This window comes from Balaenoptera musculus, chromosome 18 (genome assembly GCF_009873245.2).
Source record: "Balaenoptera musculus isolate JJ_BM4_2016_0621 chromosome 18, mBalMus1.pri.v3, whole genome shotgun sequence".
In the NCBI taxonomy this organism is placed as follows: domain Eukaryota; kingdom Metazoa; phylum Chordata; class Mammalia; order Artiodactyla; family Balaenopteridae; genus Balaenoptera; species Balaenoptera musculus.
The window spans coordinates 54,247,396-54,319,484 of NC_045802.1; the positions used below are offsets into that span (position 1 = coordinate 54,247,396).

The window sequence follows — 72,089 nt, forward strand, 5'->3', positions numbered from 1 at the left end:
TGGCAAACTCCAGTGTTCTCTAAGGACTATTGTTTTATTTCTCTCTGATTACATATACCTCTATATCTATCTGCCTATCTATCTATCTATCTATTTATCTATCTATTCTGGGATTTTTATATACTTGATGTTTTCAATATATTTTAGTAATCATTCTTTTCAAATCACAAATGATTCTAACCTAAAGCAGTGAGAGTTCTTTTAAGATGGCTTCTGTGTCTTTTGTACAGACTACATAATCCTTTTGTAGCTTCCATTCTTTATATTTAACATTATGCCCCAAACTTTTTGTACATTTCCTGCCCAGCACCTAAAAACTTTTTTCTGAGCATCCTCATTACTTCTATTGTTGAGAGTCATTTAATGAACAAAATCTGGCTGCTAGAGGTGGTTTATTGCCACTGGGTTTCTCTTGCCCTTAAATATTTTCAGTGGACAGTATTAGAACATGCATTCAAAAATAAAAATATAAAAACAATGTGCATTGTTTTATTCAATTCAAATATAAACTTTATACGATTTTATCTTTTATGCTGAAAGGTTATTTTTCTACACAATATTACAATAATTAATTTATTTATCTCATAATATCAAAAATTATACATGAAGTATGTACAAGATAACAATAGCACAATAGAATAAAGTTCGAGATTTCTTTGCACTTATTTCTGTCCTTAGATTCCTTTGAGAACCTATAAACACTTGGACTGATTTTTATCCCCCTCTTTAAGGTTATAACACCAAAATTATATATAATTAGCTTTGTTTCAATTAATTTTAATTAAGAGATTTTTCTTTACGATTTCATTTTGCTTTTTGATCATATAAAACATATACATGATTCACATATCAAAATTATATTATAGGTACATTCACAAGAATTCTTTTCATCCCTGTTCCTTCCATTTTGTTCCTCCCTCTCCTTATAAGCAATAACAATTTTTAGTAGTTTCTGTTTGGTGTTCATTAGTTTTTTTGCAAATATAAACATAGTATGTGTGTTCATTTTTTCCACTTTCTTATTCACAAGTCTGCATTACATATATTCTGTGTCTTGCTTTTTTCATTTAACAATATATTGTGGAGATCACTCCATACCAGTGTGTAGAGGTTGCTCATATGGTTTCACAAGAGCCTAGTATTCTATTTTGTGACTGTATAATTATTTTTTCATTTTTTCACACAGTCCTTTATGGATGACCATTTTGATTGTTTCTAACATTGCTATTACAAATAATACTAGAGCAAACAACTTTGTTCATAAGCCATTTTGCAAGTGTATCTTTAGGATAGATTTTTAGAAGTGGGATTGCTGTAGTAAAATACAAATGCATATGTAATTTCCCCATATATCATCAAGTTCCTCTCCATAAGAATTGTGGCATGTTGCATTTTCAATAGTGATGTATTAGACACATTGTCAAATGAGATATTTTGCCACTGTGATAGATGAGAGATCATACTTTTATTTTTTTGTTATATTTTTCTTCACCACAAAAATGTTAATTTTCTGATTCTCAATTTGCTCATATGTAATATGAGAATAATTATAACTCTCTCACATGGTTGTATCAAGATATTAGTACTAATAATGATTAACATTTTTAAACTTTTTATTCTATATTGGAGTATAGTTGGTTAACAATGTTGTGTTAGTTTCAGGTGTACAGCAAAGTGATTCAGTTATACATATACATGTATCTCAGTTATACATATACATGTATCTATTCTTTTTCAAATTCTTTTCCCATTTAGGTTGTTATGTAATATTAAGCAGAGTTCCCTGTGCTATACAGTAGGTCCTTGTTGGTTATCCATTTTATTTTATTTTTTTTTGAGGGGGGTACAGTGCAATTTATTGATGGTACATGACAAGGTAGGGCTCTGTAAGCCCCTCCCCTTCTTCAGTCCCTCCCCTTCTTCTATTGTCTGGGATGGAAACCGTGTGGAGGTCGGGAGATTCTCAGTGTGTTGGAGGATGGAGTTGGGGCAAGGACTCCCCAGCAGCTGAGGACCTCTCTCTTCCTCTCCTGCTCTTGCTGGGGCTGATGGTACAGGGACTCTTACTCCTTGGAGGCTATGTGGACCATTAGGTCCACTACACTGTTGCTGTAGACAAATTCATTGTTGTACCAGGAAATGAGCTTGACAGCAGTGTGTACATGTCAATCCCCAACTCCCTAAATATCCCTCCCCACCTTTCTCTCTGGTAACCATAAGTTCGTTCTCTAAGTCTGTGAGTCTGTTTCTGTTTTGTAAATAAGTTCATTTGTTTCTTTTTTTTTTAAGATTCCTCATATAAACAATATCATACACTATTTGTCTTTCTCTGTCTGACTTACTTCACTCACTATGACAATCTCTAGGTCTATCCATGTTGCTGCAAATGGCATTATTTCATTCTTTTTAATGGCTGAGTAATATTCCATTGTATATATGTACCACATCTTCTTTATCCTTTCCTCTGTCAATGGACATTTAGGTTGCTTCTATGCCTTGGCTATTGTAGACATTGTTGCAATGTACATTGGGGTGCATGTATCCTTTCCGACCATGTTTTTCTCTGGATATATGCCCAGGAGTGGGATTGCAGGATCATATGGTAGCTCTATTTTTAGATTTTTAAGGAACCTCCTTACTGTTCTCCACAGTGGCTGTACCAATTTACATTCCCACCAACAGTCTAGGAAGGTTCACTTTTCGCCACACCCTCTCCAACATTTATTTTTTGTGGATTTTTTGATGACAGCCATTCTGACTAGTGAGAGGTGATACCTCATTGTAGTTTTGATTTGCTTTTCTCTAATAATAAACGATGTTGAACATCTTTTCATGTGCCTCTTGGCCATCTGCATGTCTTTGGAGAAACATCTATTTAAGTCTTCTGCCCATTTTTGATTAGGTCATTTGCTTTTTTGATATTGAGCTGCATGAGCTGTTTGTAAATTTTGGAGACTAATCCCTTGTTGGTCACATCATTTGCAAATATTTTCTTCCATTCTGTGGGTTGTCTTTTCATTTTGCTTATGGTATCCTTTGCTGTGCAAAAGCTTTTGAGTTTAAATAGGTCCCATTTGTTTATTTCTGTTTTTATTTCCATTACTCTAGGAGATGGACGGAAAAAGATATTGCTGTGATTTATGTCAGAGAGTGTTCTGCCCATAGTGTACGGTCTCACATTTAGGTCTTTAATTCATTTTGAGTTTATTTTTGTGTATGGTGTTAAAGAATGTTCTAATTTCATTTTTTTACATGTAGCTGTCCTGTTTTCCCAGCACCATTTATTGAAGGGACTGTCTTTCCTCCACTGTATAGACTTGCCTCCTTTGTAGTAGATTAATTGACCATAGGTGTGTGGGTTTATTTCTGGGCTTTCTATCCTGTTCCATTGATCTATATTTCTATTTTTGTGCCAGTACCATACTGTTTTGATGACTATAGCTTTGTAGTATAGTATGAAGTCAGGGAGCCTGACTCCTCCAGCTCCATTTTTCTTTCTCAAGATTGCTTTGGCTATTCAGGGCCTTTTGTGTCCATACAAATTTTAAGATTTTTTTTGTTCTAGTTCTGTGAAAAATGCCATTGGCAATTTTAATAGGGATTTATTTTGACTTTCTCATTATATGCAGTATGTGTCTTTTTATATTTTATAGAGCAATTTGTATTTATTTTTCTGTGACTAGTATGTTCATATATTACCCATTCACTATGCTTTTTGGTCTTTATTTTCTAAATCTTTAAAAACTTCTTATAAATTAAATATTAGCTTTAGTTTGTGAGAGAGGCTGGATATATATTTTCACCATTTATCAATTTTCTTTTCCCTTTGCTTATGGGTGTGTCTTTTGCCATTAATTTATTATTTACATTGTAGTGTAACTATAATTACCCGATTAATTGTTCCTTATTTATTTATTCACTTGTTGCATACTACTGTAAAGCCCAATACTAAAGGATAGGGATACAATCATAGATATGATGGATATTAGTTGGAGTATACAGATATTAAAAAGATAATTTAAACATAGTGAAAATTCTATACTTGGAGGTATACAGGTAATACACAAATACCTGAGGGCTTATCTGATTCCCTATGAGATGTATTATATAATAATTTCTTATTCTATACTTTAAAAATTAACCTTTACATTACTTCCATTTTTGGTTGCAATAAATAAATGTGTAATTGGTATCTGCAAGAATCAGTTTGCTTATACTGAACTACTATTTAGATTAAATTTGTTAAATTATTAATTTAAGATTTTCACATCTAGATATGATGTAGGAATTGGTACTATATTTAACCTTTTGCCCAAAACAACTAGAAAACCAGAAAAAAATAGATGAAACAATGGTTTGAGAAAAGGGAAAACAAAATACCATGGGTTAGGGACTACTGAATAAAACAAAACATGTGAATTTTACGATTGTACCAGTTTCACGCCTGTAAAGAATATCGAGGTTGTAACTGAGCAGAAACCTATGGGGTCTTCCCAGAACAGACCCTTCCCCCATATCCTCTGCTTTAGCTCCATTCTGAAGTACTTAAATAACAGTATCTGATGCACATTTCCAGAGTTGTTTTGCAGATGCTAAAACCCCCATCAAATGGAAGAAATTAACACATCCCCTCTGGAGTCTGGCCAGAACCAGGAAGTATTTGCAACAACTTATCACCTTTTTATTTTACCTCACCATCAACCAATCTGAGAACTGTACACAAGCCGATCACATACCCTGGGACCCCTCTCTCTTGCTTTGCCTTTAGAAATGCTTTGTTGAAACCTACTGGGGAGTTTGGGCTTTTGGAGTGCTAAAAGACCCCCAACTCCTTGTATGGTGCCTTAAAATAAATGCTGCACTTTCCTTCACCACAACCTAGTGTCAGTGATTAACTTGAATGCATCTGGGCCAGCAGACCCAAGTTTGGTTCAGTAACAATGCTTCAGTGCAGAGCCTCACTGAGTGGAAGAAACAGATTTCAGAGTTTGAGGTGGCCAAAGCAGCTGGAATTTGCATAGAAAAACACTTTATAGACGATAGCTACAGTGAGAGAGAGAGCAAGAGCATCACAGAGATCTTCAAAGAGGTTCTTTGAGTATTTTATTGAGTACTAACTTGTACATGATTAGGGACAAACTACCCAAGACCAAGAAAGAACATCTAGAAACAAGTTGGGAGAAAAATCTCCAAGAGACATAGGGCCAAAAATCATTTGTGCTCTGACAAGCCAGAATAGAAAGTATTGCTAACAGATTCCTCAGAAGAGTTTTGCCTCCATGGTGGGAACAAATTTCCCTAGGTTAAAAATTGTTCTGAAAGGGCTTCCCTGGTGGCGCAGTGGTTGAGAATCTGCCTGCCAATGCAGGGGACACAGGTTCGAGCCCTGGTCTGGGAAGATCCCACATGCCGCGGAGCGACTAAACCCGTGAGCCACAATTACTGAGCCTGCGCGTCTGGAGCCTGTGCTCCGCAACAAGAGAGGCCGCGATAGTGAGAGGCCCGCGCACTGTGATGAAGAGTGGCCCCCGCTTGCCGCAACTGGAGAAAGCCCTCGCACAGAAACGAAGACCCAACACAGCCAAAAATAAAAATAAATAAATAAATTAAAAAAAAAATTGCTCTGAAATACCCTAAAAAGTTTAAAAGCAAGCCCGAGTCCAAATAACTTACCAGTAACCTAGAGGAAATCCCAACTCTATTTAAAGGAATGAAACAAAATTTACCTATCAGTAACATAAAGGGTCAATGTCTAGCATCCAATAAAAAATTACTAGGCATGCAACAAAGCAATAAAAATAATGTGCATAACCAAGAAAAAATGAATCAACATAAACAGGCTCCAAAATAACATAGATTATAGAATTAGCATGCAAGAAAGGTGGATGAAAACATAAACATATTTGAAGATATAAAAAGTATGAAATCAAATATTTGGAAATGAAAAACATACTGAGAGGATGTTATCACAAACCACTAATAAATCAAAATCCAATAAAAACAAAAATAAATATCACTTTGTGAGCTACAGTAAGTACATTAAATCTGTTTTATTATGTATTTATTTTGAATATAGTTCAAGATATTTTTTCTCTTAGTTTTATTTTTTAAATTGCATTTTCCCATTATCAATAATCAGATCCTTGTTTTACTTATGTCATGGCATACTTCCTATAAATTAGAAATTTTTCAGTACAACCAGCAACCACTCAAAATTTTCTGCTATGTTGAGACAACCATCCTATTTACTTTTTATGTAAAGTAGTTATATTTTCCCATTTGATTACTTCATTATTCTTTTAAATAGGAACAATGTACAGGGATGCTATTGGAATTTACACATATCATCAAGTTTCCAAGAACTTTTTCTATTCCACTTTCAGAATACAATAGGAAGTCCAGCAAGAACATAATTTGCACATGTGTGTGAGCCTTGGTTACTAAACAGTTCAATTTATTTTTGTATGGAAAATTTGTATTGTCTTTTGGTTGATAATTTTAATAATCACCACAGGGATTTCCAGTTGTGGATTTAATCTCTATTTCTAAAGAAAGAAAAAATATTGTGAGAAAAAACTGAGAAATCAAGAAAAAAAGAAAATATTGAAGATACAGAAACAGGGAATTTTAAGTTCCCAAAATGCTGGTGTTCCCTATTTCTCTCCCTAATGTTTATTTTTTATCTTATTGTACATCCAATTCTTATTTTAAATTCTCATTTTTTAAATTTTGTATTTCCTTCTTAACTTTGGAAACATTGTGATACTAAGTTTTGGAAAGAAACTGTAACTGAGAACACAACATTAAATCTTTGTTTACTCAGCACTATAACAGTAAGTAGAACCCTTCCCGCCTTCAAAGGTATGTTCACTGTTTATGCAAATGCAGCACAATTTATCAGCTGAAAATGTCCTTGTATTCAGACAGAATGTACAAGTTCAAGCCCAAGGGTATGAAATTTCACCCCAAGGTGCCCAAGTCTTATTGATAGGGAGGTCCTTATTCATAAGAGCCTACAACACACTTTCTCTCATGGGAGTGTTGCGTCTGGTACAGGAATGACATCAGAGTAAATTTCTAAGCTTAAGCAGTTGAAAGCAGGTAGCAAAAGAGAAACATCACAAACCCAGATTTATAACCCAAGCCTGTCTTTTATCCTTTCAAATTCAGGGTATTTCTATATTTGTAATTCTGAGCCCTAGACATGTTTAATAATGTAGTTTATGTTCTGTCAAAGCTTTAATACTCTCCCTCTCTATACATGTTTCAATATTCACTTGTAGTAAATGTGCTATGTCATGCACACTGAAGAACGTTTGGCAATCCTTACTCTGCTGACCTTCATTTAGGAGCCAAAGATTTCAGATGTTACTAAACAAACTTTCTGATATAAATACTATGTTTAAAAATCTCTGCGTGAGAGCCATCTCAAGATGGCAGGTAATTGCTGAAACACCTCTAATTCATTGCATCATATTCTCCTATTTACTTCTCTTCTAATAAATATCTGTTGCCTTAAAATCTGGTCCCTTCCTGCAAAGTAGATGCCTGTTTCTTACCTTAAACTATGAGGAGCAGAGTAGTTAAGGTCAGGATAATACTTATTTTACCTCTTTTCTTTCCTTTCATTCACTGCTATTATCACTGGCATCCTTTTTAAGTGTGTTACATATGTATTTTTCCAATCATCCTCAAATGCCCTCTGCTTTAGCCTCTGCTATAACTTGAAGTTGGTTTCCCATGAAATACAGATTTCTTCAGATTGTGTGTATCCAAAAAGTATAATTAGTATACATAAACAAAGGTGGTACTTCCTATGTGAAAATAAAAACAGTAAAAGGTGATATGCAAGAAAGCATTCTTTTTCCTTCAATTAGTTTCCCTTTCCTTAATAGCAACTGCATTAAGACATTTCAAAAAGATATGTCAACTCCAACCAAAGGAAAAATTGGTTCAAGTTAATGAGACTAATTCTATTCTATAGAGAACCTGATTTAAAGCAGTATCCACAAGCACTGAAAAGGAAAGTGGATAAAAGCTTCATTGAGGAGATGGAAGAAAAGAACCATCTGTGCAGTTACATTGGTAGAAGAACCTAGCACGTATATTCCCCAATCCTCAAATTTTAGGAGAGGCCATCTTACTGTCCCTTTTTTGACCCACCCCTGTCTTTAGTCCATAATTACTGTCCTTGATCTTCACCTTCTTCAATACATTAATGTCATCATTCTCAGGATTGTGAATAAAGGAATTAAGGAAAGATCAGAACTGTAATCGAGTTAGAATTCCTGGAACAAGAACCAATTTGTCAATAGGATCAGGAGCATGAATATCAAGGCAAATTAGCCTAGACACTGTTTATGCTATGAGTAACCTCCTGGGTAAATCTGTCTAGACCACAAAGCCACTCTCCAACTCGATAGCCTCTGGCAACATGTGGCTATTTAAATTTAAGCTTAAAGTTAAACAAAATTTTAAATTTAGTTTCTCCAATGCACTAGTTACATTTTCACTGATCAATAGCCACATGTGGCTAGTAACCACCGTATGGGAGAGTACAGATTGTAGAACATTTGCATCATTGCGGGAAGTTCTACAGGACAATGTAGATCTATACTCCATGATTTTTAAAGTGGAAATAACAGAAGTAGATTCTAGGAATGACAAGAAATATTGTCTTTAGGTTTCCCAAATGAGAACTCTAAATTTCTCTTAAAGCACACCGAATACAAGATAGCACTGCATAATTACGTAAAGTGTCAGCACAGATCTAGATTACTTAGGAACAAACCAGACTTTCACTATTTACTGACTGAATGTGTTTGCCAAGTTACTTTATCATACTATATCTCAGTTTTCTCACTGAAAATTGGAAATACTAACAGAAGCTATGTGATAGGATTGTTTGGTTTTAATGCATGTAAAATACTTCCTGGAACATAGCAATTCATTAAAAACTATTAGCCATAATTGTTTTCTTTTTATTTTTCTTCTATAGTTATTGTATTGAGATATGTTAAATAAGAATGACAGTAATTCCCATTATTAAGCCAAGGGCTTCTCTGGTACAAATTATCAACCTAAGCCCTGAATATAACATTATTCCTAAGGAAAAAATGGAAAAGAAGAGCAAATTTTACCAATTAGATTTATGGAACACCATGCATATTAGAGAAGTGCTTGTGCATAGGAATTTGAAACATTAAAATATGTTTGAAAATTATAAATAAGTATTATGAACTATTTTTCTTATTCATTTACATTTAAGTATAAATTGTGCCAAAAATCAAGGTTAGGGAAGTCGTCAAGTCTCTGTTCCACCTACAGTATATTCATCCAGACAGTCACCAAGAAAAGGGAGTACAATGGTGCTCACTTTGTGAAATCATTCATGATTTGTTTTTACAATAAATATTTCAATTGAAATTGCTTGATTTGATTTTCAGCTGTAAAGAAAAAGATATTCAAGACATTTATTTCAAGGACTTATTCAAAAAATTAATGCTCCTAGTCTTTGAAGTATTTCAGACAGCCATTGAAAGTCTAGATCTAAAGAGTTATTTTCATGTCTCTTAGCCGCTCATTAGTTTGATGTATTTCTTCCAGACACCATTAGATGGCTCTAATTATTTTGGGTAGGTATTGAGATTTTTATTTTCAAAAAGCAAATGCTAGAAAGGAGTTTATCTCTAAACTGTATTTTAAGCCACTAATATTATGTTCATATTAGGGTGATTAGCAAGTATTTAAAGTAAGTGCCAAAAATTCATGTTTTACATAAATAAATTTCCAAAAAGTATCCTGAAGTTTATCTCTAAAGAAAGAAAATAATGTTCCTGTCAAAACTGACATTTAATTTTATTAATAAAAAGAACAGTAAAATTGATTGGACTGGTTTCAAAATGAGAAAATCATAACTCTAGTTAAAGAATAAAAAAGACAAAAAAGACTATAGTTTAAAACAAACAACAAATAATTCTGCCATTTTTATGTAAAAATGTCTATTTTCCACTCATGGAGTTCTCTCATATCAACATTATTCTTAACAAGAAAGGGTAATCTTTTTTTCCCTCTTGGTCCCAGAAAGAGATACTCTCTGGGGAAACTCAATTCTTAAATATTACTATTTCCATATGGAAAGGTGAGGGAATAGGTGTTCTACAAGATACACTATGTCCATGTCAAGCTCTTGTTTTCCTCATTCTAAAAGCCACATATGTACCATGGAGTCACATCATTTCCTAGAGTTTAATGTTTCCTCAGACGTCTGTATGTGACAAAGTAAGTGAACAAATTAGAAAAAAGTTTTGCCATTGTGACATACATATGAATAATTCCTCTTATCAATGAACAAATCAATTTTTTAATTGCAATTTTGTACCTCATTTACACTAAAAATATTTCTGCACAGTAATTTTTAAAAATATACCAGTGTGTTTTCCATGAAGTGTGGAAAAGCAGATTCATTTTCTCCTTTGGTCATAACATTAGAACCTTTTGTGGAATAGGTACTCCATTGCAAAAATAAGGTTATTCATGTGGTTCAGTTTCCTAGGGTAGTGTAAATAGTATATCTACATCCTTGGGGTAGGATAAGAAAATATTAGAAAGGTCCTGAGATTGTCCATTGCCAGTGTTTTAGAAGCTGTGGAGGAACTATACTCTCCTTGAGGCAGAATGATGACCAATAAATGTCACTGAGTACTTTTGCATTTTCTAGGCTCATTTTACACATGTGGAAATACAACAACAACAAAAATAAGTCACTGGCTCAATTTCTCACAGCTCATAAGTACAGAGATTATATTTCTAACCACTACATATAATGACTTTTTAGGGAATATGGACATTTCAGGGAAAACAGGGTGAACATAGACCCAAGTTATGTAAATGATGCTAAAGAGAAAAGAAGAAGAGGAGAAACCAAATTTAAGAAAGCAGCTAGAAGAAAGTTACGAGTAGGCCAGAAAATCATTTTAAAATGTACCAGAAGGGACTTTTGCGTTTAGCAATTAATACCCTGCAAAACTCCCACATACACACAGACCAGAAAATATGCTTCCAGTGGAGAGTCAGATTCTGCAGGAAAAGAGAGGAAGAGATTGAAATGATCATGCCCAGCTGATTTTTGATTCATCCAGGAGAAAAATTAGTGAGAATATGAAAAGAGAACAGGAGTTCAAAGCTAATGTACATCCTCCTACACTGAAGAAATCATCAGGAGTGGGGGATGAGTCTTTACCTCTAATACATGCTACCCTCGAGCTTCAATTTCCTTGCTGGGTAAACCAGATGACTAAACTACATATTAACTTTTTTTTTTGCAGCTTGAAACTTTGGTGTCATGGAGATCTTCCTCTGATACCTATATAGTGTTAAACAGAGCTAGTATTTATGTTTTTTCCTCATGGAATACTTTTATCAATTCTGAAACCTAGATTGACTTCTTTGTGTCATTTATACATGCCACCACATACTGTTGGTATGTTGCATGTTAAAAGACTGTACATTTACTTGGTCATTTGCTGAAACACAAAACACATTTTCTTTCTGTGTCCCACAAAAAACAAGTTCTCTGAAGAAATCTTTACATTTTCATGATCAGGGTCTAAGCAGTAGAGTACAACAGAGGAATAAGTAAGTCAGGTTGGAATGTAGATAAAGTCAGGGTTTTACATAGAATCATAAATGCAAGCTAAGCTTTTGAATCAGGAGATCAGCAAGAGAGATATGATTACAAAATAAAAAAAGAATTCAACAGATGTAGATCAAAATTAGTTCAAATCAAAAATGAGCAGAATATAGGGACATACATTTTAAACTTTTTGAAGCTAACTCTGAGATTCTGAGTGTCCATTGGGGAAACATGTGGTAGGCTATTAGTAGAATTCTAATTTGGTGAAAATTAGAATAAGAAAGCATGTAAGACCTGTAAGAGATATTAGGAACCCTACCTCCAAGATTGGTGTTCAAAGACTTAAAAATCTATACATTGTAGCTTTAGAGCAATCCAAAAACAGCACTAAAAATGACTTACTGCTGAGCCCAGTACTTACTGAAATAGAGATAATGGCATAGGACTTAATTAAAGGAATAATTGGACTGGGTGAGGTAAAGCTAGATGTGGTACAAATTGTTAAGCATCGTTTTCATTATAACTATCCCTAAGTACAGCACATATTGAATAACATGTGTAAATGTTAAAATTTTAAAATTGGGAATTACTTTTAAGAATTACTATCAATTCCTTTCATTTTACAGATACAGTAACAGTTTCATTCATTTAACAAATGTTTGAAGAGATCTTACTAAATTTCAGGAACTATGCTAGACGCAAGAAATTTAGCAGAGAATGAAATGAAACACATTACTGTCTAAAGGCCATTATAAACCCTTCTCCTTAAAAGTCCCAATGTTAAGATTCATGTTATCACATCATACGATGTTATACACTACCAGTCCTTTCTGCAGTCTACAGACTTTTACACAATTACTCTCATTTTTTTAAGGTTTTACTATTAACAACACTACTCTGTCATGGTTCTTGGTGTTTTAATAACTAAGCACATAGTCTTTTCATATCGATTGTTCTTAGAACCCTGAACTTCCCCCTGCTATGAATATGTCTTCCACCTCACCTGGGCCCCTGATACAAATGATAATGTTCTAGAATTTGACATTACCAATACTTAATACTTTCTCAAAATTTAAATTTCAAATATCCTAATTTCTAACTATTACCTTCTATTTTTCCATGTCAACACCACAATTGACTTCAAATAATTTCTCAGTTCCTGTGGTTCTCAATGCCATCCATTGATCTTCCCAATTTTTCCCAGCCCTGTTCCTTCATGTTTTCATTTCTTCTTTATGCATTCTAGATTCCATTGTTCATCATTACAATCACTTCCTTGCATAACCCTCACCCCATTTTCTTCTTCCTCTGAAAATAAAAACAAATACAAAATTCCACATATTCTCAGCCTCTGCTTAAGCAGATAACTGTGGCTAGAGGAAAACATAAAACCATAGTAAGTTAGCTCACTTTAGTTAATGATCCTCAATCTCAAATAGGACACCAAAACTTCCTGAAATCATATTATATTTTCCTAGTTAAGTTTTCTCTTCTCCTTGAAGTTTATTGCGTGCCTTTCCGTCTCTCCAAAACTCCAGCACACTCTGTCTGCTTCACTATCACTTAATGACTTTGTTTTTATTTTGTAGAGAATATAAAAGCAAAGAGAGAAGTGTTCCAAAGGCTATCACTGCCACATATCAATATATCTTCTTCTGTGGCTGCAGTGTTTTTATCTCTCCTGTAATTAAGGATATTGTAATTGTGCTTATAGCTAATGACAAAACTTCATACTCATTAGAATCAATGCTTACTTAATTACTCCAATATATTAATCCAGATATTGGCTTCTCTTCTGTTCATATCAGTTTATTCTCTCTACTGCATTATTATCATAAGCATACAAGTACACAGTAATATCTCATTATTTACCAAAAAACAAACAAATTAATGTGCCTTTTAAACAAATTAATGTGCCTCCAATTAATGTGCCTTTTCTTCTTTTCCTTCCCAATAAAATACTCCAAAGAATTGTTGATAAGGTTTTCCTCAACATATTTTCTCTATTATTCCTTCTTTCTTGAAAAACATTTTCACCTGATATATAGGACAGCACTTTGTTTTCTTGCTACCTCCCTGGCCAATCCTTCTTCATTTCATTTACTGGTTCTTTATTATTTCTTGAACTTCTATAATTTATGGTGCCCCAGGGATCATTCTTTAGAATTTTCTATTCTTTATCTGAACTCACGTTTTAGATAATCAGATCAAATTTTATAAATTTAAATCAGTGTTTCTAAAACATTTGTTTCCATTAGTATCTCCCTAAGGAGAAAAATTAAATTGAATTTACATTATCTCTAATGAGAGAAATCAAATATTAAGAATATGAATTTGTCATATAGGTTTGAACTATGGAGGGCCACAGAACACTGTAACGTCAAAGATTTTTCCACCCTCTGAGAATCAATTTTCACTTCCTTGATGGAGATATCGCCCCTATTGAGAGTGCATGCTTTAAATTTTATTTATATTCTGATAAATCTCAAATTTATACCCTCAGAAAGAACATCTTATCTGAACTCTAGACTCATAACCAGCTTCCTAAATGACATTGTCAGTTAATGTCTAGTAAGTACCACAAATTGAAAATGTCCCAAATCAAAATCTTGATACTTATCTTCACTCTTCTAAAGCACCCCTTCCTCTTCTGAACTCTTTCCTTTCTCAATAAATGGTAAGGTAATTATTACTTTAGGCCCAAAGTTCTGACAGCATCTTTAATTCATCTCTAGCACCATTCCATCATACATGCTGTTGGATCTAACTTAACAATTTATCCAAAATCTGACCACTTATCATTTCTATTACTAATACACTTGTACAGTCCACAAGTGTTCCTCAGCTGGATTATTGTAATAACTCTTAGCTTCTCTTTCTGATTTTCCCTTGCTGTTCACTCAAGCAAAGTCTAGGATTTTCCAAGTGGCAATTAAAAAAATCTAAGTCACATAATAACAAAATCTTCTAACAGCATCCCATCTCACTCACAGTAAAAGTCCATAAACTAGCCTACAAGAACTTACATGATTTGCACTTGAATCATCTCTCTGATCTCAACTTTGACTACTCACCCAGTCGTTCCTGTCTAGCCACATTATTCTCTTCGATGGTCTTTAAACACACAAAGCATTTCTCCATTCAAGGGCAGCTGAAAGTACTCTTCCTTCTACTTGGACTTCCTCATGGATTCCCATGCAATATTCCCTCTATTCATTCTCTTCCCTCCCCCCCAAGATCATTTTATAAATTCTTCACACCGACCATCCTATTAAATTAGCATTTCACCCACCCTTGTTTTTATGTTTTCTCTAACACCCTTACCACCATCCACATTCTCTGTTTACCTAATTAATTTGATATTTATGTCCTCTTTCATGGATTTAACCCTCATGTAGTCAGATATACTATTTGTTCACTGTTGTATGTATAGCAGGATGCAAACAGCCTTCCAAATAAGGTGCTTAAAAATATAATTATAATGCATTTATAATAACATGAGTGGTAAAGCAGATTATGTACATATAAGCAATTAAAATATATAGAAAATAAATGAAAGAAAAACAGATGAAGAAGGAAGGAGGGACAAAGGGATATAAGGAGGAAAGGGGTAGAAATCGAGACAGACTGACAGAGAGAAAGGAGAGAGAGAGAGAGAGAAATTAGAGAGAAGTTTCTTCCTAGAAGAAGAAATTCCTATGATATATAGATATAAAATAAGTATATATTATGATAGCCTTTTTCAGAAATTTTAAAAGTTTGTTTTTTTTTCAAATAAGTAGCAATAAATAACTCCAGTCTAATCATGAGAAAACTACACAAACCCAAACTGAGGGACTAAGTACCTGACTAGCAATCCTCAAAACTGTTAAGGTCATGAAAAATAAGGAAAGACTGAAATCTTTTCACAGACCAGAGGAAGCAATGGAGACTTGACAACTAAATGCAGTGTGGTGCCCTGGACTGGTTCCTAGAGGACAAAAAGAATACTCATGGAAAAACTGGTGAAATTTGAACAGTTTTACATTTTGATAATAGTAACATACTAACATCAGGGTTTTGTTTTGTTGTATTTTGTTTTTGTTTTAGTTTGACAAATGTACCACTGTAATACAAGGCAATAATATCAGTGGAAGCTGAAACTGGGTGATGTTTATACAGGAACTTGCTGTACTACCTTTGCAACTTTTCTGTGGGTCTAAAATTAATTCAAAATAAAATATTTATTCAAAAAAAACGATAAAGCAGGATGATTACAATAGAGTGTAATATGGAAGAGAATATTATTTTAGAAAGAGAATCAATAAATATGTCTGGTGTCATTTGACCAGAACCCAAATGAGTGAAGGGAGGGATAGAGCCATTCAGATAACTGGAGAAAGGATGCTCCAAGAAGACAAGTGCAAAGATTCTGAGTTGAGTTCACGAATCATCCACAACTGTACATGAAAAACATGCAAAATGCTACAAGAAACACAGCTAGGACTTGAGATAGCCTTCTCTGCTTTTGTTTGTCAATATATATCACTCAGCCTTTTATTTCTGGCTTACTCTACAAGTTGGACTATTGTATGTTATATAGAAAACATAGAGTTATTTACAATAGACATTTCTATGCCCAGCTAATTAGTAGACTCTGTTATACTTTGATAACTCCTTTTGTTTCTGATTCATGTAACAGATAATGAGAAAATGGTTTTTCAATTTTTTGATAATATAAAATGTAAAATGAAAAATCCTTATTTCTAAAAGTGTATGTCATGTATACTTATGTGACTTTAGCATCTGTATTATCATTTCTTAAACAACTATGTATATATATTTTAAGAAAATCCTCTTAAAATATATACAGAGCTTGAACACATCAAGAAAACCATAAGTATCCTTTGTAAAGGATGAATAAAATTTTCTGAGCAGCCTGAGTAGTCATAAGGTATAATATACACCCTTTTGGAATCCATGAGCATGGGTTACTGCCCATGAATCCTAAAAACAAAAATACAGTATCCAGTGTTGCCCTTTTTAAAACATGAGGCATGTTAGTCACTCAGAAAAATCTGCCATTTAGTGTGAACTTGAAAGAGTCATATGTAATACTGTTGTTTACCAGTTAGGTTCCAATCTCTTTATATAGAACAATAGTAATATTCATAGAGTCCAATAAAATCCCATGAATTTTGGATGAGAAAACATGAAAAACTTACAGAGAAGAAAGAGTGTTTGCTTAAATCGTATAACAGACTGCAAACATCTTGCTAAAATATAATACAATACAATTTTAAGAGCTAATTCATTTAATGTAGTATTAATAATGAGTTAAATCATTCATATTTTCTGGAGCAAGAACAAGGTAGGTAAAAATATAATGAATTATATCATTTTTGTTACATTTCAAAAAATCTTTACAAATTAATTTTAAAAATTAAAGAAGAAAAATAATTTAATTTATGAATCTGTGATGCTTGTGGTAGATCAATTTATGAAAAGATTTGAATATTGGGGGGTATTTTAGCAGCTTTTAACTATCACAGATCAAACTAATTACAGATGGGTTTAAAAAAAATATCTGGTTACTGCTTTTCTTTCTCATAAGGTTATACAAATAAGACATTTAAAAATGAGACCAAATGAAAGCTACTAAAACAATCAGAGCACAAAGATATTAGGAGAATTAATAGGCAAAATGAATGCTGCTAATTCCCTGGGGCACTGATTATCTTTTGTGAAGTAAAGTTCCATAAAATCCTATGTAGTAAAAGAAAGGGAAAAAAACCTTGTCCTTTTTCATAACTTTTTAAATATAATTGTTATATTGTTTCTCTCAGTAAAAGTCATTGCACATTAAGGAATGCCAAGAAATTTTCGACCAGTATTAACATAGAGCATCCCAGGTCACTTTTCAGTAATTGACCATTAATACTGGAATTTTCTTCGAAGCATAAAATTAACATTAACTGACTTCATCTATAAAATGATCACTCCGAAATATGTTCCTAAAAAAGAAATAATTTTTTTTAATGTGCTAGCTTATTTTATTTTGATTCAAAGTGTTCTTGCCATAAGTATGGACTTCTAAAGGTGGGCAGATTTTTAAGACTCAATAGACTTTGAAATTATCCATGCTAAACTTTTTGTTTCACAGGGAAAGGAATGGAGGATCTGAGAGTTAAGAGACTTGCCCAAGGTCACATATTACTTCTTAGAGGAGGGAGGAGATAGATACACTTCTCCTAACACAATATTATACCATCCTACACTATATTCTAGGACTTAATGCATGCTGTAGCTTTATTCCTATCCTTATCTTGATACGTGTTGGAGGCGTTAATAATGTTTGTAAAACTATTTTCACCTTCCATTCACATCACAGATAAACACTTCTATGTCATTTGGTTAATTTAAGTCCCTTGTACTCAAAAATGAAATACTGTAGTGAGTCACACAAAGTTAGGCTTACCTAGGTTATTAAAAAATGACCCATTTCATGCTGAAATTAAAATGCATAAACATGATTCAAAAGTGTCCTCCTGAATAAAATACAATGTTTTTCTTTCAGCAATGATTCTTTATGCACATAAATATCTTGTTCTTTGGAAATATATAAATTATGTAAAATAATTAGCTTTCCTTGAAGACAAGGTTATGTTGGAATTATTGTAATGAAAATGAAGACCTGTGGACTATTAACAGATTACTTTTATTTTTATTTTTTTCTAATTATTTTTGGCTGCGTTGGGTCTTCGTTGCTCCTTTCTCTAGTTGCAGCGAGTGGGGACTACTCTTTGTTGTTGTGCAGGCTTCTCATTGCGGTGGCTTCTCCTGTTGGCAGAGCACGGACTATAGGCACATGGGCTTCAGTAGTTGTGGCACGTGGACTCATTAGTTGTGGCTCTCGGGCTCTAGAGCGCAGGCTCAGTAGTTGTGGTGCATGGGCTTAGTTGCTCCACGGCATGTGGGATCTTCCGGGACCAGGGCTCGAACCCTTGTCCCCTGCATTGGCAGGCGGATTCTTAACCAGTGTGCCCCCAGGGAAGTCCCCAGATTACTTTTAGTGATAATTGCCTATTATGGGAATTTTTTCCAAATATGGGAACTTCTGACATATAACTGTGGACAATGAAAAGGCCTGAGTGAAAGGAATGAGGTGAGGGGCATAAAGAAATCTGTACTTTCTGCACAATCTTTCTGTAACCCTAACACTTCTCTAAAAAATAAAGTCTATTAATAAAATGTTTTTAAAGTCCTATAATGTAATCTTTCACCATTAACTTTTGGCATGAGAGAATTGTTTGATTTCACTGACCATCTTTTTTTGCGGTGGAGAGCTCAGGATGTTATGCTATAGACGGATAATTTAGTGATAAAACACGCTTCTCTTCTTTACCTTCTTGAGAATAGCTTCTTAGTACTATGTCATATTATTGAAGTATATAGATGTACTGAGAAGGCTAACATGAATAAAAGATTATTTGTTTTAAGTCCCTAGTAATTATAAATAAACTAGAATCTCCATTCTAAAGATAAAATATTAAAATGATATGGTGAGAAAACACCCTAGGCAAAAGGGTGCTTGCTCTCTCTACAAATTTTTAAAAATAAAAACATATGGAGATGTACAGAAAAAGGCTCAGGTGAGTTCTAAGTCAGCTCATCACACACTCCCTACACACTAAATCATTAAAATACTGTACATTACTTATTTAGCATAACTCTTTTTAAAGTCCTGACTTCTATGAAGCAAATTCAGCTGTATTGTTGTTGTATTAATCTATGACTGCCCATTTAAAAAATTTATTTTCTTCCCCATAACAGATATTTGACTGTTATTGTATATAATGTTGGAAAAGACAATTTATTCATATACTCTAATAGGAACATATTCTCACATTATATAGTTCTATGTAATATCCTTCCTTTGCTGTTGTGTGTGTCCACTTAATTTTCAAAGTGAAAAGAAAATACTTTAAGTTGCTTCTTTTTAAGTAGCTGTTTTTCAATAAAAAAGTGACTGGTTTACTTATTAAAAAAACAGTCTTATGCTTGTTATTTCAATGTTGATTAAGTCCACATTTTAAAAGTGCAAGGTAACTTATCTTTAGTTACTAATTGTGTTTCCATGATGGAACTGAAAGAAAACCTTACAATTTTAAGCCAGTTTTTACCTACAATTTGAATATCCAGGTTATGATATGCAGTGACAAACATATATACTGCCATGTAGATATACTTCCTCTTGGTTTCTAAACAGAATCTATGTTTCTTGTGTCTCTTAAAGAGACACTAGAAATATGCTTCCCCAGAAATAAGATACTTGCTTACATTGTCCTCCTGACCATCTCAAATATTTCTATTGTTTCTGTCCTAATTTATGTATCATTGCCAACCCTCTCTTTCACATACTTTCATATAATTATCTACTAACATGATTTTCTCTCTTCCTCGCCTTTTTTTCTATTTCTCTTTCTTTTTCTGATCCCATTCACCACAGTAATTTAATAAAGCACCGTGTTAAATGCTGCAAAACAAGAAATAGAAACTGAGCTATAATCCTCTACTCAGCTTAGGGTTTAGAGTTAAGACCCAAGTCATAGTATACAAGATAAAATGCGACACATTTAACAAAATAATTGCATATAATGTAAAGAGAATTCTAAATAAAGTATTTCCTTGGCCTTCAACCAATTTCAAACGTTTGTACTTTATTTAGGGTTCATTTCGTAGTGCATCTTCCAGTCATCTAAGTTTAAATATTTTCCTGAAGAAAAAAATTACTATGCTGTATTCCTTTCTCATTCAAACAGTTTCTAAAGTCCCACTTATTCATGAAATTTTCAAAAAGTAAATAAAGTATTTGAGTTATTTGGAAATAAATTATCAACTCCAAAATAATGGTAATAATATTGAAAAAGTAGAAAAATATTGGAAATGTAGAGCTTGGTCTAACACATTCCATAGTTTAAAATAATTAAAAAAAAAAGTAAGAATTCTTATTTATAAGTGCATAGGTAGATACTTGAAAGCTAGAGATTAGAACTCTATTTTAATTAATACACATAAAACACATTTATTATTCACTTTCCATTCTATTTGAGGTATCCTTTTTGTTCTTCCACTTTGATTTCTTCATGCAGTGAGACTGTTAATTCTTTGTTATATTTCTCAACTGCTTTAGACTTTTTCTTGTGTGTGGCTCCAGAATTTAACAAAGTTTTCTTAGCTTTTTAGGTTCAATGAATTTGTGAAAGTTGAAGTTATGTGCATTTCCAATCTTTTCGTTTGAAAACCAAGGGGAATTGAGGTGGTTAGGGGCTGCAGGGCAGCAGTCAACTATTACAGTTTAAAAAATAATAATAATATAGTGTTAGCTCTGCTAAGGAAAGTAACAAGGGAATACAAAACTAGGTTTGCAGTTGAGTAAAGAAATATCGACTCCACAAAAGTAAATAGAAGACACAAAGTACAGAACATTTCACAGAGCAATATTTAGAGATTATAGAGCAATATTTAGAGATTAGGTCAGCCTGCAAGTCATTTGATACAAGCCAACTAAATTAACTAGAGAAGACTAGTGCTACAGGGAAGAAAGCCAAGATTTTATTCTTAGATGGACAGTTTAGTGATAAACTGTTCTTCTCTTCTTGATCTTTTTGAGGATATCTTCAGAGCATCAGTTCATCATATTGAAAATATATAGATTTATTGAGTCATGCAACATTAGTGAATGTTAATTGGTTATAAGCTCTTAGTAATCTTTTTTTTTTTTTAATTTATTTATTTATGGCTGTGTTAGGTCTTCGTTTCTGTGCGAGGGCTTTCTCTAGTTGCGGCAAGTGGGGGCCACTCTTCATCGCGGTGCGCGGGCCTCTCACTATCGCGGCCTCTCTCGTTGTGGAGCACAGGCTCCAGACGCGCAGGCTCAGTAATTGTGGCTCACGGGCCCAGTTACTCCGCGGCATGTGGGATCCTCCCAGACCAGGGCTCGAACCCGTGTCCCCTGCATTGGCAGGCAGACTCTCAACCACTGCGCCACCAGGGAAGCCCGTTAGACATCTTAAATAAAAGAATAAGCTAGAATCTCCATTCTGTATTTAACATCAAACGTGTACAAAGTGAGAAAACACTCTGGTCAAAAGATGCTTATTTTATAAATTATTAAAACCTATGGAGATTTATAATAAGAGGCTTAATGAGTTATAATTTAATTCAATATATTCCTTATACACAAGCTATTAAAATTACGAATATTACTTATTGAGCATTCATACTAAAATGCAGTTTTAGCAAAATTATAAGGCATAATATGCCTAAATGTTTTTTTAAGAAAAACATGCTTTAAAAATTTTGACTTTTATGAGGCAAATACAGCATTAAGCTAAACTTATCCACTTTATATATAAAACATTTTTCTATTTATAAATGTATTATTTATATTTATATATAAATATTTTAATGGCATATGTATACGCCATTAAAATGTTAGAGAGGAAGAACAATAATAAAGCAGTTTCAATTTGAAAAATGAGACTGGGAAGAGTAGAAAATAGAAAGTGAGGACTGAACCAAAGTGTTTTTCAGTATCTAGGGCAGGCCATTTCTTTCAATGGAGGGAAAGGAATCATTAGGATGGCTTCGTTGTGAGCATTTTACTCTGCTACCTATTGCCTGAAATATAATAAGTATTCAATAAAAACGTATTAATCATTGAGAAGAAGACATGGCTTATAATACAAGCGTGAATCGAGCATAAATCATGAATTGAGCAATTTGGTTTTCCATTATGGGCCTCGGTTTCTTTGCTACTGAAAGAAGAAATTAACTAGTGTTCTTTCCAAGCACTAAAACTTTATGTTTATGTAAGGAGTGAAGTTTTAGACATAAATACATTCTTCTTTAATTGTATTTTAAATTGCTAAGAATTCATTTCTTTTACTATTTTAAATAGAAATAGTCTGTGCTTTCTTAAATACTGACTAGTGGATATCCATTAAACACTTGTGGAAGAATGACTAATGTTGAACATTAATTAGTTGATTTTACTGCCTTTACCCCTGCTCTTGGGTGTTTGTTTTACTCTCAGCTTTAAGGGATGGTCATTTTAAAATAAGTGAGGCTTGAGTGAGCTCTTAGGCCAAGGGGAGTGATGAAAGCAAAGCATGCTCTTTTCAATACAAAAAGAGGTCAATTAATATTCTGAGCACAAGTTTGAGGAATAGCTTTGGAAAAGAGACAATTTCTCTTTTTTAAAGGGGTCTCAAGTGGATTTGACTTCAGAATTCAGGGAGTTAACGTGTAAGTGGGAAGCAGCCATGCTTAAGACCATGTGGAGTGCTGGGGACTGTGAGAAGTGGGAGTGAGTATGACCCTCCTACGTGCTTTCTGATTCACGTTCGGATTCACTTTTGGATAGTGCTGTGCTGGTGAAAGGTACTGGATCTGCATAACTTTCTTGGTATTTTCTATTATTATATAAAATATTACCCAAAGGATTTGTTTGCTCTTATATCACTATTATAAATAAATATGGAATTTATGAATTAATGGGGCCATGGCTAGCCAGAAAATATAACCTGATCTGTGTAATTATTGAGGTATGAGAAGGAGATAATAATTGAAATGGTTTCCTCTGCATGAGTAATGTTTCTTTCTGAAGTGACCATCCTGCATGTTAATTTTAGAACCAAAATTTGTCCTAAAGTGAGAGACAAAAAGACATCTTTTTTTTCTTAATCAGAAGTTGTATTTGTAGGTCCCAGACTTCTCCAGTAAAAGAATGTGCACAGTCGTTGCCTGCACTTGGGATTATTAGTAAGTTTTGGTTTGGGGTATGTTAACTGAATCCCATGAGTCTAATTCAAAAACTTAACGTGTTTGTTACAACAGGCAACAATCTGGTCAGACAAATAAAAGGTAATTCCTCTCTGGGACAGGGTTGTTTGTGTGTGTGTGTGTTTGCATGTGATGAGAGAGAGAGACAAAGACAGACTGAGAGAGACAAAGAGAGAAAGAAAGAGAAAGAAAGAAAGAGAAAGAAAGAAAGAAAGAAAGAAAGAAAGGAAAGAAAGAAAGAAAGAAAAAAGAAAGAAAGAAAGAAAGAAAATAAACTTGCTACATGAAAAACTGAAGAGATCTTATAAATCAGAGACATTGATAAATATTTGGTGACAGAAGAGAACTGGATTATACTAACAGTATAATCTTTTCTTTTTAACATCTTTATTGGAGTATAATTGCTTTACCATGGTGTGTTAGTTAATGCTTTGTAACAAAGTGAATCAGCTATACATATACATATGTCCCCATATCTCCTCCCTCTTGCGTCTCCCTCCCACCCTCCCTATCCCACCCTTCCAGGTGGTCACAAAGCACCAAGCTGATCTCCCTGTGCAATGCGGTTGCTTCCCACTAGCTATCTATTTTACATTTGGTAGTATATATAAGTCCATGCCACTCTCTCACTTCATCCCAGCTTACCCTTCCCTGTCCCCGTGTCCTCAAGTCCATCCTTTACGTCTGCGTCTTTATACCTGTCCTGCCCCTAGGTTCTTCAGAACCATTTTTTTTTTTTTTAGATTCCATATATACGTGTTAGCATACAGTATTTGTTTTTCTCTTTCTGACTTACTTCACTCTGTATGACAGTCTCTAGGTCCATCTACCCACTACAAATAACTCAATTTCGTTTCTCTTTATGGCTGAGTAATATTCCATTGTATATATGTGCCACATCTTCTTTATCCATTCATCTGTTGATGGACACTTAGGTTGCTTCCATGTCCTGGCTATTGTAAAAAGAGCTGCAATGAACATTGTGGTACATGACTCTTTTTGAATTATGGTTTTCTCAGGGTATATGCCCAGTAGTGGGATTGCTGGGTCGTATGGTAGTTCTATTTTTAGTTTTTTAAGGAACCTCCATACTGTTCTCCATAGTGGCTGTATCAATTTGCATTCCCACCAACAGTGAAAGAGGGTTCCCTTCTCTCCATACCATCTCCAGCATTTATTGTTTGTAGATTTTTTGATGATGGCCATTCTGACTGGTGTGAAGTGATAGCTCATTGTAGTTTTGATTTGCATTTCTCTGATTAGCGATGTTGAGCATTCTTTCACGTGTTTGTTGGCAATCTGTATATCTTCTTTGGAGAAATGTCTATTTAGGTCTTCTGCCCATTTTTCGATTGGGTTGTTGGTTTTTTTGATATTGAGCTGCATGAGCTGCTTGTACATTTTGGAGATTAATCCTTTCTCAGGTGCTTCATTTGCAAATATTTTCTCCCATTCTGAGGGTTGTCTTTTCGTCTTGTTTATGGTTTCCTTTGCTGTGCAAAAGCTTTTAAGTTTCATTAGGTCCCATTTGTTTATTTTTGTTTTTATTTCCATTTCTCTAGGAGGTGGGTCAAAAAGGATCTTGCTGTGATTTATGTCATAGACTGTTCTGCCTATGTTTTCCTGGAAGAGTTTTATACTGTCTGGCCTTACATTTAGGTCTTTAATCCATTTTGAGTTTATTTTTGTGTATGGTGTTAGGGAGTGTTCTAATTTCATTCTTTTACATATAGCTGTCCAGTTTTCCCAGCACCACTTATTGAAGATGCTGTCTTTTCTTCATTGTATATTCTTGCCTCCTTTATCAAAGATAAGGTGACCATATGTGCATGGGTTTATCTCTGGGCTTTCTATCCTGTTCCATTGATCTGTATTTCTGTTTTTGTGCCAGAACCATACTCTAACAGTATAATCTTTCTTGACCTTTGAGTTCACTCTTGTGTTTTCACCTGATATGTCAACAGGAAATTATTGTAGAAGTGACAAAAATAGTTAAATTGTTTTGGAGCATTGAAACAAGCATAGGCAATTACAGACAGTCTTTTCAAGTTGACTAGATAAAACTAATGGAGAAAACTACTGTCCATTTATCAATATATTTAATCCTTCAGTGTCTCCATTTTCTAGTAAATACTTGTTATACTTAATTGTAGAATGTATCTAGAAAATGCTCCTGATATTTAAAGAATTTAATGACATCTAGGCAGTCATTTAGTTCATTTATTGTGTGCTCGAAATAACAATGGAACAAAATTTACTTTTATACTATGATAAATCCAGAGACAATACAGGACTGGATTGGAAAACCAGAGCATAAGAAAACATCAGGAGGCTCTCATGATCGTTCAAATGAGGGGTTTTAGGTGAAACACAAAGATGGGAAGGGCAGAACCATATTAGACTATCGTGCCCCATTCCAATATCCACAAAACATGTGAGTGGAAAGACTTCCAGGAGGAAAGGAGGGAGTTAGTTAGACAAATGTATAGGCTCAAAAATGCTGCTTACATAGAAAGGTTAGAGGAATTACAGATTGTTTAATCTAAAACATGACCCATTCAGACTCAAAATGTTTCCCTGAGTGTTGAGGTTGCAAGCATTATTTTGCTTTTCTTTCATTATTATTATTTTCTGCTTTACTGAGGTGAAAGCGAAAAAAATACAAGTGATATTTCGAAAGCATACTTGACTATGAGCGTTGGGTCATGCAAAACCATTTTTAAAAGAATGCTGTAAAAATTGCGTTTTAGGGATTTTTGGAGAGTAAGATAGACTTTCAAACATGTATCACCCCTCAGCCCTGCCATACAGGGCATTTCATGGAGTCCTGGCTCCAAGTGCTTGGTCATATTTGATGATTGACAGAATATTTTAAAATGGTGTTATTCAGTACGTTCAGGAAACTTAATGGATTACAACTCTAGAAAAAACTTATTTTTAACCAGAATTTGCTACAAACAAAGTTTTGAAATGAGTGGCTTTTTACTGAGCTTGAGGAAACAGATGTGCTTACTTTCACATGTCATCCAAGAGAAACATATACTACTTAAACTGCTATATTTTATTCTTTATTTTTCATCACTAGAAAATTCAAGGGGTAAGGTATGTGGACGGGACATTTGAAACAATATCCCAGCTACTAGGTAGTGATCAAAATTACATAGAAAATAATAGGTTGAATTTGCTGAATGAATGCATGAATGAATCATATGTGGCATTACTGTGGGGAACTGAAAGGCCTTATAACCCATGACTTGTGAGGGGTAAGGTGAAGGAAAAGTTTTCCAAGGTTTCAAGTCTGGGCAGTTGAGATGACACTCGTGTCATTAACAGAAGGAAAAAAAAAAAAAAAAAGGGTAAAAATAGAACACAGAATAAATAGAAAAAAAAATGTGAAGGAAAATAAGCTCAGAATCAGCTATATTGTGGCCAAGACAGCAAAGTAGAAAAATGAAATTTCCCACTACTCTGTGGGAAAATCTAGAGGAAGCTCACAGCTAGTGAGTGATACAGAGTTTGGAGTTATTTTCCTAGATTAAGTACTGCATTCCTAAAAGTAGATGAGCTTGAAGGGCAGAGAATATAAAGACAGTGGGTTGAAAATACCTCCATATATAGAGAGAGAGTGAGATGAAGGAGGTAGGAGTGGGAAGGAGTTAAAAAAAAATAAAACAACAAAATAACAGTGTGATACAAGCCATGAAAAGAGAGAATTTCACCAGGACAAAGTAGTCAACTCCATCAGACGAATCAGACTCATTTAAGGTTTGAAAGTGTCATCTGTAACCTTCTCTCACCCCCAGTCTGAACCAGAAGCAGACTAATCTAATTGAACTGATCTCTTGGGTTCAGATTTAATTTAGTAGCTCTGTCAAACTATTTTACTTTGGGGAAATTTAACTGATTAAGTGTTCATTCTATACTGTACCTAATCATTTTTACATGCTTACAAATTTCAAATTCCCCATTCAACTACCTTGAAACTCATGGCTTCCTTAGTAGAGCTTAGTAACACACAACCACCAAAATCTTGCAGATGCACAAAAATAAATGCCAGATATGCTCATAAGTATATTTTCTAAATGTGCATTTTACTGAAATTTGACACCAAGTTTAATGTATCAGTGCAGCAAACCCTTAAGAAACACATGATATTGTTTGTCTCTCCACTACTAGAAGAAAGATTGGTTTGTTTTCAAACAAATCCAACATTTCCCCCTCCAACATCAACCAGTGTTTCCGACTGATGGTTTTTCCCCTTCGCCTTTTGTGTGATTTACTGTCAATCTTTCCTGTCATCATACAGCTGCTACTCTTTGATTACTCTGCAACCAGCTTCCTCCCTTCTGTCTTGTTAGCTTGTTGCTTTCCCTCTGCACTGCCTCTCAACTTTTTCACCTCTCATTATCCTTTTGCTGTCAGTCTTGTTCAGCTCAGCTTCTCTCTTCATTCTCAATTCCCATAACTGTAATCCTCTTCTATTTTTGGTCTGCTAGTTTGGATCCTTTTTCTCCCTTTGTTTTTGGCTTACTGTTGCTGTTGTACTTTATGTTATCTATAGTGCATATTTTTTAATCATGCTACTTTTAAATATTGCATCAGGTCTGAAGTTTTACACCACAGAATATTATATTAGTGTTTTCCCTTATTCCATTTTACTACTGAACTTATTCTCCTTATATCATATCACCTAACTCTTCCTAGCATTTTACGGTTGTAAGTCCTCACTCTTTGTGTGGTGCCAATGAATCAATATCTTTTATTGTACTAAAGCAATTTACAGTGGTCACCAGTGAATTGCTCTTTTTGGCTACTCCAGGGAAAGACTATCTATTCTTTTTATTTTTATTGTTTCTTGTTTCCACTAAAGAAAAATCACTCCGAGTAGAAAGTAATACAAAAAAATAAAGCCCAGATTTATTACAAGTCAGTAGTAGTGATTTTTCTATTTTTTAATTTGTTTTGATATCATTTGGTTGGAAGGAACAAAAATTCAGAAAAAAATAGTTCTAATCTCTAATTTTTATTACACACTGTGCAACTGAGACTGTCACCATGACATTAAAGCATGAAAAAGATTAAGTTCAATTACCTATTTGATGACATCTTGCTAAATGTCAACAGAGTGTCATGATTAAATGCAATTTTTATTACAGAGTTGAGGCAAATCTCTGTGTCAGTGAACATAACTAAAAACACGTATTTCTTATACATTTTAATACTAGATTATAGCCTGTCTCAAACTATATTAAATTATTACTTAAGAAGGGTTATTTAATTAAGACAACTTAAGTTAGGTGTGTTTTCCATTTCCACCACATCACCATCCATCAGTTTCCTAATCTGTAAATAAAAGGCTGAACAAGAAGTTTTCTATGGTAATTTTCTTCTAAATTAACATTTCTAATTTTGCCTAACAGTTCCAGTTTTGTTCACCAAAATAACAAAGAGATAAATGAAAAATTTATCTTCTAAACTTTCCTATATCAGAAGACTTTGTAACCCTAGAAACTAAATTTCAGTTAATTCTATAGAAAGCTCATCAAAAAAAAAAATTCTATAAAAAGTACTTAATCTGGAAGGTCAATAGCTAAATTTATTGAAACTTAATTTTTCTTTTTTTTGTTTCTGTTTTTGTTTTTCAAGGAGTATTTAATAACAAGGTAGATAACATATGCTTACCTAACATGTATTTTTATATCACTGAAGCTAAAGCAAAATGTCCTGTTTATTGGGTAAGTATGGCCTCTGTATATGTGTACACTGAAGTGCAATTTAAAAAATACTGTAATTATAATTTCAGAACTTCAGAATCTGAATAAGTGCCAGTGTTATCTCCTTTTTTTATATGGGAAAAGAAAAGAAAATCCTTTGAAAATCATCTGAAGCTTGGATAAAAATTCCATAGCTATATTCTTAGATCACTCTGTGGAGTCTTCATGATACAAGGGAAACTTCAATTCAACCTTTTAGAGACTTCATTCCAGCTCTCATGATCTCATCAACTAGTAGAATGTTGGAGGCAATCACAGTGCAGGAATGAAAAAGCTGTTTCTTCACACAATAATTATCCCACGTATGCATCTTCTACTCTCTTTTTTATATCAGGATGCCGTGCCCCATGGTCCAAAACAAGACCTCTGATTAAGCTGGTATCGGTTTCAGATTTATGTTTCATCTCCATGATCTCAACCATGAAGAGGTCAATAGGTTCATCTTGATTTTTAATGGCCAAAATGGAGTCCACTACAGCCTCTGTTAAGACATCAGCAAGTTCAGCATGAACTTTAGTATGTAGAGATGTTCTGGCCACATCTATAAGTGTTTCCTGGTCCATCTCTTTGCTTACTTTGACTTGTTCCAAAAACTGAAGTGTCTTTTCCTCTGCAGCTTCAAATCCTTCTGTAATCATTCTGGGCTAAAGACCTTCAGAAATGTAGAGATCTGCCTGCTTCTGGAGCTCCCCAATGATTAGGACATTGGAAGTGGTACCACTGACAGTTTTGTCATTCTGAGCTGTTGCTACTTTGGCTATTAAGGAGGCTGTTGGGTGTTGAATTTGCATTTTATGAAGCTGCACATTTCCATCTTTAGTGAGCTCGATGTCTCCAATATCAGAAACAAGCATCTTCATGGTGCCCTTAGGCCTCAAGTGGGTCCTCAGCACGTCCTGCGCCCCCAGACTGCACTGATGTTGATCACCAATGCCACTTGGGCTCAGGCCACCTCAGCCTTGGGGCTCAGGGTCTTCATAGCTATCATAGCTGACCCAGCAGAGGAACATAAGGGGACCTGGTGTTTGGAAAGCCCTGAGCCGGCTCAGCGTGGCCTGCAACTTAATTTTTCTTTACTTCAATATCAGAATACTTTATACAAAGTAGCAATGAGTTTCTAATTGCCAAATTCAACTAACCTTTGCTGAACTGACTGTACTTGATCCCTTTGTTGAGGTTGCTTCACAATACACCTTCTAGAATATTCCTCTATTCTTGATATCTTTATGCTCTGGTTCTCCTCTCTATGATGGTTCCTTCTCAATATGACCATCTGTCTCTGCTAGCTTTTTATCTGTGCAGACACATGCTGCTTCTGCATTAGCTATTCTTAATATTGTATCTGCACCCTATATTTCTCACCTTGCTTTCAAGATACTCACATATATCTGATGGCAGGTCATATCTGTATTTTTTACAAGATACTAAAAGTTGAACCTGACCTTACTGGATATCATATTCCCCCCTCACCTTATATTTGTTCCACATCTTAACTCTACCTTCATCAATAGTACTATCATCCATCCAGTCACTAACTCAAATCTGACTGTTCCCCTATTCCTCAGTCCCCACAACTGCTCACTTTAACCATACCTCAGCATCACTCAAACCACAATTCCTGTCTCAGTGGTTACCTTTGTGCACTAAAGTCTGATGCATTCAGTGTGATCCTTCTACAAATCAATATGATCATGCCCTTCTACTAACCCCCTGAGTTTCTTCCCAGGCCTTGACAATAAAGAACAAATACCTCTGGATGATAAACAAGACTTTACATGATCTGAGTTTCACTAACTCTCCAGGTTTCTACTACTGATTCCATTTTCTGTCCCACTCTTTTGACAAAATCCAAATAATTTCTGTTCTTTCTTGGCCTTTAGTCTTTGTTCATACTTTTCAATCCATCTTCAGTATTGATTAAAAAAAAATCTAATAAAATTCTATATATTCTCCTTATCCTCTTGTAAATGCTAAGAGAGTCGATTTACCTCCTTATTTTTGGTATGTTGTACTGATCTCTAGAAAAGAGTATTCAGATGAAATGTGTGTTTTTAAACAACCAATAGGGGCAAAGATCTGTATTAAATGTACCTTGACTTTTCTCCTTATGCTGTTTTCTTCTACAAGACATACATAGTTCTTCCCAATTCTTCACATTTATGGAGAGAGCCCTTTTGTTATATTTGTAAACTTTAGAAAATTATAATGTGAATCTTTACCTTTCCCTGGGTTATATGTAGAAATTGTATAATTTTGATTTCATGTTTTTTATTAATATTAGCCATTGTTGAGCATATTCATCATCATTTTAAGCCAAAATTTGCTAATACCCATTCCATGAAACAATGATTCAAAAGTATTTTCCGTACTCAAATAAGTTTTTAAAATGCTGTGTTAAAGTCAATAGATGGGGCTTCCCTGGTGGCGCAGTGGTTGAGAATCTGCCTGCCAATGCAGGGGACACGGGCTCGAGCCCTGGTCTGGGAAGATCCCACATGCCGCGAAGCAACTAGGCCCGTGAGCCACAACTACTGAGCCTGCGCGTCTGGAGCCTGTGCTCCGCAACAAGAGAGGCCGCAATAGTGAGAGGCCCGCGCACTGCGATGAAGAGTGGCCCCCACTTGCTGCAACTAGAGAAAGCCCTCGCACAGTAAACGAAGACCCAACACAGCCAAAAATAAATAAATTAATTAATTAATAGAATGTTTTTTTAAAAAAAAGTCAATAGATGTTTCTGGTGTAGGAAATCTTAGAACCACTGTTTTATTTATGTTCACTTTGAATATTCAGGAGGGAGATATATAATAATACAGTGTTTCACAAACATATTTCACCGAAGAGTATTTTTTTAAATGACAACTAATTACCTTCTATCAAATGAAGTTCTAGCAGCTATTATCATGTATCAAATCAACACCAGTTTTGAAAATGCTGATCTGATTTTCAACCTTCTTTCTAAACTGTCAGAAGATATTCCCTAAACCAATTTAATTAGCAAGTGCTATATGTTATAAGAAACTGAACTTCCACAAGAAGATAAGATCATTAGGAAATGTCAAAATCTATCATCTTTATGTTGTGGAAATGGCTAGATGATTAATCTTCCTGTCATTCTTGATAACCCACTATTTATTAAGGATTATGGGTTTTATAGGGAGGGAAAGATCTAAACAATGGGGCCACCTGGTTAATAAGATGAAAGTTTTAATTTATATAAGTCTTTGTCTGCTTTGCTATTTCTAGGTTGGATTCTTTTAGTGTTGGCAATATCTGGTAGTGATAAGGTGCCTAATGGGAGATTCTGTTCTTTAACAAGTGATGGACATGATGTCTGTCAGAATCTAGGTGACAAAATATGGTAGTATACAACGGAGGTGATAACACCTAACAAAAATGCAAAGGGAATGCTCCAGTTTAGCACAGAGGATATCCTTGAGCATATGTGACACTTTGGGGACTCTAAGAATAACATAGAATATAAGAAGATAGAAAAGTTCCTAGATGAAAAAGAAGGAACAAAAGTGAATGGACTCAGCCATAAAAAAGAATGAAATAGTGCCGTTTGCAGCAACATGGATGGATCTAGAGATTATTATATTAAGTGAAGTAGGTCAGAAAGAGAAAGACAAATACCATATAATATTACTTATATATGGAATCTAAAATATGACACAAATGAACTTGTCTATGAAACAAAAACAGACTCACAGACATAGAGAACAGACTTCTGGTTCCCAAGAGGGATGGGGGTGGGGGAGGGAAGGATTGGGAGTTTGGGACTAGCAGATGCAAACTATTATATATAGGATGGATAAACAACAAGATCCTACTGTATAGCACAAGGAATTATCTTCAGTATCCTCTTATAAAACATAATGGAAAAGAATATGAAAAAGAAGGGACTTCCCTGGTGGTGCAGTGGTTAAGAATCCGCCTGCCAATGCAGGGGACACGGGTTCAAGCCCTGGTCCGGGAAGATCCCACATGCTGCAGAGCAACTAAGCCCGGGCACCACAACTACTGAGCCCGTGCTATAGAGCCCGAGAGCCACAACTACTGAGCCCACGTGCCACAACTACTGAAGCCTGCGCGCCTAGAGCCCGTGCTCCGCAACAAGACAAGCCACTGCAATAAGCCCATGCCCGCACATCGCAATAAGCCCCGCTCGCTACAACTAGAGAAAGCCCGCATGCAGCAACGAAGACCCAATGCAGCCAAAAATAAATAAATAAAATAAATAAATTTTTAAAAAATTTAAAATGAATATGAAAAAGAATGTATATGTATGTATAACTGAATCACCTGCTGTACAGCAGAAATTAACACATTATAAATCAATTATGCGTCAATAAATTAAAGAAAAAAAGTGAATGGACTCTGGGTTACTACCATTTGATGCATGGTGCCTTAGACCCTGAGATGTGCCATCCACTATTTTCAGTAGTAGCAATACAGCAATGCTTAAAACATGGTCCCTGGCCTTAATGGCTCTGCGTTTGGAGCCAATTTGTACTAATAAATTTGAGACCAGTAGTTACATGGATTAATAGGTAATTTTGAGGAAAGTGTCAATCAAGTATAACGTGTCATCTAAAACCTTTCAGAGCACTATTTTCAAGCTAGACACCTTAGAGCAAAAACCTTAAAATCAACTGAAGAAAAGAATAAAAGAAATTGGTCTTACCATAGAAAAAGGAATTAGTCTTCTGGATAACTTCTTCAAATATGACATCTTCTGCTACAATCTTTCACTGGGAGATTTAGTTACCTGATGGGAAGTATCTTTTTTCTTCCTATATGGTTGTCATTTTGTCCTCAGTTGTAACTAAGGGCCCTAGTCCTACTATTCTACTGAATGTTTTAACCCTCATTATTGACCCCAAGGCCTGGATTCTCAGCCATCTTAGGCTTAGCTCCCTTCTCTTAAAAAATTGCATTTTCAGTCAACACAGAGAAGATAAATGCTGTGAAGTAACTGTAAATATTGGGCTGGCCAAAAGGTTCATTCGGTTTTTTCCGTAAGATGGCTCTAGTAGCACTTAGTTGTCTTTAACTTCATTCGAAACAATTTTGTTAGATTGTATTGTGAAAGCTGTCGTATCAGGGTGCATTAAAAAAAAAAAACCATTAAAATTGGTGAATTTTTGTGTAGCCATTTTAATATTGAAGAAGGAAGAAAAAAACAACATTTTCAGCTTATTATGCTTTATTATTTCAAGAAAGGTAAAAACACAACTGAAACACACAAAAAAAGATTTGTGCTGTGTATGGAGAAGGTTCTGTGACTGATCAAATGTGTCAAAAGTGGTTTGCAAAGTTTCGTGCTGGAGATTTCTCGCTGGACAATGCTCCATGGTCAGGTAGACAAGTTGAAGTTGATAGCGATCAAACTGAGACATTAGTTGAGAACAATCAATGTTATACCACGCGGGAGATAGCCGACATACTCAAAATATCCAAACCAAGCGTTGAAAATCATTTTCACACGCTTCATTATGTTAATCGCTTTGATGTTTGGGTTCCACGTAAGTTAAGCGAAAGAAAACCTTCTTGACCATATTTCCACCTGCGATTTTCTAGTGAAACATAATGAAACTGTTCCATTTTTAAAACAAATTGTGATGGGGGATGAAAAGTGGATACTGTACAATCATGTGGAATGAAAGCGATCATGGGGCAAGCAAAATGAACCACCACCAACCACACAAAGACCAGTCTTCATCCAAAGAAGGTGATGTTGTGTATATGGTGGGATTGGAAAGGAGTCCTCTATTATGAGCTCCTTCTGGAAAACCAAACGATTAATTCCAACAAGTACTGCTCCCAATTAGACCAATTGAAAGCAGCACTCGGCAAAAAGCATCCAGAATTAGTCAACAGAAAATGCATAATCTTCCATGAGGATAATGCAAAACTGCATGTTTCTTTGATGACCAGGCAAAAACTGTTACAGCTTGGCTGGGAAGTTCTGATTCATCCGCCGTATTCACCAGACATTGCACCTTCAGATTTCCATTTATTTCAGTCTTTACAAAATTCTCTTAATGGAAAAAAATTTCAATTCCCTGGAAGACTGTAAGAGGTACCTGGAACAGTTCTTTGCTCAAAAAGATAAAAATTTTAGGAAGATGGAATTATGAAGTTGTCTGAAAAATGGCAGAAGGTAGTGGAACAAAAGGGTAAATACGTTGTTCAACAAAGTTCTTGGTGAAAATGAAAAATGTGTCTTTTATTTTTACTTAAAGACCGAAGGAACCTTTTGGCCAACACAATAAATGGTCTTAATATAATGGTGAAAAAATATATACTGTATATATTTTAGATTTAATTACCTAGATATTGTGTCCTCTTTGAAAAAATTGTCTTATTTCTACTCTAGTTCCCACAAAGGTAGTATTTCTCTCAGAATAGTGTTCTTTCACACCAATACTTTAGATTACTTATCACTGGGTTTCATACCCATTCTATTTTCTCTGGAATAATTTCTCTGGATTGAAGGAAGAAGACTTACTTCAAAACTTTTGAAGTACTACAAAAGTAGACATTTAATTTTTCTAACATATAAAATTAAGTAGATTTTGATAGGAGGGTTTTTTGGTGTTGTTTTGTTTGGCTTTTACCCAAAATTAATATTATACTTAATAACTTTAAAAATGCATGCCTTTGTTAATAAAATTGTATAAAAGTAAATTAAGATGCTCATGAAACCTGTTAAAAGGAATTATATGTTTTAGATAAATATCAAAAAAGATTCTTGATCCATACTGGTTAAGGCACAAAGGAAATAAAATTGACAGAAGCTGTACATATGATATTGTAACTCTGACAGTTTATAAGAATTCATGAACTTCAACTTACAACTGTTTCAAACCTTCAAGAATTTTTTTTTTAAGAAACTGTCAGTACACACATTCATATACTTTGAAAAAAGCAGACTCAGTTATATGGATAGATACCCACATAGGAAATAAAAATCTTGAAAAATACATTTATGTTGTTCCATGTATTTAATATTTGACAATTGTTTTTGAGTAGTAACCACTATTACCTAAATATACCCTATTTTTATTTTAACACTCCAGAGATTTCAATGAAAAATGTATGTATGGAACTGCACAGGGGGATAAATTTCCTGAAATACCCAATACTACTGTTATTGGCAATCATATTAATACTTGAGATCCATGACATGAACTCTAAAATAAAATTTTCTATTAAGGCTTAAGAATGGATACATATGTAATCACCTTCCTTAATAATATGCTACAACATTATAATGTATTTTAATTTGAAAAGCATTTTATTTTGTACTTATTAGCCCTACAACCATAGCTCAAAAGAAGATTTGTTCTTGTAAACAGGTCAAGGTATGCACTAATTCTTCAGTACAATTTTATTTAAATGATATACTGTCATATTTAAATAAATAATATTGTCTCTGGTTTCTAGCTAGAAGCATGGCTTGAGTTTTAATGAAAGTGAGGAAAGCACTATTGTAATAGAAAAAGGATTTAAATATATTTTTTTCTTTAATTCTTGCATTTTTCATTCTTTTGAGTTTGTATTCTTGGCCCTACATGATACATTTACAACACTGTAGCTATTAATATAATATTCATATTACACAGGGAATAAGGCAAGAAAAAAACGTGAAATGGTGAGTGTGTTTAAGAGCCTCATAGGGACATTTATATCCATCTTCTTAGAACTGAAAGTTTATTTTATTTTTTTGTGGCCTCTAGTTTCATCGCAATTCACTCTGTGAAGACTCTGCTCTAGCTGGGCCAGTCACCTGATAATCTCATACAAAAGTAAGTCAATCATACATTTTGCACAGAATGCATTGTCACAGGCCTCATTATAAACAGTGATGCAGTGGTTTGATTTCATTTAAATAATGTGCAACTTCCTTTGTAGAACTGGATTTATTTTTTCAGTCCTTGTATCAGATGCAACAAAGAAGCCACTTAATATGAAAAATTTGATATTCCTACAGATTTGTGCTTATATGAGAGTAGCACAAGGCAAAAAAGCCTCAGGGTCTCAAGTTCCAGAGAGAATGTAGTAAAAGGAAGATGATGATGGTTAAATGTACCTCCTCGCATTTACTCAGATGTTTTAGATACCATTTGACACTTGAATTTTTTTTCTTTTTTCTTAATCTCAAGATTTGACTCTAAGAGACAATTCATTTTTTTTGCTCTTCATCTTTTGATCTTATATTTGCTTCTTTCCACTGTCAGAACCCTTGTATGATCCTGATGATATCATCCTTCTTATATTGCTAGACATTTTTTGGTGATTTTTCTAGTCCCCAATATCTCCTCCTTCTAAACAATAATTAACAGAAAATGATCCTTATTAAAACACTATTTTAGTTAAATAATATTCAATTCATATTGAGCACAAATAATCCTCTAAAAAACATTTAAAAATGAAATAAAATTCCTTATCTTCCTTAAATATTTATAACATTCCTTGGCTACCCCATGTCTTCAATAAGTACTGAGCAGTCAAAAAATGGGAGATAAGAAACAGATCTGCAACAGTACCATGCAGTAACATTATTAACAATAATACATATTTTAGAAAGGAAAAACAAAAAATATGTTAGAAAACAAAACTATGAAAACACCAAGCTTGGTATTTTTGAAATTTGTGTGTTCAGTCTATATTAAAACGTCCAAGTTTTACATTCAATATTCTATTTCTTAAGTCTCTTTTAAACTACAAAGGTCCTTCTCTGGCTCTTAAAAAATTTCATTGGCTTGAAGAAACAGAGGTAGATGTCCTTGACTAAGGTCTTAACCTTCCCCTCAGCTTGACTAAACTTCAGACAGGTTTCTCCCTGACTATAGTCCTCTGACCTGTTTTTCCTTATAGCATTTATTTTAGAAAACCTGCAATTGCAAATTCTTTCTCTGACAATTTGAGATATAAATCTCCCATTTTCTCGCCAGTTTTACAACACAGTAACATTTTTCTAAGGACCTGGGAGCCATTCCTTTGAAATGCAATTATCTAGGAAGATAGTGACCCGATCTCCACGTCTCAATGGGAAGGTAGGAGCAAATTAAGCACCAATTAGGAAACACCTATGGCTTAATCACAATGAATAACCTCCCCGATAACATTCTTCAGTACTTTTACACAAGCTCACCTTAGTGCTGAAAATCCTAATGCCTTTTATTTCAGCAGAGTTCAGTTCAAGCTCTCCCTCCCCTACTGCAACAGTCTTGAATAAAGTCTTCCTTCTCTGTTTAACTTGTACAGTTCAAATTTTCTCTAAATTTAGGTTGCTGTACTTTCCTCTGGAATCATCTGTTTGATTCTCTGTCATACAGTTTATACTTATTCTCTGTTTTTATGCACTGAATATTATGTCACCTCAAAATTCATATATTGAAACCCTAACCCCTATTGTGATGGTATTTGGAGGTGGGGCCTTGGGAGGTAATTAGTTTTACATGAGGTCATGAGGGTGGAGCCCACGTGATTGGATTATTGTCCTTATAAGAAGAGGAACAGAAAAGTGTTCTCTTCCTCACTTCCAAGAGAAGACAGAGCAAGAAGGCAGCGGTTTGAAAGCCAAGATGAAGGCCCTCACCAGAACCTGATTATGCTGGCACCCTGATCACAGATAGAGAAATAAGTTTGGTATTTAAGTCACCCAGTCATTGGTACAGTTGTCCCTCAGTATTTGTGGGGGATTTGTTCCAGGAACTGCCATGGGTACCAAAATGAGAGGATGCTCAAGTCCCATAGTCTGCCATCCATCCATATCTGAAGGTTCTGCATCCACATATTCAATCAACTTCATATCCTGAACATAGTACACGATCTGCAGTTGGTTGAATCTCAGGATCTGGAACCCACAGGTACAGGGGACTGACTGTATTTCATTGTAGCAGCCCGAACTAAGACACCTGTGTTTCCTTACACTAGAAGATAGCCATAAATTCTTGATAAACTTTAGATATTATTTATTAGTAAGACTATTTCAAAGATGATTCTATTTCATCAATATAGGGGGAATGTGTTATGGACTGAATTTTGTCCCCTCTGCCAAATTCCCATGTTGAAACCCTAATCCCCAATGTTACTGTATTTTGAGACAGAATCTTTCAAAGGGTAAATAAAGATAAAGGAGGTCATAAGGGTGAGGCCATAATGCAATAGGACTGGTGTCCTTATAAGAGAAAGAGACATCAGGAGTGCACACAAACAGAGAAAAGGCCATGTGAGAACACAGGAAGAAGGCAGCTGTCTACAAGGGGGCAGACACCAGAAGCAAGAAGAACTACAATTCTGCAGCCTGTGGAACCACAAATACAGAAAGTTAGACAAAATGAGATGGCACAGGAATATGTTCCAGATGAATGAACAAGATAAAACCCCAGAAGAACAACTAAGTGAAGTAGAGACAGGAAACCTACTTGAAAAAGAATTCAGAGTAATGATAGTAAAGATGATCCAAGAGCTCGGAAAAAGAATAGAGGCACAGACCAAAAAGATACAAGAAATGTTTAACAAAGAGCTGGAAGATATAAAGAACAAACAGAGTTGAACAATGCAATAAGTTACCCAACCTGTGCTAGTTTGTTATGACAGCCCCAGCTAACTAATGACACATAAGTTATCTACACTTAGTGATGGTAAAATTAATACATTTAAATAGTAACAGCTGAAACTTCTATTCCTAAGGAAAAAATTCATTGACTGCAGTCTCTCCTAGATTAGAATCACTTGGAGAACTTTTAAACCATCTGTAGGTCAGGTGGTACACAGGACCGATTAAATCAAATGCTAGGGTTAGCATCCAGATGTAAGTAATTTTCTTCAACTTAATTTATTTAAAAATCACATACCAAAATATATATAGATTTTAAAGTGCATTGTTTGATGCATTTAACCAGGAACCTAGTTAAGGTATAGAACATCACCCAAGGGAGTTGCACACTGCTCCGGTACAGGATGGGTCCTAGTGATTTGGACATCTAAAAGTTTTGTGTAAATATAGCACCTTGAATGTCCTAAGAGTGTTACAAAGAGCCAAAGTGTCATAATATAAAACTATAATAGTACAATACTATCTCTAGAGACTGGACAGGTTAGAATCCCTCTCTATACTAGCATACCAATTTGCAATAGACATGTTATTTTCAGTACTTTGTTAACCTTTCTCCCTTCCTTCTTCCCTCCTTTCCCTTCTTCATTCCCTTTCCTAACCCTCCTAACTTCCTTCTTTTCTTTATTTTTTCTGATCTCCCTCAGTCAGATTACCAGATATTTCATTTTATTGCTTTTTGCCTATGTTTATATTCCTGCTTTTTCCCCTGTCAACTTACTGATTTTAATCTTCATTTTAGCTGTAAAACAAACTAAAAAGGAATTGGATACTTTCAACAGCCTGAGAGTCTATCCTATGAGTAAATTCATGATGTTTAGTGTTTGACATTATGATATAGCTTTTGCTTGCCTAAATACAGTGTTCCATGGGGGGAAAATCCTTTTTTTTTCTGAGTTTTGTATAGTTGCAGAATTACTGTACATCATTGTCATGGATTTTAGAAGCTCGTTACTCTGATCAACTGCTACATTTCTCTCTGCCACCAAGAACTCCACATCTGTTAGCAGCAAACTCTGCTCTACCAACCTCTGAGTGTTCTCTCTACTTTCTGGCCTTTACTAACAGCTGTTCCTGAGGACACTGCCTGCCTTTAGTATTACCAAGAAGAAGGTGTTTTCACTGTACGTAGTCTCTGGGCCAGAAGGAGGAGGCTTGGTGGCGTGGACTAGGTGTTCTGTTGCTCAGGTATGCCTCCAAACCCCCTCTTTGCTCAGCTACGATGTGTAGATCTCTTAGCCTCCACTTCAGTGGCATCTCGTGCTCTTCACTGAAACTCATGGATCACATACACTAACTCCTTTAGTCACACCTTTGTTATCACAGGTAACTTTACTATTTATGAATATCTCAGACTACCACCTCCCATCCTTCCCATTCACTACAGAAGAAGTCATCTACCATCATCTAAGTATCCATTGCACTGACCTCTAAATTTTCTCTCCTTCCCAGATTCGATTCCGTGATTTGTTTATAATAGCAAACTTTTGCAAACCTTCTCAATTGACTAGCCCCTTTCTTTTACCTTCACATAACTGGTGAACCCCAGTCACAGCCGAAGTCAACTATCTTCTAAAAAAGTCATGCAATCAGTTTCACTGGTTTAGTTTTAAATGAATGATAACATAGCTCAATTGACTATTCAACACTGCCTGCTGATCTTACACTATGCCCTTAGGAAGCTCACTTTCTTATTATATATAAACACTATTTTATCCATTCTTTATCTTTATCACAACTCTACCCCAACACTCAGCTGATGGCTTTGAATCTTACTTAGTTGAGAAAGTAAGAACTCCTAGTATTTAGGCTGGGATCATAGGAACAAATTAGGATTGTCCCAATCAAAGCTGGATACACTTGACTTTTCTGTGGGTTTCTTTAAAAGATATTTAACGTGGGAGGGTTTTTTTTTCGTATAGTGGGATTACACTAAAAATAAAGTTGTTTTATAAAAATTGTTTCTAATACATAATATTCTATATTAGTGAGACTGGATCTCATCAATGGCTTGAGATGGTCAGGTGATGTGATCATATGCAATAGAAAATGAAAAGAGCCTTAGCTTGGGAGCTAAGAGCTGTGCTACATATTTGGCTCTATTGGTAACTTGCTATGTAAATTTGTGTACCTTTTATAATTTCTACAACACTTGGTCTCATAATTGAAAAATGAGCACATTTGTTTAAATGATCATTAAGGTTTCATCAAAGTCTGACATTCTATGACTCTCTTTATATATACAAATCTTACTGAGCTCAAAGCAAAAGGAAAACACGAGTACTAGCTAATAAAACAATTATGGTTTTAGAAAACTTTATTCATTTTGTGTTAAATTTTAAAATCCATAAATTAACATATAAAAAGGGCATTATTATGTTAAAAGATAGTGAGAAATTTGTCATTCTGTACAGTATAAGATATAAATTTAATTTCAATAAAATTATTTCATTGTATTCTTAATTATGGTACTCGTAATTAACTTTTACAATACCCTGAGGTAGTGTTGCTCATAATCCGAGAGTGCTAGAACTTTTCTTAAAAATTTCATGGATGTTTTATATGAGAAAAAAGTACCCTTGGAGTATCATATAAATTTATAACCATGGCTCAATACCCAAACGCTGTAAATCCACACATTTTGTTTGGAGTTCTTGAGCTTTGTAAATCAAATCTAATCCCCAATGTATAATATATGCTGTCAGTTACTACTTGCTATTAATAACACACGGTATTCCCCTTAAAATGAGTCTAAGATGTTGTATCACATTTGCACATAACATTTATAAGTCTCTGAATCTGAATGGGGATGGTGATAAGTTAATAGAAATTTTTAAATCTAGAGAAATGCAGCAAATAGAAATGTACTAGAAAGCAGGCTTTTTTTTTTTTTTTTCTGATTTGCTGCTAAATCAAAATCATTAACACAGTAACCATATTTAGGTGAAGTGCATCCCCGAAAGGCTGGAGCAGTGATTAAAACCTATGTGTCTACTGAGATGAGGTTGTAAGACCCAAATTTTTATCATGTTATCAAAGGTAATAATCCAACAAATGTAATTTTCACCATTTAAAAGTTTGCTTTCTCAGGAAAAAACTAAAATCAAATATTAATCGTTAATCTTAGTGACTTAATATTAGGCACTGTGGGTTACACTTGGTATACAGTGTGCTTTAAGAACTTTTTATTTTTTTCAAAACTGTTAAATCTACACAAACTTTGACTATAATATTTTCTGTCCAATCTAATCTTAATTACTCATATCACTCATATAAATATATATGCTCATATATAAAAATATATTCTTACCTAATCATAAATCTGTATCTCTCTATACCTATGTTTATATTGCTTCATTTAATGGAAATAAATAGTAAAATGGCAGAATACCTCTGTATTAATTTCTCATTGCTGCCTTCATAAATTGCCACACATTTGGTGCTTTAAAACCACAAAATATATTATCTTACAGTTCTGAAGGTCTGGATTCTGGAATGGATCTCACCAGGGTAAAATCAAAGTACTGAAGGACTTCATTTCTTCTGAAGGCTTTGGAAGAAAAAAGTATTTCCTTGCCTTCTTCAGCCTCTAGAGGCTGCCAACATTTCTTGTGGTTCCATCGTATCCTCAAATGCAGCAATGGCTGAGTGAGTCTTTCTCACACTGTACCATTCCCACACTGACTCTTCTGCCTCCCTCTTTCTATATTTTAATGGCCTCATGATTACACTGGACCCATGTGGATAATCTAGGATAATCTTCCTATCTTAATTTCAGCTGATTAGCCACCTTAATTCCATCTGCAATCCTAATGCTCCCTTACCATGTGATGTGTTCAGAGGTTCCAGAGATTAAGAAGTGGAAGGTTTTGGGGAGCCATTAACCCACATACCACATCTTCCTCCCACCTTTAAAATATGCATTTTGGGAAATTTTTTTTCAAATATTAACTGATTTTTTATTGAAGCCTCTTTAGTACTGTGTCAGGCAAACCCCAAAATGGCCCCCAGTGATATCCACATCCAGGTACTCATACCCTTGTGAAATCTTCTCCCTTTGAGGACTATCCCAGTAAATTGATTCTAACAAACAGAACATGTCAAAAGTGATGGAATGTCACTTCGTGATTAGGCTCATAAATTGTGACTTTCATCTTGCTTGTAAATTCTCTCTCTTGCTGGTTGTGGTGAAAAAACTGGCCATGTTAGGGAGCCCATGTGGCAATAGCCAACAAAGAACTGAGGTCTTCAGTCAAACTGTTCTTGAGGGATTAAATGCTGTCAACAACCATATAAGTGACCTTGGAAGTGGATTATCCCCAGTTAAATGTTCTGCTGAGACCCTAATCCTGGCCACCTCCTTGATTACAATCTTATAAGAGACATCGAAGCAAAAGACCCACCTAAAGTGGGTCTGGATTCTTGATCCATAGTTAACCTGAGATAATAAATGTGGATTATTGCAAGCCACTAAATTTTGTGGTAATTTGTTACACTGTAATATATAACTAGGAGCCAATAATATATAACTAGTACCAGACTAATAAACTAGATCCCAGTGTTATTGGCTCTTCCCATCACTTCTGGACTTGGAGAAAATACAGACCTTGGGCTAAAAGGAACTGGCTTAATGACACAACTTGGAAAGCATGGCCTAACTATCATTAGAGTCAACTCCAAGTGAGAGAAAACAGCAGACAAGCATAACAGGAACCCAGGAAATGAATTTCTTTTTCTTCCTCCCGTCCACAGATTATTCAACAAGGCAGAAGTTCATAAACTTCTAAGAAGACATCATTGAAGGCCAAGCAATGAGCTGTAGTTTTTATGAAGAACAACCAGTTCCCTAATGCCTTTTCTGTTTGGTCTCTATCCTTTCTGGTCATAGTTCCTTTTTCCCCCCACTTCTACTTTCCTGGAAATGTATTCTTCAATAAAAACAAGAGCACACAGTGGTTTTTTGGGCTCTATTTTCTGCAAAACACTGGACAAGGCATCAAAATATAGAAATATTCATTTTTTAAATGTTTGTTGTATCTACCCAAGTGTGTGAGCCCAGAGCCATAACTACTACTCATGGCATCACTTAGTCATCCCAATTCTCCTAATGTGAATCAACATTAGCAATGTATCTTTGGGGGTTAAATCAGATCAGTTATTATCACCAGAAAAAAAGCTAGGTAAATGTAAGGTTATTAAATTCATCTACTCAACAAATATTTATTAAAAGGTAGACAATGTTCTAGGGATAATGTACAATATCACTACATATAAATATACCATGCCTGTTGTCCTTGGAGGGTTAATCATTGCCTAGAATTACATATATATTTCTTGCATATTTTTTGGCTTCTAACAATGTTACATTTGGGGACATTTTAATTACCTCAAGTCCAATCAGAAAGAGTTGCCTAGTTTCTGTTACATTTTTAGTCAAAAGTAATGCAAAATCTTTATACCTGTGATGTCAAAGTTAGGCAAATTCACCTTGATGAAAGCACCCGAGTGTAGGCAGAAACAGAGGGATTATAGTATGATGGATAAAGCACAGAAAGAGAATATATGTGGGTGGCATACACAAAAACAGAAGATGAAATGGTCCTGTTATACCACTGAATGTTTTAGTAATTTTGAACAATACACTTTCACCCTTTTACTTCTCCAGGTAGAGTCTTATTCATTATCTATCTTTGGTGTGCATCTCCTCTATAAATACACTGGTCTGATTCAAAACAGATAATTTACTGTATATGCCATAATTTTTAATTTTGTACTATCTATTTATACATGAGTACTATCTATTTATTGGAATTGTTCTTTTTTATGTAAATTTTTATATAACTTAATTTCATTAAAATTTCTCATTCATTCTCAATATAAATAGAAAATAGGACTAGAGCAGTAGATAAGAATTGGATAGGGGAGTCCTTAGGCTCACAGGAGTGGGTCTCAGGGATAGATCCTGTGCTACTTGTCCTTTGGCTATAGGTTGTAGAGAGCCCAAGTGAATGACCAAAGTGGCAGGGTATCTGAGAAGAAGAGAAATCAAAGAGAGACTATAAAATAGGGTATTTAGCCTGTAGACTTGAATCAGGTTTCTGTGGTCTTTGAAAGTTACGTAATCTCTCTTTGCTTCTATTTTCTTGCCTACAAAATATGAATAATAAGAGTACCACTATCATAAAGTTGTGAAGACTGTGTTATCACCATGCTTAGAGCACTGTGTGTGCCCAGTAAACCTTAGCTATTATCACAGTCATCCAACCAAATCCGTTAATGCATTAAGAGCAAGTTCTCAGGTACGGAAGAATAGGATAGAAAAGAAAAGAAAGAGAGAGAAATATTTTTGAAGGAGGAGGTAAAGGGTAAGTTTTCTTGTGATATAGTGTATACAGGGAGAAGAATTAAAGAGGAATTTGTAGGCTTAAAAAGGCTAATGGGTCTTCTTTGACCACAAGAAAGACATGGCCCCTTCATATGAACTGTCCAAACCTCTTAGCTTACAGGCATTTTTACTTAATATCAGACTTCCAAAGGAAACCTTTAAAAAAATCAGTAACTTGGGCATTTATTTGTAAAATATGCAAGAGAGTCAGATAGTAGTTGTTTTGTAAATCAGCCTAAAAATTCGTTCATTAATTTACCATCTACAATGTATTCAATTATTTGTGTTGATGAGTTCCACATTTTGTTCCATGACAATGACCAATATCAACATATAAGAAATATATACATTTTCAAGGTTTTAAGAAGCCTCAGAAAAAATTCAAGTTTTCAACTGAGAATAATTGCCTCATCTCTTAGAAAAAAGTTTTGTTTTAGGGGAAAAGCTGAAATTGGCTTTATGTACCCTTTTGGAAATTAACTCAAATACTGACATTTCCAAATTAGTGGAAGGATTTAGAGACAGAAATATGATAAATTAGCTTATCTTACAAGGCTGTTGGTGGGAACATGACAGAGTAAACAATGGAAATGTTTGCTTTGCTGTAAATATAATATTGAAGAAATCACTAACTTTTGCATATTCTAGTTAATATTAAATCTCTTCACAGTCTTAGGGAAAAAAGACTTTCATCTGTATTCATCTTTTTCTTGCGCTAAATATAAAATGTTTTTAATTAGTGTAAAAACTAAGAACTGTGCTAATTAATCAGATAAAGGAGATTACATTTGGATCATCAGTTTTAAAATGGGACTTCAATTAAATCAGTTACTTGGGCAGAGAATTTGTGGACATAGTCAATAAAGCCTTTTCTTAGGGGCTTCCCTGGTGGCACAGTGGTTGAGAATCTGCCTGCCAATGCAGGGGACACGGGTTCGAGCCCTGGTCTGGGAAGATCCCACATGCCACGGAGCAACTAGGCCCGTGAGCCACAACTACTGAGCCTGCGCATCTGGAACCTGTGCCCCGCAACAAGAGAGGCCGCGACAGTGAAAGGCCCGCGCACCGCGATGAAGAGTGGCCCCCGCTCGCCGCAACTAGAGAAAGCCCTCACACAGAAACGAAGACCCAACACAGCCAAAAATAAATAAATAAATTAATTAATTAAAAAAAAAACATTTAAAAAAAAAAGCCTTTTCTTAGGAGTTTTCATGTGAAGAAAAAAAAAAAAACCTTCTAAAATAATTTTAAAGATGCTTCTTGAGGCTGACCTGAAACATTAGTTGTTGGTAATTCAACATGATGTAAAAGACCTTTACCTCTTCATCTAGCAATCTTCCCAGTTCTCTAAAAAAAGGGGAGGGGGAGGGTTTTTATTAGATATTATTTCACAAGTTGAGACAAAAGTTCTATAAAAACAGGAAAAGAGTAACAACAAGGCCAATTTGTATTGAGATTAGTACAGGAAAAGATGCTATAATTTTGCTTTGCTTTATCTTTAGTTAGAACACAAATTTGACTCTGCTCTGTTTAACAAACAATGCAAAGGGGGCATATGATCAATGATGCAATTTACTGTGGTCACAAAATGAAAAGAAACTTGTTTTATCAGACTCCTTTATAACTCAGTATATTCATACTTAATAACGTCTTAAATTCTTTTAACTTGGGGAAAAACATTTCACTGAATAAATAGGACTGAGAATGAAAATGCAAATTCTTTGTGTTTGATAATCCATTAACTTATATTTGAACTCATATTTGAAGTCACACTGTAGGAAAATAACTTGTCTTTTTTAAAAAAATCATGTTCCCAAATATTCAATTATTTTTACATGAATTCAGCAAGGGAAGAAAGTTTTCAGCCCCTAACACATGTTGGCCAGATTTACAAGCAGGTGTGGCACTAAAATGCTGAAGTGGGTACGGTATTCAGATTTGCCTTTTGACACTTGCCAGCTCTGTATGTTAATTTCTTCCAAATAGTACACACTTTATGAGAATACTCAACCAATGAGGGCACACTTTTTCCTTCCTGCCTTCATCTTTTTACTTCTTTATGGATAGGATAAAAGGAATCATATTCTCTCAGGATATTGCAGACAATTTTTTTCTCTTTGTATTCTCTTCTCCTATATGGCCACTGTGTCTAAACCTACTAATTCCAGAGCTACTTTTCTGATCATCATCTAGTTGAGCAATAGGTATCAAAGTTAAAGATGTTCTTTTTGTCAAAACTTGTTTCCTTTGACTTTGATGGTTGTGTCTTGGCTTGGTCTTTCAACTTGAAGTGATAAGATCTATGTTTGGGTCAGGGGAAGGTAAAGGAATTAAGGCTAGATATTAATTCTCAATTTGCTGGTCATTTCTCTACAGGTTGAAAAAACATCTGCATGGGAGACCAGCACTTTTGGATCAAACAGTTGGACCAGTTGATACTTCTACATTTCAAATTTGATTGCTGGATTAGTAAGAAAAAGTCTTTGGTTTCAGTAAAGATCTAAATCTTGTTTGCCAATTTTGAGCTATTGGGCGGTTATACTCTGACCACCATCCTTCACTCCTGTCAAGTTTTGAACTGAATCTAAGGCAAAGATGGTATTGATTCCCACATGTATTAACTGTCAATAATTAACATGTAGACCTTTTAATAGTTGTGGATTTTAGCAACTAAGACTGTGGTTTCAAGTGAAGCAAACAGCTTTATTTTATCAGTGAACATTTTCCAGGGTCATAGATAATCACCTTCTTTCAATTTTGCAAAAAAAATGTGAACTGCTTTATTTAAAAGGGAGGGGAGAAGAGACAGTGAGGGGTCAAGAAAGGAGGGAAGGGGAAAGAGAGGGGGAAGGGAAGGGAGGAATAGAAGGGAAGAAAAGGAAAAGTGATCTGTAATTTTTCACCTTCTCTTCATCCTACTGGGTAGTGAGAAACACCTAATTGTATTAAATCAGTAATATACAACAGTTTAAACCAATTATTTTAGCACTAGAGACTCTGCTTGGATATTCTAGACTAGTTCTAATAATTTTTAGCCTATTTCTTCTCCATGGCTTCTTTTCAAGATGGCAACAGCGTGTATAGAGCACGGGGTGTAAACCTTACCACAAGAGAAAAGAAAGAACCACAGATTTATATAGAGTTCTCTGGATTGTTTTAAAAAAAATTTTTATTGTGGAGGGGCTGTTCTGGTCTGCTTCAGGATTAAGATAAATGAAGTAGAATTGGTCAAATCTGAGTTTTGGGTTTCCGGGAAAAGCCAAAATCCTTAGAGTAATGTGCAGATGCTATAAGATTTTTGCCTCTTTACACTTCTGTCCTCATCTCCTTGTACTCTCTCCTTTGCTCTCTCCATTCCAACCACATTGGCTTCTTGATGTGCCTCTAATGGTCTGAACATGCTCTACTTCTGAGTGTTCATGTGCTCTTCCTTCTACCTGGAACTTTTTTTCCCCAAACATACTCATGGTCTTTAATTTTTGCTTTTAAATCAGCTTCCATTGAGGCAATTCCATTCCTTGGCCCAATATTCCTCAACCCCCTATATTTCTTCATAGTATTTATCAACATATAGTATATGATAATTCGTGAATTTTTGTCCATTTCTCCCATAATACAAGATGTATTGTTTGTAAAAATTATATGCATTAATACAATTCTGTATCACTAATACCTAGAAAAAACCCTGGCATCTTACAGTTTTTAATTTAGAAAAATGTTGAATGGATGACTAAATATATGAATGACTAAACACAAATGATCTTGCCACAGTATCTTAAGCGGTCCCATTTAAAAGTTTTTCTGGGCTTCCCTGGTGGTGCAGTGGTTGAGAGTCCGCCTGCCAGTGCAGGGGAGGCGGGTTCGAGCCCTGGTCTGGGAGGATCCCACATGCCGCGGAGCAACTGGGCCCGTGAGCCACAACTACTGAGCCTGCGCGTCTGGAGCCTGTGCTCCGCGACAAGAGAAGCCGCGATAGTGAGAGGCCCGCGCACCGCGATGAAGAGTGGCCCCCGCTCGCCGCAACTAGAGAAGGCCCTCGCACAGAAATGAAGACCCAACACAGCCAAAATAAATAAATAAATGAATAAATTAAAAAAATAAAAATAAAAAAAAAATAAAAGTTTTTCTACAGGCTGACAGCAGAGCAAGCTCTCATATACCTGGGATCAAATGCTATTAGCTTCCTCAGTAGCCTTGAGATCTACAAAAATGTTGAAGAGGAAATGTCTTAATCAATCTAACAAATATGCTTCTTATGTTCTTATATATTAATAATATTATCAAATGCTTCTATCCCAAATCCATATTAGGTAGGTAAAGATGGAAATTTTATTTTACACATGTTACTCAAATAACTACTTTAACTGCAACACAGACATGGAGGTATCATGATCCAGGATATCAATCAATACTACAAAGGTATAGTAACCAAACAGTTTGATACTGGCACAAAAACAGGCATATAGATCAGTGGGACAGAATAGAGAGCTCAGAAATAAACCTACACTTATGTGGTCAATTAATTTATGACAAAGGAGACAAGAATATACAATGAGGAAAAGACAGCCTTTTCAATAAATGATGTTGAGAAAACTGGACAGCTATATGCAAAAGAATGAAATTGGACCACTTTTTACACCATATACAAAAATAAACTCAAAATGGATTAAAGACTTAAATGTAAGACCTGAAACCATAAAACTTCTTGAAGAAGTTTTATGGTTTCAGTGCAGTATGCACTTTGAGATTAATCTTAGCAAGATTTTTTTAGATCTGTCTCCTCAGGCAAGGGAAACAGAAGCAAAAATAAACAAATGGGACTACATCAAACTAAAAAGCCTTTGCACATTGAAGGAAATTATCAACAAAATGAAGAGGCAGATTATTGAGTGAGAAAAGATATTTGCAAATGACATATCTGACAAGGGGTAAATATCCAAAATATATAAAGAATGCATACAACTCAATATCAAAAAAGGAAATGATCTGATTAAAAAATGGGCAGAGGACCTGAATAGATATTTTTCCAAAGAAAACAAACAGATGGCCAACAGACACGTGAAAAGATGCTCAAAATCACTAATCATCAGGGAAATGCAAATCAAAACCAGGAGATATCACCTCACACCTGTCAGAATGGCTATCATCAAAAAGACAAGAAATAACAAGTGTTGACAAGGATGTAGAGAAAAGGGAACCTTCATGCATTCTTGGTAGGATTGTAAATTGGCAAACAGTACTTTCCATACTATGGAAAACAGTATAGAGTTTCCTCAAAAAACTGCTATAAGATCTAGCAACTTCAGGGTATTTACCTGAAAATAACAAAAACAGTAATTTTACAAGGTATGTGCAATCCTATGTTCACTGCAGCATTATTTACAATAGCCAAGATAAGGAAGCAACCTAAGTGTTCACAGATAGATGAATGGATAAAGAAGATGTGGTATATATATACTACTCAGCCATTAAAAGAATGAAATCTTGCCATTTGTGACAACATGGATGCATCTAGAGGGTATTATGCTAGGTGAAATAAGTCAGATAAAGACAAATACTGTATGATCTCACTTATACACGAAATCCCAAAAACAAAACAAATGAACAAACATAACAAAAGGAAAAAAGGAAAACAGACTCACAGATACAGAGAACAAATGGGTGGCTGCCAGATGGGAGAGGGGGGGAGGAATGGTGAAACAGGTGAATGGAATTAAGAGGTACAAACTTCTAGTAATAAAATAAATAAGTTATGGAGACGTATTTTATATAGGGAATATTGTCAATGGCACTGTTAATAGCTTTGTAAGGGGACAGAAGATTACTAGACTTATGGTGGTGATAATTCTGTAATGTATTTAAATGTCAAATCACTATGTTGTGTTCCTGAAACTAACATAGTACTGTATGTCAACTACATGTCAATTTTTAAAATAAGGAAAAAAGAAGAGAAAAGTAAACCAAAGATACAAGCAGACAACTTAAGGAGAAGAACCCCAAATTACTGCACCAATATGAAAAGCTGCCCAGTAATTAAAAATACATATTTTAAGACAACGATTAATTTAGAAAAGAATAAAAGTCTGGACAATAAGTGTTATAGTATAGTAGGCCCAAGGCACTACTCATGTGAGTATAGATGGCTCTGGCCATTCTGGAGAGCAAAGCTTATTCAAATTGATAATACTCAAACCCTAGAAACAAATGAATCCACTCTTGCATAGGGACCACAGAAAAAAATTTCATAGCCATCCTTAAAGGTATGAACATCTATCACAGAGGATTTTATGTGTATGTATGTGTGTGTGTGTGTGTGTGTGATTTCAGGGAGTTGTAGACAATAACCATGTCCAAAACTGAGGAATGTATAAGTCAAATGTGAAGGATGCTTTTGTAGGGAATGAGATGATGAAATAAACATACACACAGCAACGCAGATATGTTGTAAAAAAATACTATGCTTAGAAACATTTAAAATACGTGCACCATAAGACTGCACTGCATATTTTACCAATATGTATATAAAAGACTAGACATTAAACACATTTAAGTGGTTGCCTATAATAGGAGAGGAGGACAGGGAATGGGAATTGGGAGTGAAATAAAAGATGACAGGAACCCATCCCTGGTGTCTGGTTATGAACATAAGCATACGATTACTTGCACCTATGGTCCAAAAAATAAGAATGTTTAAAATAAACTATAAAAGATAGGAGATTATGATCTATAGAGATGGGAAGCACTTGGCGGGAACTTTGGCCAGCTTAAAATTAACAGTTACAGAAATCATATGCCAAAATTCTGTAACTGCTGGTAATTCGAAAGTTAAGGGTGCACCTTATACAGAGCATAGCATCTGAGTTGTAGGATTAGGCTAATCAAGAAAAATCCTTAACTGCAAAAATATTTTCTTCACTTTTTAAAAGAAATAAGAAAAAATGAAAGCTGTATATGGAATTCAGAAACACAAAACTTATTTATTCCTTTAGTTCGTTGCTTACTGCGTTATTGGAATTTCTATAAAACATGCTTTCTTTAAGAGAAAGTAAAAGCTGTTTGGATCCAGTGACATTTTAATGCTAAGCAGTGAAAGCTCTTCTAAAGCAGCACATTAAAAACCTGCAACTAGGGAAAGTCAGCTGCTAATTCATGAGCTTTAAGATAGAGGGGAAAAAAACAGCTACACAAAGACATACTTAAGCTTACAGTCCTCAGAGAGCAAACAATTCTCATTAGTGACTAAATCACTGGGGTTTGGAGTCAAAAGAACTTAGCAACATAAGGTAATTCAAATGTGAAAACATACTGCTTTGATTGCAATTACTACCTAGGTTTCAATAATTAATCTCTAAGAAATATGCTTTGTGTGCTTGCATATGTGGCAGAAAAGAAGCAAGGAGAAATGTCGATGTTTTAGGACACATAAATATTTAAGCTGTTATTCCTGACCTAATTTTAACAAACACATGTGAAATTTCAATCTGAGGTTCTGGTCTTGTGCCAGGAGGTGGAGCCTTTCAGCTGTCCTTTGGTGCTCCTGGAACCCTAGACTGGGTGAACTCACATCATCTTGCACATTATAATAAAATGGTTTAACATTTGAAAATGATAATGGTGACTTTTAATATGTAAAAGCAAGATCAGGAAAAGTAGGGGTTTTACAAACAATAATACAAATGTCAGGACTTCTCTGTTTGGTTTCTTTGTCAAATATTAATATGTGTTTTAATAATTATAATTGAAAAATTTTGAAGTGATATCTAAAGAACTTTAGAACTGCTGGTGCTGATTTCCTACAAAGATGATTGCATTTAAAAATACAGGAGTGGGCTTCCCTGGTGGTGCAGTGGTTGAGAATCCACCTGCCAATGCAGGGGACACGGGTTCGAGCCCTGGTCTGGGAAGATCCCACATGCCGCGGAGCAACTAGGCCCGTGAGCCACAATTACTGAGCCTGCGCGTCTGGAGCCTGTGCTCCGCAACAAGAGAGGCCGCAATAATGACGGGCCTGCGCACCGCGATGAAGAGTGGCCCCCACTTGCCGCAACTAGAGAAAGCCCTCGCACAGAAACGAAGACCCAACACAGCCATAAATAAGTAAATAAATAAACAAACAAACCCAAAGTTAAAAAAAAAAAATACAGGAGTAAAGAATGTGATTCAATTTCAGGAGATAAATGTTTACTGCCTAGAAAGGATAGATTTCCTGTAAGGGTTTCCAGTGTCCCCTGGCTTGTCCACTGTTTTTTTTCATTTGAGAAGTCAGAATACAAGTTGTTCTTCAGTCTGTGCTTGGCCTACCAATTAGAAACCTATTAGGAGTCAAGATGAGCATCATCATTCAAGAACAGCTCTGCAGCAATTGCTCTTTACATTCACATGGAAAGCTACCAAAAGTAAAGAAAAAAATATTTACTATACTCATTTGCCAACACCTAAGTCTAGGTTTTAATTTTTTTAGACAGAGGGGCAAGTCTTCAAATTATTATTACCAGAGCACTGTGTTTTTTCATTTCATTATTTTTTTAGAGACTCTATTTTTTGGAGCAGTTTTTGGTTCACAGAAAAATTGAGTGGAAAGTACAGAATTCTCCTATAGCCCTCCCCTCACACATGCAGTAGCCTCAAGCACCAGGATGGTACATTTGTTACAACTGATGAACCAACACTAATGCATCATTATTACCCAGTCCATGGTTTACATAAGGGTTCACACTTGGTGTTGTGCATTCTATGGGTTTTGACAAATGTATATTGACATGTATACACCCTTAAAATTTAGAGACTAGTTTCATTGCCCTAGAATTTGCTAGTGCTTGACCTGTTTATCCCTGCCTTTCCCTCAATCTCTAGAAAGCACTGATCCTATTATTGTCTGCATAGTTTTGCCTTTTCCAGAATGTCATATAATTGGAACCATATTGCATATATCTTTCTCAGATTGACTTCTTTCATTTAAATATATGCATTTAAGTTTCCTCTATATCTTGTTGTGGCTTGATAGCTTATTTCTCTAAGCACTGAATAAAACTCCATTGTAAGGATGTGCCACAGTTTACTTATCCATTCCTCTATTAAACAATATCTCAGTTGCTTCCAAGTTTTGGCAATTATGAATAAAGCAGAGTTTTGTATAGACTCTGAATTTCATTTTAGTAACTAAATTTTACATGAATCAATTTAGGAATAACCAGTGAGTAAAAACACTAATCACCAACTTGAAAACTTAAATCTAGATCCTCTAGGATCAGAGAATTAAATTTCTTTCTTTCCTTCTCTATACCTTATTTATTAAAAAGACTTAATGAAAATATTTATTTTAATATTATTCTCTATATTCTGCATACAAGTTTTAAAATTTGAATTTAGTTTCTGTCAACTTAAACCTCAGCTTCCTTATTTATAAAAAGATAACGATAATTTCTACCTTTGACATTACATGGATTTGATTGAATAAATATAGATTTCTAGTACAATGCCTTGCAGAAGTTGGTTTCAAATCTTTAGCCATACTTTAGTATTCACAGATATATTCAAGCCAGTTTGTTCCAAAGTATAATTTTGAAGCAACTGAGTTGATCACATGCATTCCTTATCAATTATTTTTTAAAAACATTTTCTCTTACTTTCCTGTTTTTCTTTTCTCCAGAAAATATTCTTTGTCATATTTTCAATCTCTAAGCACAATCTATATTGGATGATTGAGTAATTGTATAAAACACAATATCTACTTAGGAAGTGTTACTTAAAATATTACCACAAATTCTGGGTTTGTTGTATTACCTTTCTTCCATGGATCTGTGTTTGAATTTAAAAATTTAGTATACGTATTCATGAAATGGAAATTATAGGGCATCTTTCTTATATCATGAAAAATAATACAATTGATGTTGGAAAAATTCCGTTCAAATCAATGTGTGAACAAACCAAACCAAAATATTTGGCTCTGAATGGATTCTATCAAATTGCATAGACTTAATATCATGGAACCTGATCACTGGGCTCCAATAAAGGCAGTTGGAGCTCTCTTACAAAATACAGGTTCAGCAGATAAATAAATAAATGAAAATTCAGAAAATTCTAAATTGCTTTACATTTATTTCCTATAATCCTTTAGCCTTAATATTATTTCTAAGAGTATTTGACATATAGCTCTTTATTTATTTCAAATATTGACTACATTACCACAAATATATTACAGTCCCCAAAATTTGCTCTTTGGACCAGTTAATAAATCAGCAGATATAGGAAAAATCTTCTGAAGGAAAAGGAATAACTTCTGGCAGTTTACTTGGATCTATTTTAATAGTGCATAGAATCTTTGAGATACAATAAGTTAAAAAAAAGTACAATGATGATACCAAGAAAAAATAAGGTTTATAAAATGTCAAGAGAGAAATTCAGTCATATATTGAAGAAATGCTTGGCATAAAATAATTTTTAAATCTCTGGAGGGATCACAAGTAAGAGTATGTGCGACCGGTACCAAGAAAATGTGCTGAAATTACTTCCTTTGCCATGCTGTCACTTCGTATTAAGAACAGATACACTGAAAAATCATGGCAAATTTGCAAAGTACTGAAACTCTAACAGAAAGCTTCTGTTTTGACCTTTTTAATAGGCTGTTTGGGCACAGAAATAAAAATATTAGATTCAACTTCCAACTTTACATTGGGAAAAACACATGCTCAAATTTTGACAAACTTCAGTTGAATGTGCTGTCAACATATATTCATAAAGAAATACATGTTTAGGCTTTTAACATATTATTTTTAAATAAATTTATATGTAAAAATACTTATAAAATGTGAGATATATTTGATAATTTTATTAGATAACTGTTACAAATATATGTATTTCCCATTTTACTATTTAAACCAATTTCCATGTAAAATACTTTCATGCATTTTTATGAATTATTAACATTATAGAGAATTAAAGTAGACTTTTATCATGGAAGAGCTGATTACATATCTGAGATGGTCCAATATGTTGTAGTGGTTTGGTGGTTTCTCCTTTTCCAGTATAAATACTTGATTTTATTCAATATCTAAATTATTAAGCTGAGTCAAACAGTATACTTTGTTTTAAAAAAAGAAACATGAATAAAGTGTTACTATAGCATCAAACAAGCTGATTAATGCAACATCGATAAGAGATAGAAAAAGTGAGATTCAAAATCAAATCTCTCTTCACTACTGTGTATATTGATTTCCAATCAGCATTTATCTAGACTGCAAGATATGGATTCATGCTAATTAGTGTAAGTGAGATTGATAGAGATATCACAATACAACTGGCAACATTTTAAAAGGAAGATATTTCTTTCCACGGCTTGAACAACTACTTTCCTCTATCTAGCAACCACTTTCTTTAGAAGTCTACAGTAGAAAGAAATACTGAGAAATACTGAGTAATTAATATTACTGCTTATCCATGTAATATTCATATATAAATGTATACATATAAAATTCAGTATGTTAAAATCGTATAGCATCATCTATGAAAAAAAATCCGAGGTTATCTTTGCATTCCAAACACCCAGGCCTTACCAAATATGCAGCTTTTAGCTTTCAGTCACACAACCCCACCCTTTAACATACTGCGAAATTCAAGCGAGATCATAAGCAGATAGTGATCATCTAGTAAGTAATCTACAAAGACAGTCTTTATTAATTTTCCCCCTATCTATGTACACACCAATTCTCCCAGGAGGTGAATCTATTTCCTCTCCCCTTGAAAGGGGCTGCTGCTCTAATAAAAACCTAATCCATGTGGTATTGGCTCTGGGATCCAGCAGTAAGCAAAGTTCAGAAAGACAGCAGGAAATTCAGTCAGAAAACTGATATTGGAGACCAAAGAAAAGCAGGCATGTTACATTTTGGTGGAAAAACTGGCACGGCTGTTGACCACATAACATGTATGATAGAAAATATACCTAATGAATTTGAGAAGTAACTAAACATATTTTAAGACATAATGCTCACAGCACCAGTTGGTTGACATGCTACCTATGACAAAGTCCTGTAAAAGAGAGATGAACTAAAGAGGGCCTGTTCAGTTTTCAAGCAGTATTTGGAGAAAATATTTCAAATCCAAGATTGCCAAGTTAGAAAATATAATCTTTTCTCATCCTCTACTTCTCCTGACAAAAGTTTTCTCAAAGTGAGAAATAGCATTATGATAAATGTTAATCCATAGTATTCCCAGTAAAGTGTGGCTTCAGGGTAAAGATAAAACTACAAGTTGAGACTACAAGTCTCTTACTACAATCTTTGAAAGATTTAAATCTCTTGCAGCTAGACAAAATGGACTCTAAGACCCTTAAGGGGAATTGTCCCATAGCAGCCTTACCTGCCTAAAGTAGAGAGATGTCTGTCTCAAATGGAATTATGAATGAGTCTCTGAAGGCATTGAGTGAATCACAATTTTGAAACCAAAAATGTTTTTTAAGAGAACTGTATTGGTGAAAGAATCATCAACCTGCAATAAAAGGGGTAAGGCAGTTTAAAAGAAAAGAGTAATATGGGTATCCTATCTTGCAAAGGCAGTGAGTAGCTGAGAAAGCTATTCAGTTGTAAACACAGGCTATTTTTTATTGAAACATTAGGGTAAGGGTAAACTCAAAGGGCAGAGAGAAGCTTCCAGAAGGTAGTGCTAAAAGCTGTGGAAATCACTCACTCCCAGGGAGAAAAACTAGGGCTTAATGAAGAACATCTCCTGCTCCAGGAGTAAGATTCTCTAACAATATATGTACAATTGGATTTCAAAACTACTGTAGACCAGTGATTGCTATGTATTTTATTCCCTACCTTTTTGGAAGTTTTTATGATTTTTTTTTTTTTCTGTTCTTGCCTTGTCATTATATTTCAGGCTGTAGGATAAGAGGAAAGATAATTTTTATTTTTGTACACATATATTTAGATTTAGAGAAACCTGAGGTAACTTATCTTTTTAATTCTGGAACAAGAAGAGCTGAACTGAGAAGCTACAACTGAGAAACTGCCCCTAAAAAAAAATCCCCTCATCTGGACTGGACTTACATGATGTAATCCTGGGCTTCATGCTCATGCTGGTCTTGGGAAGATTTTGCATGAGGAGCATGTGTATTTTACTACTTATAGTCAGTACATTGCAGTCACCAGTTGAATACAGCTGAGGAAACAGCCACTATCACCATGTGGAACAGAACTTCCCAACCCAACAATACATGAATTTCTGTCCCACAGAATTATATGAATAAATCTTTATTGTTGTAAACTACAAAGTATTAGAGCTATTCTTATGCAGGAATGAATGACTGAAACAGAAAAGGCATCACTGATCTCTTGTAGCATAGGTTATAATAGAGATAACCAGGAAGAGTTCTGTGATGGTTAAGTATTGTAGATACATTCTAATCACTATTACAAATATGAGAGTAAATTAAAAGTGGAAATTTTTTTATTCAAACATGTAATGATATGCATTATGTAGAAGCTGGTAAAATTTATATTTTACCTCAGATTTTGGATCAAATTAGAATAATGTGTTGAGCCTGAAGAAGAATTTTTTATAGCACATTTTTTATCTTTTTACCTTCATAAAGATGTATGAAAGATGTATCTTTCAGGTTATCTGGTATTCTTGTTGCAGATAAATATCATGGCCATGAAATAATAATAAGGAGTGAATAAGGAATAAAAGGCAGAATTCCTTGTTAATTTTAGATTTGGATTATTTTCATCATCTGCTTATTTAATCAATTTTTAATCACATTTTATTAGTAGGTCTCACAATGCTGTTCATCTAGGTGCATTCCTCTTTTATTTGCTGAAATGTATATGATACGTAAACATTACTTGTCACATGGAGAGGCCCTTAATGGTTGTTATGAGTCTATCATAAACATCTCACGAGTTCAGTGAGAAAGTAATACTGCTATAAAGCTCATAATTTAATTCATGAAACTGAGAAAAATGCATTTTAACATTACTCCCTTTGTATTAGTCATTTTTATCATTCCTCTGAGAAATAGTTAAGACAAGCAAAAATGTTTATTTTGTGTGACTCAGAAGAAGGAGTAGAATTGGACTTTATATGGGTAGCAGTTCTTGGACCAAGCACCTGCTCGTTTGTACGGATAATTGCTGAGATCATAGGAACATATTATGATGATAACCTGATAGTTTTTATTCTATAGTGTTACTTATTGCAAATCACTACATTAATATTTTTAAATGGTTACAAAACAGATTTTAAGTGAACAATGATAAAAATACAGTTGACCCTTGAACAACATGGGTTTGAACTGCACAGGTCTGCTTGGGTTTCTTTCCAATAAATGCCTTCTACAGAACTGCACCATCTGCAGCTGGTGGAATCTGAGGAAGAAGAACCTCCAATAGGGAAGGCCAGCTGTAAAGCTATATGCAGATTTTCAACTGCAGGAAGAGTTGGTACCCCGAGCCCCTGCCTCACGTTGTTTAAGGGTCAACCATATGGAAAAATTTAAAGTACTTAAAATGTTTACCATATCATTAGGTCTATTTCTGTTGAAAGTGACAGAAAACTAATTTGAATCGATTTATACCAAAAAAGGATTGCAAAGCAGTCAAAAAGTCTTTGGGGGTAGTTTTTTTTAAAATAAATTTATTTATTTATTTATTTATTTTTGGCTGTGTTGGGTCTTCCTTTCTGTGCAAGGGTTTTCTCTAGTTGCGGCGAGCGGGGGCCACTCTTCATCGCAGTGCGTGGGCCTCTCACTATCGTGGCCTCTCTTGTTGCGGAGCACAGGCTCGGATTCAAATTCTGTCATCAAGACTTGATTTCTCTCTACATCATGGTTCTGCCTTCCTCTCTGCTGCCTTCACACTCATGTTCTACAAGACACTGATAATAAATCTGCACAATGAAACACTAAGTGTACTTGGAATGCTCTTTAGACTCACTCAGAGGAGGTTTTAAAAGCAACCCTTGGGGGAGGAGAGAAGATGGCGGAAGAGTAAGACGCGGAGATCACCTTCCTTCCCACAGATACAGTAGAAATACATCTACACGTGGAACTGCTCCTACAGAACACCCACTGAACGCTGGCAGAAGACGTCAGACCTCCCAAAAGGCAAGAAACTCCCCCGGTACTTGGGTAGGGCAAAAGAAAAAAGAAATAACAGAGACAAAAGAATAGGGACGGCACCTGCACCAGTGGGAGGGAGCTGTGAAGGAGGAAAGATTTCCACGCACTAGGAGCCCCTTCGCGGGCAGAGACTGCGGGTGGCAGAGGGGGGAAGCTTCGGAGCCACGGAGGAGAGCGCAGCCACAGGGGTGCGGAGGGCAAAGCGGAGAGATTCCCGCACGGAGGCTCGGCGCTGACCAGCACTCACCAGCCCGAGAGGCTTGTCTGCTCAGCCGCCGGGGCGGGCGGGGCTGGGAGCTGAGGCTCGGGCTTCGGTCGCAGGGAGAGGACTGGGGTTGGCGGCGTGAACACAGCCTGAAGGGGTTAGTGCACCACAGCTAGCCGGGAGGGAGACCAGGAAAAAGTCTGCAGCTGCCGAAGAGGCAAGAGACTTTTTCTTCCCTGTTTCCTGGTGCGCGAGGAGAGGGGATTCAGAGCGCCGCCTACACGAACTTCAGAGACGGGCGCGAGCCGCGGCTAACAGCGCGGATCCCATAGCAACAGGGGCGCAGAGGGAAAAACGGAGAGACTCCCGCACAGAGGCTCGGCGCCGAGAAGCGCTCACCAACCCGAGAGGCTTGTCTGCTCCCCCGCCGGGGCGGGCAGGGCTGGGAGCGGAGGCTCGGGCTTCGGTTGGATCGTAGGGAGAGGACTGGGGTTGGCGGCGTGAACACAGCCTGAAGGGGTTGGCGCACCACAGCTGGCTGCGAGGGAGACCGGGAAAAAGTCTGCAGCTGCCGAAGAGGCAAGAGACTTTTTCTTGCCTCTTTGTTTCGCGGCGGGCAGGGAGAGGGGATTCAGAGCGCCGCCGAAACGAACTCCAGAGACTGGCGCGAGCCGCGGTGGTCAGCGCGGACCCCAGAGACGGGCGTGAGACGCTGGGGCTGCTGCTGCCGCCTCCAGAAAGCCTGTGTGCGAGCACAGGTCACTCTCCGCGCCGCCCCTCCCGGGAGCCCGTGCAGCCCGCCACTGCCAGCGTCCCGTGATCCTGGGACAACATCCCCGGGAGAACGCACTGCGCGCCTCAGGCTGCTGCAACGTCACGCCGGCCTCTGACGCCGCAGGCTCGCCCCGCCTCCTCCGTACCCCTCCCTCCCCGCGGCCTGGGTGAGCCAGAGTCCCCGAAGCAGCTGCTCCTTTAACCCCGTCCTGTCTGGGCGGGGAACAGACGCCCTCAGGCGACCTACACGCAGAGGCGGGTCCAAATCCAAAGCTGATCCCCAGGAGCTGTGCGAACAGAGACGAGGAGGGGAATCTCTCCCAGCAGCCTCAGAAGAAGCGGATTAAAACTCCACAAACAACTTGATGTGCCTGCATCTGTTGAATACCTGAATAGACAACGAATCATCCCAAATTCAGGAGGTGGACTTTGGGAGCAGGATATATTAATTTTTCCCCTTTTCCTTTTTTTTTTTTTTGTGAGTGTATATGCATATGCTTCTGGGGGAGATTTTGTCTGTATAGCTTTGCTTTATAATAGCTTTATTTTACTTCACTATATTATAGCTTCTTTCTTTCTTTTCTTTTCTTTCTTTCTTTCTTTCTTTCTTTCTTTCTTTCTTTCTTTCTTTCTTTCTTTCTTCCTTCCTTCCTTCCTTCACTTCCTTCCTTCCTTCCTTCCTTCCTTTCTTTCTTTCTATTTTTTCTCCCTTTTACTCTGAGCCGTGTGGACGAAAGGCTCTTGGTGCTTCAGCCAGGCATCAGGGCCGTACCTCAGAGGTGGGAGAACCAACTTCAGGACACTGGTCCACAAGAGACCTCCCAGCTCCACGTAATACCAAACGGCAAAAATCTCTCAGAGATCTCCATCTCAACATCAAGACCCAGCATCACTCAATGACCAGCAAGCTACAGTGCTGAACACCCTATGCCAAACAACTAGCAAGACAGGAACACAGCCCCATCCATTAGCAGAGAGGCTGCCTAAAATCATAATAAGGCCACAGACACCCCAAAATACACCACCAGACGTGGACGTGCCCACCAGAAAGACAAGATCCAGCCTCATCCACCAGAGCTCAGGCACTAGTTCCCTCCACCAGGAAGCCTACACAACCCACTGAACCAACCTTAGCCACTGGGGACAGATACCAAAAACAACGGGAACTACAAACCTGCAACCTGTGATAAGGAGACCCCAAACACAGTAAGATAAGCAAAATGAGACGACAGAAAAACACACAGCAGATGAAGGAGCAGGGTCAAAACACACTAGACTTAACAAATGAAGAGGAAATAGGTAGTCTACCTGAAAAAGAATTCAGAATAATGATAGTAAGGATGATCCAAAATCTTGGAAATAGAATAGACAAAATGCAAGAAACATTTAACAAGGACGTAGAAGAACTAAAGAGGAATCAAGCAATGATGAAAAACACAATAAATGAAATTAAAAATACTCTAGATGGGATCAATAGCAGAATAACTGAGGCAGAAGAAAGGATAAGTGACCTGGAAGATAAAATGGTGGAAATAACTACTGCAGAGCAGGATAAAGAAAAAAGAATGAAAAGAACTGAGGACAGTCTCAGAGACCTCTGGGACAACATTAAACGCACCAACATTCGAATTATAGGGGTCCCAGAAGAAGAAGAGAAAAAGAAAGGGACTGAGAAAATATTTGAAGAGATTATAGTTGAAAACTTCCCTAATATGGGAAAGGAAATAGTTAATCAAGTCCTGGAAGCACAGAGAGTCCCATACAGGATAAACCCAAGGAGAAACACGCCAAGACACATATTAATCAAACTGTCAAAAATTAAATATAAGGAAAACATATTAAAGGCAGCAAGGGAAAAAAAACAAATAACACACAAGGGAATCCCCATAAGGTTAACATCTGATCTTTCAGCAGAAACTCTGCAAGCCAGAAGGGAGTGGCAGGATATACTTAAAGTGATGAAGGAGAAGAACCTACAACCAAGATTACTCTACCCAGCAAGGATCTCATTCAAATGTGATGGAGAAATTAAAACCTTTACAGACAAGCAAAAGCTGAGAGAGTTCAGCACTACCAAACCAGCTTTACAACAAATGCTAAAGGAACTTCTCTAGGCAAGAAACACAAGAGAAGGAAAACACCTACAATAACAAACCCAAAACATTTAAGAAAATGGGAATAGGAACATACATATCGATAATTACCTTGAATGTAAATGGATTAAATGCTCCCACCAAAAGACACAGGCTGGCTGAATGGATACAAAAACAAGACCCATATATATGCTGTCTACAAGAGACCCACTTCAGACCTAGGGACACATACAGACTGAAAGTGAGGGGATGGAAAAAGATATTCCATGCAAATGGAAATCAAAAGAAAGCTGGAGTAGCAATTCTCATATCAGACAAAACAGACTTTAAAATAAAGACTATTACAAGAGACAAAGAAGGACACTATATAATGATCAAGGGATCGATCCAAGAGGAAGGTATAACAATTGTAAATATTTATGCACCCAACATAGGAGCACCTCAATACATAAGGCAAGTACTAACAGCCATAAAAGGGGAAATCGACAGCAACACAATCATAGTAGGGGACTTTAACACCCCACTTTCACCAATGGACAGATCATCCAAAATGAAAATAAATAAGGAAACACAAGCTTTAAATGATACATTAAACAAGATGGACTTAATTGATATTTATAGGACATTCCACCCAAAAACAACAGAATACACATTTTTCTCAAGTGCTCATGGAACATTCTCCAAGATAGATCATATCTTGGGTCACAAATCAAGCCTTGGTAAATTTAAGAAAATTGAAATCGTATCAAGTATCTTTTCCGACCACAACGCTATGAGACTAGATATCAATTACAGGAAAAGATCTGTAAAAAATACAAACACATGGAGGCTACACAATACATTACTTAATAATGAAGTGATTACTGAAGAAATCAAAGGGGAAATCAAAAAATACCTAGAAATAAATGACAATGGAGATACGACGACCCAAAACCTATGGGACGCAGCAAAAGCAGTGCTAAGAGGGAAGTTTATAGCAATACAAGCCTACCTCAAGAAACAGGAAACATCTCGAATAATCAACCTAACCTTGCACCTAAAGCAATTAGAGAAAGAAGAACAAAAAAACCCCAAAGCCAGCAGAAGGAAAGAAATTATAAAGATCAGGTCAGAAATAAGTGAAAAAGAAATGAAGGAAACAATAGCAAAAATCAATGAAACTAAAAGCTGGTTCTTTGAGAAGATAAACAAAATTGATAAACCATTAGCCAGACTCATCAAGAGAAAAAGGGAGAAGACTCAGATCAATAGAATTAGAAATGAAAAAGGAGAAATAACCACTGACACTGCAGAAATACAAACGATCATGAGAGATTACTACAAGCAACTCTATGCCAATAAAATGGACAACCTGGAAGAAATGGACAGATTCTTAGAAATGCACAAACTGCCGAGACTGAACCAGGAAGAAATAGAAAATATGAACAGACCAATCACAAGCACTGAAATTGAAACTGTGATTAAAAACCTTCCAACAAACAAAAGCCCAGGACCAGATGGCTTCACAGGTGAATTCTATCAAACATTTAGAGAAGAGCTAACACCTATCCTTCTCAAACTCTTCCAAAATATTGCAGAGGGAGGAACACTCCCAAACTCATTCTACGAGGCCACCATCACCCTGATACCAAAACCAGACAAAGATGTCACAAAGAAAGAAAACTACAGGCCAATATCACTGATGAACATAGATGCAAAAATCCTCAACAAAATACTCGCAAACAGAATCCAACAGCACATTAAAAGGATCATACACCATGATCAAGTGGGGTTTATCCCAGGAATGCAAGGATTCTTCAATATACGCAAATCAATCAATGTGATACACCATATTAACAAATTGAAGGAGAAAAACCATATGATCATCTCAATAGATGCAGAGAAAGCTTTCGACAAAATTCAACACCCATTTATGATAAAAGCCCTGCAGAAAGTAGGCATAGAGGGAACTTTCCTCAACATAATAAAGGCCATATATGACAAACCCACAGCCAACATTGTCCTCAATGGTGAAAAACTGAAACCATTTCCACTAAGATCAGGAACAAGACAAGGTTGCCCACTCTCACCACTATTATTCGACATAGTTTTGGAAGTGTTAGCCACAGCAATCAGAGAAGACAAAGAAATAAAAGGAATCCAAATCGGAAAAGAAGAAGTAAAGCTGTCACTATTTGCAGATGACATGATACTATACATAGAGAATCCTAAAGATGCTACCAGAAAACTCCTAGAGCTAATCAATGAATTTGGTAAAGTAGCAGGATACAAAATTAATGCACAGAAATTGCTTGCATTTCTATACACTAATGACGAAAAATCTGAAAGTGAAATTAAGAAAACACTCCCGTTTACCATTGCAACAAAAAGAATAAGATATCTAGGAATAAACCTACCTAAGGAGACAAAAGACCTGTATGCAGAAAATTATAAGACACTGATGAAAGAAATTAAAGATGATACAAATAGATGGAGAGATATACCATGTTCCTGGATTGGAAGAATCAACATTGTGAAAATGACTCTACTACCCAAAGCAATCTACAGATTCAATGCAATCCCTATCAAACTACCACTGGCATTTTTCACAGAACTAGAACAAAAAATTTCACAATTTGTATGGAAACACAAAAGACCCCGAATAGCCAAAGCAATCTTGAGAACGAAAAATGGAGCTGGGGGAATCAGGCTCCCTGACTTCAGACTATACTACAAAGCTTCAGTAATCAAGACAGTTTGGTACTGGCACAAAAACAGAAATATAGATCAATGGAACAGGATAGAAAGCCCAGAGATAAACACACACACATATGGTCACCTTATCTTTGATAAAGGAGGCAAGCATATACAGTGGAGAAAAGACAGCCTCTTCAATAAGTGGTGCTGGGAAAATTGGACAGGTACATGTAAAAGTATGAAATTAGAACACTCCCTGACACCATGCACAAAAATAAACTCCAAATGGATTAAAGACCTAAGTGTAAGGCCAGACACTATCAAACTCTTAGAGGAAAACATAGGCAGAACACTCTATGACATACATCACAGCAAGATTCTTTTTGACCCAGCTCCCAGAGAAATGGAAATAAGAACACAAATAAACAAATGGGACCTAATGAAACTTAAAAGCTTTTGCACAGCAAAGGAAACCATAAACAAGACCAAAAGACAACCCTCAGAATGGGAGAAAATATTTGCAAATGAAGCAACTGACAAAGGATTAATCTCCAAGATTTACAAGCAGCTCATGCAGCTCAATAACAAAAAAACGAACAACCCAATCCAAAAATGGGCAGAAGACCTAAATAGACATTTCTCCAAAGAAGATATACAGATGGCCTACAGACACATGAAAGAATGCTCAACATCATTAATCATTAGAGAAATGCAAATCAAAACTACAATGAGATATCATCTCACACCGGTCAGAATGGCCATCATCAAAAAATCTAGAAACAATAAATGCTGGAGAGGGTGTGGAGGAAAGGGAACACTCTTGCACTGTTGGTGGGAATGTAAATTGATACAGCCACTATGGAGAACAGTATGGAGGTTCCTTAAAAAACTACAAATAGAACTACCATATGACCCAGCAATCCCACTACTGGGCATATACCCTGAGAAAACCATAGGTCAAAAAGTGTCATGTACCACAATGTTCATTGCAGCTCTATTTACAATAGCCAGGACCTGGAAGCAACCTAAATGTCCATCGACAGATGAATGGATAAAGAAGATGTGGCACATATATACAATGGAATATTACTCAGCCATAAAAAGAAATGAAATGGAGGTATTTGTAATGAGGTGGATGGAGTTAGAGTCTGTCATACAGAGTGAAGTAAGTCAGAAAGAGAAAAACAAATACAGTATGCTAACACATATATACGGAATCTAAGGGAAAAAAAAAAAGGCCATGAAGAAACTAGTGGCAAGACGGGAATAAAGACACAGACCTACTAGAGAATGGACTTGAGGATATGGGGAGGGGGTGGGGTGAGATGTGACAGGGTAAGAGAGTGTCATGGACATATATACACTACCAAACGTAAAATAGATAGCTAGTGGGAAGCAGCCGCATATCACAGGGAGATCAGCTCGGTGCTTTGTGACCACCTAGAGGGGTGGGATGGGGAGGGTGGGAGGGAGGGAGATGCAAGAGGGAAGAGAAATGGGAACATATTGTATATGTATAACTGATTCACTTTGTTATAAAGCAGAAGCTAACACACTATTGTAAGGCAATTATACTTCAATAAAGATGTTTAAAAAAAAAAAAAAAAAGATATCACAAGAAAAAAAAAAAAAAAAAGCAACCCTTACCCAAACCCAGCTCCTCAGATTCAGTCTTAATTGGTATGCAGTAGAACCCCCATATACATATTTTTAAAAGCTCCTCAAGTGTTTGTTAACACAGAGAGCACTTCCCCCCCTTAACAGAGAAACAAAATTATTGGGTGCAGGTCTCACTAGACCCTTTTGAATCAGTACTCCATCCTGGAACCAATCTTGTTAGGTCACCCTGAAGTCTTCAGGCCAAACAGAGATGGCCAGTCAGAGCCTACCGATTAGCTAGTGACTGGGGCAACTCCATCCAAACCACACGTGGATACACTGTTATGGAGTGTGTTACTTAAGAAAAATTAGGGTAATATTTTTCTAGAAAGATGACAGAATTCCTGATAGCAAAAGTAACAGATATTGCCAAACACTGAATTGAATATGTAGTGTTTTTTTGTTTGTTTGTTTGTTTTGCTGAATACTAAATCATGATGTCAGTCCACTATTCAATTCAGCAATAAGTAATTCCTGTTAGTAAAAGTCTCTTTCCTATAGATTTTCCAGATTATATAAATATTTCTTAAACCCACATCTATTCATAAAATTGGACTAGGTTCCAAAATGGATAAAAAATATGTATGCCATTACCCATTCTTTAAAAATGTTTACTCATTTTGGAAGGAGTTTATAGAGCATCCCGACTATTGCAGAATTAAAAGATTGCATAATGTAAAGTATGAAATTAAATTTATTTCCAGAACTGTATGATACTCAAATTCTATGGTGATCAAGAATCACAGATATCAGTATTGTCTTGGAAGGTATACAAGAAACATGAAGAAATAGATTGGCCTAAAAGGGAAATAGAATTTACATATTACAGAAAATATATTTAACAAAATCTGTGTCCTAGGATTTAGTGGGAGGCTGGGACAAGGAGAGAGTAAACAGGGAACGTTTCTTTTCAAGATTTTCACTCTAAATACCTATTTGCCCTTGGGCAAAGCACCTAGCTTATGGTTGGCATCCTTTCCTCTAAAATGTGAGGACCGGCTTACAAAAATTTTAAGCTCTAAAATATTCAGCTTTTTTTAAAAAAAATAGACTATTTTTAGAGTAGTTTTAGGTTCATAGCAAGATTGAACAAAAAGTATAGAGATTTCCCATATACCCCCTGCCACTGCACAGGCTATGTAATACAGTCATGAGAAACCACTAGGCAAACCCAAATCAAGGAAAAGTCTACAATATAACTGAGCAGGGTGAATGAAAAATGTGAAGGTTATAAAAGACAGGAAAGACGGAGGAACAGTCTGAGGAGGAGGCTATGCCTCCTCTACTATCAATATCTGGCACCAGAGTAGTATATTTGTTAAAATCAATGAACCTACTTTGACACATCATTATCCAAAGTTTAAATGAAAGATCAGTGCTTGTGTTGCACATTCTCTAGTTTTAGACAAATGTGTAATGAAATGTATCTACCATTTTAGTATCATACAGAATAGTTTTACTGCTCTAAAATTCTCTGTGATCCACCTATTCATTCCTTCCGCCCCCAGCCCCTGACAACCACTGATCTTTTTACTTTCTCTGCCATTTTGCTTTTCCACGATGTCAGATAGTTGGAATTATACAGTACATAGCCTTTTCAGATTGGCTTCTTTTACATAGTAATATGCATTTCAAATTCTGTATCTTTTCCTGGCTTGGTATTTCTTCTTAGCTCTGAATAACTCTTCTTGGTCTGGATGTACCGCAGTTTATCCTTTCTTGCTGAAGAACATTTTGATTGATTAAAAGTTTTGGCAATTTTGAATAAAGCTGCTAAAATGTCCAGGTGCAGGTTTTCAAGTGGACATCAGTTTTCAACTCATTTGGGTAAACACTAAGGAGTATGATTCAGTTTTGTAAGAAACGGCCAAACTGTCTTCTAAAGAGGCATTGCATTTTGCATTCCTACCAGCAGTGAATCTGGCGTAGTCAGTGTTTTGGATATTGGCCATTCCAGTAGGTGGGTAGGGGTATCTCATTCTTGTTTTAATTTGAAATTCACTAATGACATGTGATGTAAAGCATATTTTCACATGTTTACTTGCCATCCGTATATCTTTTTTAGTGAGGTGTCTGTACAGATCTTTCGCCCATTTTTAAATAGGGTTTTTCATTTTCTTATTGTAGAGTTTTAAGAATTCTTTGTATATTTTGGATAACAGTCTATTACACATGTCCCTTGCAAATATTTTCTCCCAGTTTGTGGCTTGTCTTGTCATCCTCTCGACAGTATTTTTCAAGAGTAGAAGTTTTTAATTTTTTTTTTTAAAGCCTTATTCTTTTAAATTTTATTTATTTATTTATTTATGGCTGTGTTGGGTCTTCGTTTCTGTGCGAGGGCTTTCTCCAGTTGTGGCAAGTGGGGGCCACTCTTCATCGCAGTGCGTGGGCCTCTCACTATCGCGGCCTCTCTTGCCGTGGAGCACAGGCTCCAGACGCGCAGGCTCAGTAATTGTGGCTCACGGGCCCAGCTGCTCTGCGGCATGTGGGATCTTCCCGGGCCAGGGCTCGAACCCGTGTCCCCTGCATTGGCAGGCAGACTCCCAACCACTGCGCCACCAGGGAAGCCCCAAGTTTTTAATTTTAATGAAATCCAGCTTATCAAATATTTCTTTCATAGATCATGAATTTAGTGTTGTATCTAAAAAGTCATCTTTATTCACAAGGTCATTTAGGTTTTCTCCTACATTTTCTTCTAGTTTTATAGTTTTGCATTTTACAAGTAGGTCTGTTATCTATTTTGTGTTAATTTTGTCAAGTGTGTAATGTCTTTGCCTAGATTCATTCATTTTTCTCTTGGATGTCCAGTTTGTTGAAAGGATTATCTTTTCTCCATTGTATTGCCTTTGCTCCCTTGTCCAAGATTAGTTGACAATATTTTTGTGGGTTGCTTCTTTTTTAGATTAGTATTTATTTTATGCAAATGTTAAAATACATGAAAAAAATATGGTTCTTATATTCAAGGTAAAAAGCAATTTTCTTCTAGGAATTGGGGTTGTAGCAAGTGAACAAATAGAAAATTCTTGTTAATTGAATGTAGATCTAATACATTTAAATTTTCTTAAGAAATCACTTCAGTATATGTAGACACCCTCCTAGAGATTACGAATATAGAAGAATGTCAGGGGGGAAAAACCCTATCAATTTCTTTTCCACTTTTAGATCATGGTTATGATATCATTATCAATAACAAACAAGTTACTATGTCACCATACTATCAAAGAAGAAAAGCATTTAATCACTTCACTGAGATTCTTATACCTGCTTAATCACTATGCTATTCTATCACATTGTAAGCATGTATGAGCATATATTAAGAG

At 35.6% G+C, this 72,089-nt stretch overlaps 1 pseudogene; it reads right to left on the reverse strand.

Moving 5' to 3' along the window:
* Nucleotides 1-29,528: 29,528 nt before the first annotated feature.
* Nucleotides 29,529-30,223, reverse strand: LOC118884064 (annotated as a pseudogene).
* Between the last annotated feature and the right edge of the window lie 41,866 nt (nucleotides 30,224-72,089).